This window comes from Calonectris borealis, chromosome 6, assembly GCF_964195595.1.
Source record: "Calonectris borealis chromosome 6, bCalBor7.hap1.2, whole genome shotgun sequence".
In the NCBI taxonomy this organism is placed as follows: domain Eukaryota; kingdom Metazoa; phylum Chordata; class Aves; order Procellariiformes; family Procellariidae; genus Calonectris; species Calonectris borealis.
The window spans coordinates 40,935,992-41,007,457 of record NC_134317.1 but is presented as its reverse complement, the minus strand read 5'-3'; the positions used below and the strand labels follow the sequence as shown (position 1 = coordinate 41,007,457).

At 43.6% G+C, this 71,466-nt stretch overlaps 1 protein-coding gene across 4 annotated transcripts; it reads left to right on the top strand.

The window, feature by feature from the left end:
- The first annotated feature begins 14,773 nt into the window (after positions 1-14,773).
- FN1 (fibronectin 1) lies at positions 14,774-70,330 on the top strand. Of its 4 annotated transcripts, XM_075153744.1 has the most exons (46): positions 14,774-14,982; positions 15,326-15,454; positions 16,930-17,067; positions 18,897-19,028; positions 19,156-19,293; positions 21,839-21,997; positions 23,417-23,617; positions 24,099-24,278; positions 25,770-25,946; positions 26,885-27,037; positions 28,912-29,040; positions 30,630-30,773; positions 33,173-33,294; positions 34,486-34,663; positions 34,788-34,964; positions 36,586-36,714; positions 36,829-36,918; positions 37,386-37,580; positions 38,996-39,268; positions 42,490-42,756; positions 44,347-44,441; positions 44,798-44,966; positions 45,271-45,357; positions 46,162-46,353; positions 48,665-48,937; positions 49,992-50,174; positions 51,150-51,239; positions 51,805-52,074; positions 52,476-52,592; positions 53,024-53,188; positions 53,887-54,042; positions 54,827-54,940; positions 56,653-56,922; positions 58,802-58,989; positions 60,096-60,183; positions 60,365-60,541; positions 60,773-60,862; positions 61,080-61,259; positions 61,814-61,903; positions 62,734-63,200; positions 63,769-63,907; positions 65,355-65,519; positions 66,759-66,884; positions 67,474-67,580; positions 67,877-67,987; positions 68,420-69,259. In XM_075153744.1, the coding sequence occupies exons 1-46, from the start codon at positions 14,823-14,825 to the stop codon at positions 68,492-68,494; spliced, it is 7,455 nt and encodes a 2,484-aa protein (XP_075009845.1). In that variant the 5' UTR covers positions 14,774-14,822; the 3' UTR covers positions 68,495-69,259. The 4 variants fall into 4 exon arrangements, with proteins under 4 accessions (XP_075009845.1, XP_075009843.1, XP_075009842.1 ...); XM_075153742.1 differs by lacking the exons at positions 48,665-48,937; positions 68,420-69,259 and adding an exon at positions 69,301-70,330; XM_075153741.1 differs by lacking the exon at positions 48,665-48,937 and having other exon boundaries at positions 14,775-14,982.
- Positions 70,331-71,466: the final 1,136 nt, after the last annotated feature.

Below are 71,466 nucleotides of genomic sequence, written 5' to 3'. Positions count from 1 at the left end.
AGTCAAGGTCAGGCCAATGTCTGCTGGAATACTCTACAGCTCTGGCATATTCACGCCCAAAATTGGAGCATGCGATCTTTTGAGTCCTGTAACCTTACTTTCCAATGATTACAAGTGCCCGCAGTAAACAAGTGTACATCCAATTCCTCTCTGCAGTCAAGTTGGTTAATATCTGAAGTCTTGAACTTCTCAGAACTGATGGAGTTCTGCCATGGACTTGAAAGTAGCCCAGATCTCAAGCTTTGAATGCTAACATCTCCAGTGTGAAGTTGAAGGACAATAACCAGTGAAATTCATGGACCTAAGTTTTCTCTGCTACAGCCTCGCAAAGTACTTAGGTCCATCACACTGCAGGTCGGTTGTACTTCTCAGATACAGTTTGCCAATATACATGGCTGGTATGAAATACATGCTGTGACTCTTGTCCACTTATACACTCCTGTGTTTCACCAGTGAAGCTCCTGTTTAACCGGAGATGGAAATGACAGTTCTTGAAAAATAGTATATTTTTTTTGGAAATGCAGTGAGTTATTTTGAAGACTCAATTCATCTTCTGTGTTTGTTCTCAGGGTAAGTTTTTTATAAATCTAAATACACTAGAGACACTGAATGTTCTTTATCTTCTGTACAGTAATACCTTCAAAACAAACTAGCATGCATTTGCATACACACAGACACATTAGCAGACTAAGTGGTTAACATTAAGATCTGCAGAGCGGAGATCTCCATCTTTTCTTTCGTTTATTGTACCTTATGTCACTTCCACTTATGACATCCAAAATAGACAGCTGGTTTTATGGCCCTTTAATACACTTTGCGGGAAACAATCCTTGCATTAACATCTTTCCCTCCTGAATTCCCACAGTATTGTTTTTCAAGTCAGTATCAGGATAACTAGAAACCTTCATGGACATCAAACTGGTTTATTTTTTCATTTATTATTAGAATTTGCCATGACATTTAAGTTGAAGCATTTCTCTGGCTTTTTTCTTTACATAAACGACACATTTAGTTTGTTCAAAATAAAGACTTTTTTCCCCTACAAAGATGAACTTGAAAACTTATTTTCTTCCTGTAAACTTTCAGTTTTTCAAAGGGGGGGGCTCCCAAAGTTTTCTGACTTGAAAAGAATTTGAGAATAAAAAGGAGCATAGTTAGTTAGCATCATGCTATTCCATGGAGCACCTGACCTGAGGAAACTCTAGGGAAAAGCAGTCAGTGATTATTTGAGATGCATTTGTTCCAGAAAGGAAAACAGGCTTTCAGAAGCATCTGAAATTCAGATTCACATGTGAATTCCTTTTGAACACAGGGGGACCAGTTCTTGCAATCAGAATATTTCAGTTCTTTGAAGAAAAATGAAACATATTTCTTAGTATTGTAGTTGGGTTGAGGACAATCTGTGTGTACCAGAGATGTGGTTAAGGGAGGATTCCTGAAAGAGGTATTTGTGCCCAGGGATGACTGACAATACAAAATACACAAGGAGTCAAGGTATTTTACTGTAGTGGTAGTGGAGATGATTTAAGACAGATATGTGCAAGCCAAGGTTTGCACATAAAGGCCTTCGGTCTTTTAAACAAAATGAAAACAGGCTGTGATACCGGCATAAAAGATGGTTATTACTGTAGTCATAATAGGCCCTCTATAAATTCACGTTTTGTCTAGCTTGGTCCTCTGCCATAGTGTGTCACAAACCATCATAACGATGCCTCATAGCCTTCTTTGACATAGCATCCAAAAACGTCTTCCTTTGGAAATATGCCTCCAAATTTGCATGTGTATACTGTTATTTTAATTCCTCGGGTCATCTTGACACCCTGTAGCATTTTTCAGATGTCATGTAGCTGCATATAGGTAAGTATACCTATGTTAGGAGAAATCAGACTTGTTCTCAGGAAATAGGTTTTTCCAAGATCTAGCTGTCTACAAATATTAGATACAAGCCGTGTTAGAAAGTGTCCACCAGGGTACCACAGAACAATAATGCTGCTGGTAGAGATAAGAATAAACATCTTCTGCCTGTGTTTCACTGTCATAAAATCTACTCTTCCTGCTCTGAGTCCACTGCAGCGAAAAGGAACATTTGCTAAAAATGTCACAACCTTAATTTTAAAAGTTTTGCAATCCAATATAGCAGCAATTTCATTTTGAGAAGCATCTGGATTTTATTACATGCAAACACAGTTGGTAGAAGTCTGGAAGAGGAGAGAGATAAAAAATGTTCTTCCTGGAATATTTTAAACCAGAAGCATTCATCATGCTCAGCATAACCTTATAATATAACACGAGGGTTTAGGGTGACTGTGCAGTTCACTGCAAAGCTATTGCTACTGCAGTGAGTTATTGTATTTATGCTTTCATTGCCTCTGGCAACTTGCAAATGGTGACAGGTGAAAAGTTTCCTTTCTTCTTTGTGGGATTCGGCAGTTGCTTGCAACCTCACTCAGATTCCTTTGCAGTAGGAAAGACTGAAGACTGATTTCTAGTCATTTCCAGGCAGTTATGGGCATTTGCTGAGCCTTTTTCCTACAAAAAACCTTTATTTTTGGGAAGTAATCACTCACAGGTGATGCTTGTGATGTTGTCCCTGCTGTTGGCTCTTCCAGCACCAGTTTAACAAGGTCATGTCTTCTAGATCTCACTCAATGAACATTCTATAATTTGTTCATTTATACAGAATTTATACAACATGAATATCTAGCAGACATATGAATGTAAATTTGAGTATGAATCTAAATTTAAAAGTCCCAGATCAAAACACCCTGAAGCTATGCCTGGATTTAAAATCAACATCAAAACTTCAGTTCTATAAATGAAGTCTCTTCTTTCAATGAGGCAAAACAAACCAGTGACTGGTATCTAGTGTGGCATTTGAATGTCAGAAAGTGTTATCTTCCCTGGAGATGAATATCCTCTTTAAACACCTAACTCACTGGAATTATATACGCAAACAAGAAGATGCTTGTCTAAGAACTACATAGTCACAGCCCACAGTCACATACACCATGACATAACTTGCACTGGCAATGACATCAGCCACAGAGCAGGAGGGTTAGATGCTGATCAGTTGGTATGGCTGGCTACATTCACATGCAGGTGCTAAAAAGGACCCTCAGAGATCTAGTGGATAATTTTTATGGGGCAAGAAGTGCGCAGGGCTGCTTTCTCAGCCGTACTCTATCTGCCTGTGGTCACTAGTCCAGGCAGCATGTCAGATCAAATGGGCAAGAAAGCAACATGGGCAAGAAAGTCACATTCATTACAGCAGCCTACAGCAGGTCTAAATCTCTCCTTCTTATACTTGGAAACTTTTCTTATCAGGAAGGTGTGTGGATTGACAGTTTACAAAGCTCCTCCTTGCCTTAAACCCTCCACTAGAAGAAAGGATAAAAGGACACTAATCAATTATGAGCATCATGGCAACTAGCTCGTTTGAGATGTACCAGTCTCTTTTCCACTTTCTCAACCTCGCCATGCAAACTTCAGTAACATGTATTGCAGCACCCATGAGGGAAACCCCGAGCACCCCTCTGGTCCTGGGGGACCTCGTTCTGCCAGCCGGCTCTCGACCCTGGGGCTCCCATTCACCTAACACACCCCCACCACTTCCACCTGTGAACACACCATTCTGACCCCATCCTGTCCCCAGTGCGGATAATTTATCTGGGGAAGGAGGTGAGCATAGTTCACCATTTTATTTATGTTCTGTCTACCATTTAGGAGAGAATTTGACCTAACGGGACTTAAAGATGTAAGTAGTCACCCTTAGCTAAGGCATGTTTGCAGTGTCCCTGTGCATTCATAAAAAGAAACGGTGCGCATAGCACTGGACACACTATGGGGCATGTTTTTGAACTTAATTTTGTCTGCATATGATTTCTGATTTAAAGCGCTATGATTTGGGAACTTTTTCAAGTGCGTACAGCACTAGTGAGGCAGTAAAGTGTACCCTGAATGCACTGGCATATTCTTCCATCCCTAAAAAAATGCAGTAATGTATGTAGCAGTAACAAATAAGTAGATTTCTGGAAAAACTCAGTAGTAGTGAAACCTGCTGTGTGGCACTCGAGGACAATCGCAAATTAATCATTTTAAGATTGTCTTGAGGATGGATTAAGCTCAGGCCATTTCCTATTCCCTCCAGCAGCTCAGATATAAGCAGCAGTGTTGGAAGGCACATTTTGTGTATTGGAGGACCGGATCTAAAAAGCCATTTAGTACCACTCATAAAAGCCAGCTAAGAGCACAAGCACACAAATATTAACTCATGAGGTCTCACTGATTCATGGTATAAGCCTACGCAGACAACAGCAGCTCTCCAGGGAGGGGACTTTGGCCAATGTGCTTAAATCATGGGAGTGATTTTTACAGATGCCAAAAGGATTAAGACGCTCCATTTTCATTATTAATTAGGAATCACGCAAGGACCCACAACGTCTTTGAAAAATTACTCTACACGTGTTTGTTGCAATATGAAATCATCCGATGGGCTGCATCCTCCAGTGGGTGCATATCTGTTTCTTTCTTTTAAAAAACTTCACTGCCTCCAAGAACAGCAATAAACTCTTAGTAATGGGATAGGACTTAATCAGTATATTCAGATCATAACCAATACAGCATTATGGTTTTTTACTTCCTGTTTTGTGTTGATTTTTAATTAACGTTGACATTTATATATAAAATAGTTGGTTTTCAAAAGGCCAACTGGAAACCCTCTTGTGGATTACCTCATCTAGGCACAGATTTTTTTGTATGCATATTTGTAATTGAAGTTTTTCCAAACATGTCTTAAAGTCACACTACAGTTTTCAAACACATTTATAAGAATGTTATAATGTTATGAAACTTCAAAAAAAAAAAGAATTTTACACAGTAATGGTGTTTAGACTTTATGATGGACACTAGAAAGAATATTTAGGCCTCTATCCCATGAAGGCTGACACACAAATTTAAGGATATAGCAGTCCATGGATTTAGAGATAGGCATGCACATTATATATGCTTTTGTGGGATTGCTTCAGCCTGCTTAAAAATCAGTTGCACTTTATGGTTTTGATTTTGGCTTTTCTATAAAGAAAGCAGAATTTCTGATGGTCTTAAAGCATCAATCCTTCCCTGAGAGGTTAGACAAAAAGAAAAACATTAAACAGAAATTAGGAGACCAAGCCTGCTCCCAAAGAAACCAAGGTCAGAAATGGTCTCATTTCAATGGAACAGAGTCTAGTAGTAAAATTTCTGCCTTCCTCTTAAATATTAGTCTTCCTTTCCTTTTCTGCTCATGTGTCTGCCATAGCTCTCATCTCTCCAGCAGCTATGATCTGCTGCCAAGATTTGTTCTACTCTCCATGTAATTTATGACCCTGTCATGCAGCTTATTCATACACACTTTTCCAGTGGCGAGGCTGAGAATACCGATGTATTTAAATGCTGCTCACAGGAGTGCAGGGAGTGGGCTCCAAAGAGACAAAGCACATGCCTAGCTTTATTCAGGTGACAGGCAAGGTTAATCAAATAGTGGAATTACTGCAACAGGTAAAGCTAGACGCTTTAATTAATCTTTGCAGGGTCAGGATCTCAGCCTTTCAGATACAAAAAGTCCCTCACAGATCTCCAAGCTGTGAGCCAACAACAGCAACGAATTCAGTGCACTGGGTTGCCTCTAGCCTAACGTCAGCTTCCCCCAGCTGACCAACCTTCCCCTTGGCAATGTTTCTACCAGACACTATGTGCTTACAGGAGCCAGGGGCCTAAATGACATGTCTATAGACTCAGGTATTAAGAAACCTAAATCGTACTGTCTTTCAATGAGACTTAGGCTCACAAGTCTCTTGGACCTGGCCTGTCAAACAATCTTAGGTCTCAAACACATGGGAGGTAGATGTCCATATGTCGACCTGAGCCCCAGGCATTTCAGAGGTGCTTGAACACCAGTGCTCCAGAACCCATAGCTCTACCATGTAGTCGTCTTACAACAACATTGGTAAAATACTACTGATTTTCCTGTGATCCTTAAAATTTCGTTGTCTTAAATATTTCTTTCCCATGCACAGATGCTCTATCTTCTGTAAAAAATTCCTGTTAACGACACGTTTCTCTCTTGCCCTTTTTGTTTTCTCTTTCAAGACCTTCCATACAAGAAATGTTTTTATTTGCCAGAGGAAAAAACAGTGATTTTGAGAAGATATGTTTCAGAAGAGACTGCACAAAATATTCTCTAAAGACAGGAGACTTAAAAAGGCCCTTTACAGCCTCCCGTTTCCACATCCCCACACCTCTGAAACAGAACCTGAAAACAGTGAGAAGGAAGTGTCAGTCAGGAGATAATGCCATGTGTAGCACTTATTTTCAATATTACACACGACATTTCTGATTATAAATTAATTGAAGAGACATACTGTCAAAAACTTTCCCTTTGTTTAATGTGCACATAATCTGCATTTTATACCAATGCACTTTATGGAAAATATGAATGCTCTTCCTGGAAAGTAAGCTATGACCTTTTTCCACATTGTATATAAATCTGGAGAGTATAATCAAATGCAGAAGCAACGTGTATCTCTGGTCTCTGAAGCTTCTACCTGCCCCTATAAATCTTTCAGCTATGGAATGGACAGCAAGTGGGTTTATACTAATCTAGCCAGGTTAATATCCCGATTTGATGATACGTACTTAAGTAATGTTTGCTTTAATTTCTGCATGACCCGGCTAAGCAAAAATGTGCCTCCAATAAATATAGCTGGCTTGGGACATATTCAATGAGTACAAATACCAGATGCATCATCAAGAGCTTTGGGATATTTGTTTTTAGCATATGACCACAAGATATGATGCATCTTTGCAAAACTTCCTACTTCACTTAAGAATTATGCTCAGCTTTTTTGGTGTTGCCAGAAGCTCTCCTGGACAACATAATGAGAAGCTTTCCTCCCCAGACTGTGTCAAACTATTTAGGGTTTTCTTTCCTTTGAAACCCCCTTTTTTTCTCTGTTTCCATATCTATGAAAGGGAAATGCTGATAGCTACCCAGTTCGGAAGGTCCTTAGGTCAATCTGCTAACAGGCCCAAATCCTGCTCCTTTTATGGAGAACATTGATTTCATTGCTCAGTTCAACAGGCTGGACTGCAATCACCTCATTGTAATCTAGTAAGGGATTTAGTTTTCCATCTATTACATGCCTAAGTGCCTGCCTGGCAACTGCTCCTACGCCTTTACAGGAGAGGTATAGACAAGAAAGTGTAGGTTAAATGACGATGCCATCCCTTCCCCACACACCAGTCAAAGGCACTTGCTGGTCTTGAGAGGAGAATTCTGCAAGAGAAGAGATGTGTCTGAATCACCAGCTTTCCTGCAAAACACTTTGAAGCTTTAAATCAGTGTGTAAGCGCTTGGAAGTCGTGAAATGGATTGCTGGAACATGGGCATGGCTCCTTGTTCTGGGCAAACTGACTTGTTTTCACTTGTGATGTCCCAGCGGAAAACCTCTTGCAGTGTATCATACATACGTCAATGGCTAAATACTATCAGTGATAAAACTTTTGTTCGCACATAGAAACACCTTTGGCATGACGTATCAATATGGATGGCAGAAAGAATTATGTAAAATGGCCCATGAAAACAGTGTATATTTATTGTTACCACAATAGTTCATCATCTCAAGAATGACGAACACTGCAAACTCCATAAATACTGTCAGAAAGGTAAAAGAAGTAAGTGATGGCTGTTGGAAAGCATCAGCTCCAAATCTATATGATTTCATGGATAGGTAGTTCAGTATAGACTGAAAATATGAACTCCAAGCCAGTCCAAGCTGCAAAGCAACCCCAAAACCAGAACAAGGACTATAATCAAAAAACATATGCAGACTATTATCAGTTTTGAGTGCCAGGAAAAAAACAAAGGTCTAGCCCACTATAAACAACATTTGAAAGTAAGGAATTAATTCAAAGGAGTAATGACAGAGCAAAAATTTTCTGAGTCAGTATAGAAAGTCCTTTGCCATGAGGTCCAGCTTTCAACCAAAAATTAATCAAAGCACATCTAAATTTTAACATAAAACCACACCAGAAACAGTTAAGCGATGAGACGTAGGACTGATGCAGCTCCATTTCTCAGCCTGAGTCTACAGTTAGAGGTTTCCAACGGAAGTGACTTGGGAAGAAAAAAATCTTATCAATACCTATGCCTATATAGGACCAAAACTCCCCACTAGCAAAGCTCCCTAGGTAAGAATCATATCTGTAAGAGGCCCTGACTTCAGACTAATGATGAGTTGACTGATTGACACAGAATGAAACTCCAGCCAGCTTTACTAAAATTTCTTGCTAGAAGCTCATCTTCCACAAAAGGTTTGAATAAGTCAGAAACAGCCTTTATGCCTTATTCTGGCCCTCTCTCTGGGCTGGATTCCCACCCACAGAAGAAAAATAGTTGGGAAAGTCCCACAGGAGAAGTGACATTATTGCTGAGCCACAGAAACAACCAGGTTAAAATAAATACGTCAGAAACCAAGGAACATCTTACTGGTCAGGAGACCTGGAGTACCAAAAGGGAGAGGGTGGAAGAGTAAGGAAAAGAAAATGAGAATGAAGACAAGGAGAAGACCCAAGTTCTTGCCCAGAAGCTGGAAAGTATAAAAGGCGGCCAACGAGAACTTCTGGGCAGGGCTGAAAAACAAGTGAAAGTGAGAGCTTCTCTCATCTCTGAGAGTGCAGCCAAAAAATCAGGTTACCAACAGTAAGAGAAGGGGAAAAAAAAAGTAAACCCTTCAAAATTGGCAGCAAGGAACTCTCCACACTCCTTGGCTCCATGTAAGGCTGGGTGGAAGGGGTAAGAAGGAAACAGGGGACAAACTGCAGCTTGGAGCCAAAATATTTTCCTTCTGGATGCTCCTAGATCCGTTCAGCCCTTTGTGACTCTCAATTTCAATCCGTTACGCACTGCCCCATAATCATCATAATAAATAGCTGTTTGCTTGCTCAGTGTATTCAACTTCCTCACAGCAAGCCAAGCTCAACCCAGCACTAGCATTTATTTCTGGATTTTGACCAGGCCTGCCTAAAACCAAACAAGACTCGGTGTGATTTGCCATATTCACTGGGAGAGAATAAAAGCAACTGCACTCAAACACCAGGGTTTGTGGCCAAGTTCACCTCATGCTGCTGGTGGTGATATCACCGTTATTTAACTTGCCTTAGTACTTTTAAGACTGCTGTGGAAAAAGGGAGGGTTTCAATTCTGTTTCTGGGCTTTGAGGGAGACGCAAGTTATGCTAACAGCACGGACATAACTAACTGTTGTCCTTCCATTGAAAGAAAAAACTCTCTATTAGTCAAAAGTCAAATTATTGTTAGAAACCCGTAATGACTAAATAGAAACAGCCACTGGAATTAGGACCCTTCCCCCATCACCACCACTGGGTGGGATTTTGGCCAAAATGCAAAAATTAAAAAGAAAATAACAGTCATAAGAAACTGCGCTTTTCCAGCTGTCATAACTTTTTTTCTTCCTTTGTCCGTGCTTAATATGTACAGGTTTGCACACAATCACAGGCATTGCTAATTCTCCCCTGTTAATTGTGGAGAGGGGCTCTGGCTCCTGATGGGTGATCTGTCACCCCCATGCTCAGCAATGCAAACCCCTGTGCTGCCCAGGCTCCTCGCAGCAATCCTCTCTAGCGCATTTTGTCCCAGCAGCCCCGCTTCAGGGCCTTTTGGAGCTCTCTCATCTTTGCTTTGAGGAGAAGCTGCAGGATTCCATTTCCTTCCATGCAAGGAGTACTGGGCCATGAGCTGGAGGAGGAGATGGCTCACCCATTCCCTGCAGTGGGCCTTGGGGGCTGCTTAACCTCTGAAAGGAGGAAAATAAGTGGCACAAGCAGCCAGTTAGAGCGGGATTTCCTTTGAGCAGGGCAGACATCAACTGAGGAGATGGAACATCCCTCATTAAGACAAAATAGTTCCAACTCTGCTTGAAACAACATCTCTTTCAAGAGCTGGCAACACCTTGCTTGGTGTCCCAAGCCAGGTCCTACAGCCCCGTTCAACGGCACTCATGAGGCATCCCAAAATGCCAATTCAGATTTCCCTAGCTGCCCTGACAAGTTCCCAGAAGTGCTGCAGAACATCCCCGGCAGGGTGTCAGGCTGGGATTTCCAAAGGATTCAGGCAACATGAATAGGATTTGGGCACCTGTGAAAATCTCCACCAAACATCTCAAAATGTGATGAAGAACATGTTTTCAGCTCTTTCAAGCTGGTATTGCCCTTCCAAAAGCTTCTCCTGTGAATGAAGGTCTGTCACATGCTCCTTGCCTGCCAATTCACATTGTCATGGGTCTCATGAGAGTTCTCATTTTTCTTGAAGTTCTGGCATCAGGAAGCATGTCAGAATCTCAGTTTCCATTCTTAAATCACTTTGTATGTGATGTAAACCCCTCCTTAAAGAATCAGGAAAACAAACCAACAAACAAACAAACAGCTGAAACCCCCCCAAAAAACTCTCTACCTGGAAAAGAATGAAAATCTCTTCCCCCCTGTCCTCCGAAGCTGTTCCCCTGATTTTGCAGGGTGTGACTCATGAGTGTTAAATGTCTGGAGCTGACAGTACTGGAGACCCAGCTGCAAAACAAGAGCTGTGGCTATGAACTTCTCATCACTGGCAAACTACAACACTTCAGGTAGAGCAAACTAAATAACATAATCCATGGACAGCTAGAGAAAGGAAATGCGTTTTTCTGCGTTGATGACACTGAACATTTCGTTAGGAAAGACTAGGGAGAGGGAGAAAAGAAGGGAATTTCCATTGAGAGTGCCAAAGATCTAATTAATGCCCTGTTACGGACCATTTATACACGATGAAATTCATTCCTACACTGAGAGCCGGCATAAAGTTACGTACCGCTGAAGTTGCAGCTAACCGGCAGAAGGAATGAATTCCATTTAAAGAGCGATGTTCCAGATTCCTGGACGAGACACTCAGGAGTGAATGAAGCACTGTGTAGTGGAGCCTCAGCAGCCTTGAAATGAATTTTGCTGTGACCTAACAAAAACCACAGACTTGAAATTGTGATGATTCAGAAATTTTCAGCTCGCAACAGGAGTTCTTGCAAAATATTTGGGAACTGCAGGAAGCGTTTAATGGTCTCCCTATGTCAAGGAGAGGAATCCTGACCTCTTGTCTTTATGGTTCTTGTTCCTATGAGTGATAATTTTAGAAGGAGATGATTAAGCCCATGTGGCCTTTCTTCTAAGGTTGCTAAAAGAATAACAAGTGACCTGGCCTGGTCCTTTCTGTACTGATTCATCTTCCCTCTTTACTATTGTAATTTGCAGGAGAACGGTTAGAGGGACAGACCATGCTCAAGTCACATGTGTAGCCCCCCGCTAGCGTGTGCAGCAAAGGATATCAAGTCAACCTAGTGGAGAGGTTTACCTGCAGAGCAATACAATGGAGCAACAAAAGTCAGGAGAACCTTATAAGGGCATGTGCCTTTTCTAACCAAGAGTCGAAAAGTTAGGATTTCAGTAGAAAAAAAATTTAAAACGACCAAGAACATGAATCAGAATACTCATGGCTAAAGTAGAGGTTTAGGACATTCTTAATCCTTATTCAGATGCAAAAACCACGGAAGGGTGGTTATAAATTCAGACTGATCTCATCCTAAGAAAGACTTCAGGTGAATCTTCCTTTCATTTCCTGTTAGCTCGAGGGACAAACTGACAGCAGGACAGACAAAGGAGTTACATCCATTTCCCAAAATAAGTAAGACATCTCAGAAAGTCTTAACAGCATGCAATATAATAATTACTACATGTTTGTGTCATAATTACTGTCAGAGGTTCCTTTAGAAGTGAAACCAGGCTGTTCCAAATTGTGTTGAAATACGACTCGTAAGATTATTTCTGGCTGCTAATAAATGATGGCTGTGCAAGAAACTAATTTGAGCATCATTGAAAATTATCATTTTGTTTTGTGTGCTTCCAGTAATGTTTTTTTAAACAAGAATCTTACATTTGTCCCTGTGTTTGTGTAACTAATGCTGTGGAAAGCATTAGACACAGTCACACACTTGCTAACACTATTTCTCATTCAATTTTCAGACTGAATTCCATCTTCAGTTTTGTGTAAACACTTACACCGTCCTTGAAGACTGAAGTGCAATGCAAAACTATTTGAACTGGACTTAAAGCAGACATAAATTAGGTCAATGTCAATCATTTAGCCTTCATGGGGAGTATATCCAGCATGTGAAACTTTTAAATGCCATTTAAAAATAGTTGCTAAAAGCAGCATGCTGGAAATGGGAGTCACTAAAAGCAGCGTCTTGGAAATGCATCCAAGTCTTATTTCTTGGGAGCAGGGACTCTCCTCCTCTAATGCCTGCAGAGACCTGGTAGAGCAGAGAGCTATGTACCTCGACCTACAGAGGTTATAAACTCCCTGGAGCATTTTTCGGCTATGTTTGCACAACATCCAGCACCCACAGGCTCTTGCTCCACAGTGAGGACTGCTGGTTGCTTCCTCATGTTTGCTTATTCCACCATAGTCTGTTCCTTACGAATTACCTGTACTTAGCTCTTACATTTTAAGCAGGTTTCCCCTAGCAATTTTTATTTATCGTAATCCTCCTGTACTTGAAGACTCCTCATTACCCTTTCCTTTCCCGTGTCAATTGAGCTTAATTAGCAGCTCGCAGCAGCAGCAGGGCCTGTTCACACACTCACTGGAAGGATATGCAGAAGCAGCACTCACTGTGCAGGAGCAGCGCTACACTGCATACTGTGCAAAAGAAATTGAAAATTTGAGAAAGACCTATCCACAGTAACTGGAAAAATGACCTAAAATTGCCTCCTCATTGCACATATGTATTTCCTAGAAGGAAAACTCTTTGTTTCCACTGATTTCCACTCAGTAACGCTTCCTTTGGAGAAGGCTAGGTAAAGTACATCCCAGTTATAAATGGTCATACAGCATCATTTTCTGACAACGTGCTTTTCACCTTGCTTTTATCAGAGAATTCCAGATATGTTGTAAGCTGGAATTTGAAGATGACACTTCATATCTTAGGTCTCAGAAAAGCAGGAACACTTTCTGAAAGCAGGTTCTCATTTTAAGAAACCAGATATTTGCCAGTTTATGATGATGTGTCCCGCTTCAAAAGCTAATGCTTTCCCTCGCTATGGCCACCTTAGTTCTGTGATTATTTTGAGGGATAATGTGTGTCCGGTAACTCAAAAAAAATGCAGCATAGATCTAAAAATAAAAATTAGGGAAGATGGGAATTAGCTCACCACAGCTCACCTCAATTGCCAGGTCAGGTTTCAATTTCCAGTAAGTTTTCAGCAAGGCAGCTTGTGTTAATGTATCTGCGGGCATTCCTCATACAGAGGAATAGAAATTTCTTTGAAAACAGATACCTGACATCACAACTACGTGCTTTCCTGGAACAAAGCATGTGCTGGATCTGTACACTGCCTACTGAAGAAGTCTTAACCCCAAGTGAGATATTACTGCTTGCATTTCAGTAAAGATAATACAGTTGGTTTGCAGTAAGTGGAACTAGAGCTTGGTGCTCAACTTGCTGAAGAACTCTAATCGAGACCTGTGGATGTTCAGCTTAAGATGTCTGGAAACACTGTAGACTACATCACACTCATGTTTGTCTGAAGAGTTGCTTTAATAGATCAGGAACTACAGCAATCTTTTAGATTAATCATCCCTTTGCAAGACAGAGTATGCATGAGAGGCACGAAAATAGTTAGCAACACGACCTTCCTATATGATCTGAACTTGAGTGCTGGTCTAGGCGCTGTACCAGAACAGGGCACACTGTGCTTTGCTCACTAGCAGCTTCCTGCTTGAGAGCCACAATTACAGTGCACGCTCTTTGCTTTGCAGTATTCCTTCAAACTAGGGAAAAGAGACTCCCCCAAAGCAGCAGAGATGACTATGGGAAGAAGACAGGGGAAAGAGGATGACAAAATTTTTATACAGCAGGGTTATCTTCATCACGCTGAAGATCCCATATAGTTAAAAGGGGTTCAAAGCCTAGCATTTCTTTTTTGACTTTTCTTTTGTTCTCAGAATTGATTTTGGACAGCAAGAAATAAAGTCAGAGAAAGAAGCTATTAAATTTATTTTTAATGGAATGTAACCACACCGTTTTTTCCCAAGTGAGGTGTGAAAGATTTTGAGTCACCAGCAGTCGATAAAACATCACTTGGGGTTTCGTATTTCAACCTGTACATGTATGTTACGCCGCACCTTCTCCCCAGCAGAACATTATTTCTCCTGAATGAAGCAGTATCAGCTTACAGACAGCGTTGCTCAAAGGAAAAAGAAAAGTTTGTCCCTCTCCAAAAAAGCCATTTTGTTAAGCCAAACGTTCCACAAAATGGCACGACGGCCTTCCAGCCCGCTCTCCTTGCGGGGACGGGCCTCTCACCCCGGCCGGGCTCCCCGCGCTGCCCACCGCTCGCAGCCCCCGCCCCGCCCGGCTCGGCCCTTTGTGGCGGCCGGGCCGGGCCGGGCCGGCTGCGCTCGGCGGGGCGTCGGCGGCCCCCGCCCGGCCCCCGGCGGCGCCAAGGCCAATGGGCGCCGGGGCGGCGGCGGCCGCCCCCTCCCCGCGCCGCCCGCCCTATATAGCGCCCGGGCGGCGCCGCTGTCCCGTCTGTCGGGCTGCCTGCGAGCGGCGCCGCTGTCCGTGCCGTGCCGTGCCGTGCCGTGCCGTGCCGTGCCGTGCCGTGCCGTGCCGTGCCGTGCCGTGCCGTGCCGTGCCGTGCCGTGCCGTGCCGTGCCGTGCCGTGCCGTGCCGTGCCAGGATGCCGGGCCGCACCGTGTGGCGGCTGGCGCTGCTTGCCCTCTGCCTGGGGGCTGCAGCGGCGGGGGGTGGCGGCGGGCAGCGCCGCGGAGGCGGTGGCAAGAGCCGGCGGCAGGCGCAGACCACCTCGGTACCTCAGGGCACCCCCGCGCAGGGCAAGCGTGAGTACCGCGCCGGGATGGGGTCCCGCGGGCAGGGCAGGGCGGAGGGCTCGGCCCGGTTCCTTCGCAGCGCGGACGGGACGCGAGCGTTGCCCCGAGCCCCCGGAGCGCGGCAGGAGCCCGAGCCCCGGGCCCGCTGAGTGACCCCCGGGGGGCTTTTTCTCTCCCTCGGGCTCGGCGGGACCCGCACACGTGCGAGGCTGCGGCACGGCAGCCGGTGCCCGCTGCAGGGGCGGCTTTGCCTGTGCCGTGCCCCTTCCCTCTCTGCCTCTGCCCGCGGTAACTCCAAACTTTTCTTTCTCTTCCCCCTCTGCTTCTTCCCTCCTCCTCCTCTTCCCCCCAGAGACCTGTTATGACAATGGAAGATACTATCAGATAAACCAGCAGTGGGAGCGCATTTACCTGGGAAACACGCTGGTCTGTACCTGCTATGGTGGAAGCAGAGGGTTTAACTGCGAAAGCAAGCCTGAACGTAAGTTGGTGGTCTCTTTTTGTCTGCATCAAGACCCCAGACTGGCTTTTGATGCCGAGTAAGCTAAGCCTTGTACCGAGTTAGAACTGGCAGACCAGGTTTTCGGCTGAAGTTTGGTACTTAGGGTCAGTAACGGATCTACACTCAATTACATTGAAGATCTGGCTTGGGATTTTAAGAAATGCTTTTCATTAGCGATGGGCCTGCCACCAGAACCCTGAGCCAAACATCACTCATCTCTCTGGAGGATTGGATCTAAACATAAATTTTGGAGCCAACCTCTTCTTTATAATGAACTGAACTGACTCCTGGACTCGCACGGGGAAGTTCAAATCTGGAGTCAGTTTGCAGCTCTGGCTCTGTGCTGTTTGATTGCTTCACCCCAACTTTTCATAGCTGCACAGTGTCGTCAGCTTGTTTAAAAATATTTCAACTTACAACTTTCCACAGCCCCCCAGCCGTGCTGTGAGCTTTCTATAATTGAGTGTAAAATGAGATTGTTTAGTCTTCTGCAGAAAAAGTTTAGGTAACAGGAAGAACTTTAAATGCAACGTCTGCTGGAAGATGCCTCTCTCTGGGATACAATGTAGTTTAGATAATCAGATGTGATCTATCTGTATTTATTGGTCTGAAGCCACTGGCTTGCCATAACTCCTTTATGTTGCTCTGGAGATATAAGAGAGAAAAACTGGTTCCTGGCTGACAGTGTTCATGTAAGACAGATGGGAGCGTCCCAGCAATCTGTTTTGCAAGGCTTGTGTGCTGCCTACCTCACGGCTAGAGTATTTTAAGCAGTGCTCAGTCCCCTTACTCCTCCATAAAAAGGGATTTAATCTAGCTTTCCTTGCCCTGCAGGGATTCCCAAGTTTTCCAGTTTCGAAGTCCGATGGGAAGTTTCCCTTATGGCACAGTTAACTTTATCTGTCCAGTAGTGAAGAAGGTTGTTCTGCTGCAGATTTCAAGTCTGGTGGCAGCACTGACATAACCATTCTGTAACCACTTACTCGTGCGCGAGTGTGAACAATTCACAAGTAGTGCTGTCTTCGGGACTGCTGTAGAATTTAGGATTAATATACTCAGGTTTTTGCCAGGTCAGAATGAGGAAGATTAGCATGACAAAGCACACAGCTTCTAGGGGATGTTTGCTCCCTCCTGTCTTCTGTACTCTTGCACTTCAAACAGCTGGGATTGATCCTTTCAGGGCGCGCGTGTCCATGTGCCATGCTCAACTTCAGGCTCACTGCGGGAGGGAAGCCGAGGTTATTCAGCATCATGGGGACCTTGAGGGGAGTGAATTTCACCCGACTTCCTTTCTGCTGTTCCATCCCAGGAAGGAAGAGGACACTGATATGCATTTTTCCCCAGAAAAAAAGAGCATCCGTGTGAGGAGGCGAGGAATGTGTGTTTCTGTTGACTGTACATGTTACTGGCATGGTTACATGAAGTTGATTTTTTTTTTTTTCCTCCCTTCATAGCTGAAGAGACTTGCTTTGACAAATACACTGGATCCACTTACCGGGTAGGGGAGACTTACGAGCGCCCCAAGGACTCCATGATCTGGGACTGTACTTGCATTGGAGCTGGACGTGGGAGAATCAGCTGCACCATTGCCAGTATGTAACTAAGAGCCTATTACTAGAGCTATTGTTCCTTAGTGTCATATTTTCCAGAGCAACTTACACAATATTGCCAATGCCCATTAGCTAGAGTTGGGGGGGTTTAATCCAAAGCCCATTAAAATCTTGGAATTGAAAGTCCTTGCCCCATGTACATACATTTGCATAACCAAATTCCTCTTTTATTTAAGAGGTAGAGTGCTATGTGTAAAAACATAGGCCAAAAATTACTGCTAGTGTCCAGCCATGCAGGTTAGTACGTTTACTATATGCAAGAGTGTTGCATCTTCATAGACGCATTTATGAAAGTAGTTTTTTGACTGGAAAAAAGAGTGAGAGTCTGTTGTGCAGCTGGTGTGAGTCAGAATAACACCATCAGCATTAATGGGACTACTCTGAATAAATAATAATAAATAAATACCACCTGAGAGCCAGTCCCCCTGTCCTCCAAAAATGTCATGCCAACACTTGTCCCTGAGGGAGCTGGAATTTGATACCCAGACACCAGCTCAATGTGTTTCTGCAACTCCACTTTCACCAGCCTGACCCATACTTTCCTCTTGTTCCTCCCTCTCCTCCCTTGGTCCTTTCCCCCCAGCTCTCCATTTCACATCTCTGGAAATCCTTTCCTTATTGAGTCACTGAATTGTTCACAATTTCCCTTCAGTTCATAGTTAGACTTTCTGTGAGCACAGATGAAGATCACCGTGTGTCAGGACTTTTAGACTGAGATTTCAAAGTCCCTGAGGCACCTTCTGAGAAAAGTCGTGTTCTTGAAAGTATGCAGTTTCTTGTTTAAGACACATGCAGATCCTAGTAGCATTGCCACAGAGGACTCAGAAGCCAGCCATCATTATACCATGGCAAAAAAATGCATTGAATCTAACAAGTAGAGCTGAAGCCCTTCTGAATTTAATGGCATTTTATTGGGCAGGGATGATAAGTGTTGTAAAAAAAGAAAGAGTCAGTAAGGAAATTGCAAACATAAGAGCAGTCTCATTTCGTCATCATCAGCCTGGTTTAGAGCTCACTGGAGAGTCTCATTGACTGCAACTGGCTTTGAATCAATCTTCATAATTCTTAGATTACTTGCTTTCATAAATGCGCCAATGAAACATTTTAGTGGCTCCCAATAAAGACCAGATATGTGTTTCTCCTCTTTTTCCTTGGAAGAAGACTTTGTGTTTGCAAACTGCCCTTCACCATGTTTCCCTCCCTGAACCTGGGCCAAGTGGCAGGTCTGGACTGCCTCAGGGCAGTGGGGTACCGGTGGGCTGGGAATCTGCCTTTCCAGGGCAGGGTCTCCAAACCCAAGAGGACCAATGTCCCACCGGGGTGTCACACCAAGCACCTCCTTATTCTCCACATTCTGGCCTGGCCACCATGTCCCTCACGCTGTATAGGGACGGCCACAGAGAGGCCCAAGCGGTACCACCTCAGAACAAGATGGAGGCAAACCCTCCGTCAGCAGCCCTCAGGCTGTCAGCGGGGCCTGAGGGAGAAACAGCACATCCTCAGGCCCTAGTATTCCCCTTTCACTGGCCGGGTGTCAGCTGTGGTTTGAAACCTGGAGGGGTTAGCTGAGGAGAGAGGACAGGGTCTGGGAGGCTCAGAAAATGGCGGGTAGCAGTGGAACATGGCAGGCGCCATTTTGCAGGCTGGAGAATGAGGTGGTGGCCGAGGCCTGCCCCACTCCTCCTCCTTGCCACCCCCCACCTCTGCCCCAGCTGACCCCCTTTGCCCCTGGCCAGGTGGCTCTTACCTTGTCCCGATGATGCTGTCCTTGGTGTGGTCCCTCACCTCAGCTCCCTTCTCTCCCGCTGCAGATCGCTGCCACGAGGGTGGCCAGTCCTACAAGATCGGCGATACATGGCGCCGGCCCCACGAGACTGGCGGCTACATGCTGGAGTGCGTGTGCCTGGGCAACGGGAAGGGCGAGTGGACCTGCAAGCCCGTGGGTAGGTGGCAGCTCCCTGCTTCTCCCCCAGCTCAGTCAGGGCGTATGGCCTCTTCCTCTTCGTCGTCCCTGAGGCGTCCTCATGTGGGATAGCCCTGAGCAGACTCGTATCCCCTTCCCTCTCACAGCCGAGCGATGCTACGACAACACGGCTGGGACGTCCTACGTGGTCGGCGAGACCTGGGAGAAGCCCTACCAGGGCTGGATGATGGTGGACTGCACCTGCCTGGGGGAGGGCAGCGGCCGCATCACCTGCACCTCCAGAAGTAAGTGCTGGCCTGGCGCCCGCCGGCTGCTCCGTTTTATTTACCTTATTTATTTTTCAAATCTGTCCTGCCTCAAAAAGAAAAGGTATTCCTTTTTCTGCCCTGTTGCGAGCAACAGTAGTTTTAGAGGGATGGCTGTCTCCTGAGAAGGGGTGGGAAACAGACCTCTCTGAGGTGAGAGGGGAGCGTTTGCGCGTCCCGGTTGCCATTTGCAATCTGGGGACTCACGGGATAGCTGGTGATCTGTGCCGGTGACAGAACGGTTGGATTATTTGGGGTTTTAACCTGCTTTAGAGAGAGGGGTTTAAGAAATTCACAGGCCAGCTGAGTCACAGTCGTGCATCCCCCAGGAAGTCAGGGGAACTGCTTGGTCTGCAAAATGGCGGAGAGTTTGGCCTAATATCTCCGTTTCTATTTTTCAAGGTAGCCTCCTGAGGGAGAGTTAGGTGTTTTTGAAGAGAAATAGTTACCTGCTCCAACAGCAGGATCTGCCAGATTAAAATGTCGTCTTATTTTTGATCTTTATTACTGTTTAATATATATCTTAGCTAAAACAGGGATTTTTTTGTCTGCTGTCCCATCTTGCTTGTTAGTTTTTCCCACCATTTTGCCTTCAGTGTAAACATGCTTCACCAGCACAGGTGACTTTTTTAGTTTTTACATCATTGAAGGACATTACCGTAAATACTCCATTTTATTTGTATTTGCAAAGCAAACAGGGATTTTAAAATCCAAAATCTCGCTTGTTTATCTACCTTCTGTTCCAATTTTGTTAGGAGCAAGCTCTGTTGTGGAGCTATCACGGTTTACACCTGTTGCCTCAAGAAAATTTAACTTTGTACCTTGCCCCTTTGTTATGCAAGGTTTGAGAAACTCCTTTAAATTTTCTCGCGTTCAGTTGCCTCAGGGCAGACAGATAATGGCTTTCTGCTGATATAAACAGCAGACCTGTGAAGAACTAAAACACCAAGGAGGGTTGCGATTAAAACTGAAGGTCTGGAGAGACTTGGTCAAGAAATAAGCTGTAAAAATCAAACAAGCCTTGACAATATTAAGTCTGTTAAAAACACATGGGGAAAAATCATTAACTGTCAAATAGGAATGAATAAAACAGAATGTGTTGTTTGTGAATTTTGGAGGAGTTATTATTACTAATAAAAATGATTTGGCAGTATCTTTCCTTCCATAAGTCAGGTCTGCATTGTTGTATCGTAGGGGAAATTGCAATAAAATGACCTGTTCATTTTTCATTTTGTTTTTCAAATGTAATCAAACAGAAAAATTCAAATTTATGTATGTAAAATGATAGCTGTAGCCCACAAAGTGGCATTATGCTTCAGTGTGTGCTGCTGCTACATATCTTTTATGGCCAGCACTTTCCAGAATCAGAGCTGATTTCTTGGGGGACATTTCAGCTTTTCATTGTCTAACTTGAGAATCTGAGTGTCCATAAGACAGATTTTTTTCACATTTGCCAAATTATATTATGAATACTTCACTTATTTACCACTCTTTTGGCAAATACTTAGTTTCTGGTCATTTTAACTACTGTAAATCAGTAATGTGTTTTCCATATTCATATTCTATTCCATGTGCTCTTTCAGTGGCAATCTGGCATGATGCATATGTCCTTCCACAGTTCTTCATAAATCCATGTTCATTGATCCATGATTATATTTGAGCCACTGTATCAAGTTGCCCTTAAATGAGACGGTAAAATGTTGTAATGGAAGAAGAACTAGTTAATCCATGTGGATCTGGCATCCAGACAAAAGTAGTTTGTTATGCTGTCCTTTGAACCCATTTACCCAATTCATCAGGGGCTGTGGGTTATTAAAGACAACAGGGAGATTTAGAAAGTCTAATATTCCTGGTATGACATGAGCAGCTTATATTAACTTTACTGGAGCTTCATGCACACTTCTTTTGGAAGAAATGGAATTTAACATATTGCCCTCAAACAGGTTTTAGTTTCTGCCAGCTGAAATAGAGCCCCGACCTTGAACTGTGCCCTGTGTATAGTATGAAATGACACAGCTACAAAGACTCCCACTTTTAAAAAACAAAAAAAAATTAAAAAAAAAGGACACTAAAGCAAGTTTAAGCTTTAAAGGTGTATGCCAGACAGAACGGGCTTAAAATGGCTTTAAAAGTAACTAGTAGGAATGTTTTCAATCCACAATGTGCTTTTTCACATTGGTTTTGAACATAGCTTACCATGTTCACACTGGGAATATTATGATGCTAATTTTGACAATGGCTACAAAGTGAAATCACAGTTCTGGAAATAAATGGGAATTTTCCCTTAGACTAAAGCATCAGGATTTTCAGATGCTCTCAGCCTATGCAGTTGACTGCAGGCTATACTGCATTGTAAGAGTAATAGTAATAGGACTTGTAATAGTGGGCTGCAGAAAATGAGGTGGGCTCTCAATAAAGGCTTTGAACTATCAGCTTGTTTGATAGTGTTGGTGGTTCAGTATTATAAACTGCACGGTGAAGCCATCCAATGCAGAAAAAGCTAACAGTCATGTTCCTTATACAGATAGGTGCAATGACCATGACACCAAGACTTCCTACAGAATTGGAGACACCTGGAGCAAGAAGGATAACCGTGGAAACTTGCTTCAGTGCATCTGTACCGGTAATGGCAGAGGTGAATGGAAGTGCGAAAGACACACATCCCTTCATACGACTAGCACTGGTAAGTGGGGCATCATAGTGTGTAAGGTAGGGGGAGGGACAAGGAATGTCACATTTTGAATGGTTAGGATTTGGTTCTGAATTGTGCCATCCTAATTTAGGCATCCAGAAGTCTTGTCAGGGGAAGATCGTCAATTAAAGGGGGTTAGAGTTCAGGAGGTGCTCCTTGTTTGTGCATATGTAGATAAGATTGATTTATACCTTGTTTCCGTGCAGAAACGAGGCTTGCACATACAGATGTGATTGCCTGCACAATCACAGTGCAGTAAATCACATCTGGAGCCATGCATCCACAGGAACTATCTACTAGCTTTGTCTTGGAAGCATGGCACTTCAAGTTAATATTTGAACTTTTTGTATTTGCCTCAGGGTAACTTTATTGAAATGTCCTTAATTTAAACTCCACCGAGACCATCTGGTTTCTTTGACAAGATAAATACACCTACTAATGATTGAGCTTTAAAAAACAGAAATGTCAAGGAATGTATACAATGCTATTTAATACATGTCCATTAGATAGTTTGTAATTTTGGTATGAAATATTACCTAGTTTACAGGTAGCATATATTTTTTGCCCAAGGTTTGTTAAAGTCTTCAGCTTCTAAATTCTTTTTTGCCGTTTCAAGGATCTAGGTTTCCTTTTGGTGAATGCAGTGTAAAACTTCTCCATTTTCCTGCAGTATCTACACTAAATTTTTCTTGGTAAATGACCTTTAACTGTTCGGTACCAGCAGGTTAACTTCAAACTCACAGAAGGTCTAAACTTCAAAATGCACAAAGCTTCAAGGGTGCCAGTATTTTGTTTTCATTAATATTTCCCCTATTTCAGCAGAACTGAATGTGTGGAGATTCCTGTGGGAATCGTTAGCAAATATTTCCACAATATATACAACAAGCCTCTTTGTCTTTCAGTATTATTCAAATGATAATGGACCAAAACCTTCGATTCAAAATTTAAAAATTCCAGAATAAATGAATACATTTGTGTTTTATTTTTCTTTTTCAATGAAAAATTCAGAATGAATCCTTTTTGCCTTATCTCCCTACTTCCTTGGTAGTTTTTTGTTGTCTTGTCACTGATCTTGATTTTTCTATTCTGGATTTCCTTCCACTAAAAAAAATTTTTAAAAAAAATTGTTTTTAAACAATTCCTCTGAAAAGCAATTGACGCTCTTAATGCTTTCTAAAGCCACTCTACAGTGGTAGAAACCAGAGGCTATCATTAGCAGAACTGGGAGTTGTTCTTTTAATTTTGAAGTTTGCTAAGTGGAATAATGAGAATATGTCTAGGGAAGCGAAGAGAGTTGTGCCTTCGATCTGATGGAGTGCTTAAGGCTTTATTGTCTCAGCATTTAATTGAAGCATTCTGGTTTTTAGCTTTGCATGTAACATCTCGCTTCTCTCCCATGTTCTGCTGCAGGATCTGGCTCTCCTAGCTTCACAAATGTGCAGACTGCGTTGTACCAGCCCCAGCCTCAACAGCCCCAGCCTCAGCCGTATGGCCAGTGCATAACTGATAACGGAGTGGTGTACTCTGTGGGTATGCAGTGGCTCAAGACACAGGGCAACCAGCAAATGCTTTGTACCTGCCTGGGCAATGGAGTCAGCTGCCAGGAAATAGGTACGAGTTTGTGTTTAGTGCCTGTTCAGTCCAATTAAATCTTTGGCAATGCCCTGCAGTTTAATTTCGAAGTAGAATCCTTTTGTACGTGTGTCAGAAATGTCTTCTGAAGGAGACATTTTGGAGGAGGGTGCAAGGAGTGAAGAAATAGTTGTTTTGGTTACTTGAAGCCTGGTTCTGTAGGGCAGAAACATTTCCCAGTGAGTTATATATAACCTGCTGAGCGAAAACGGAGCCCTTGGGGGGCAGCATTAATAACTTTATTCAAACCGAGCTGCGATAATATACGTTAGGAAAAGAATGTAAAAGAATGACACAGCTAAGTTGTCTGTTGGTATGTGTTGGCCTGGGTCCGTGGCAGTCAGTGTGGGTTCACATCAGCCAGCGACTTGGCCCAGAGGCTCTATTGCTGGTTTAGACCCCTAAGATTTGGGGATTGCTTTAAGCCAGAGTCTAATGCTGTGATTTGCTTGTTTTAAAGCTGTTACCCAAACATATGGTGGCAATTCTGATGGAGAAGCTTGTGTTCTGCCTTTCACCTACGACGGGAGGACTTTCTATTCCTGCACCACTGAAGGCCGCACGGATGGGCACCTCTGGTGCAGCACCACTTCCAACTTTGAGCAGGACAGGAGATACTCCTTCTGTACCGAGCAGAATGGTAAGTTATTCTCAGAGGATCTTCACATGCTCATGACCCTCATGCACAGACGGAAGAAGGAGCAGAGAAGGGACAGGCTGCCTGAATGCTTCCGGTAGTCTGGAGGGACTCTAGGCATGCCTCAACAGCAGGGCGGTCCTGTGAATGGAGGGCTGCCTGGGGTGAGGGCACTTTTGTGATCTTGGCATCTTTGGAGGGTGCTCAGGGTGATACAGGTGTAGCCTTTGAGTCCTGTTCTCTCTCCCCTGAGCTGACCTTAGAGCAGGAGTACCTCGTCAGGATAGAGCTTTGGCCCAAAGGATACTTAGACTTTGCCTTTGCTTGGCTGAATTGCTAGAGCAATGCCCATATTAGGCTGCGAAGAGGAGGATATCCATGGAGTACAGTTTGTGCAGTCCTCTGTCACTCCCTCCGTCCTGACTATCTAGCCAGGTTGCCATATATAGCAGTAATCTTAATGTGATTTGTGATCACTGATCAAGAGCTGGGCATGACTAATGCGGCAGCCTTCCTCTTGTCTGTGGATGGTCAGTGTTCGCTTCACAGCACAGATCTACCTGTGTGGTGGCACTTCCTGGAAAGCCCATCAGACGTCCATGGAACAGTATCCAGGCAGCTTCTCTGGGACCTGACCTTGGAGAGAATTTTTCAAATTCCCACACAAAAATACTACTTCTTACTCTGCATAGATTTTTTTTTTTTAAACTCTGTTCTACTTCAGTTGTTTTTTCTGGTAAAAGTCAAGCCTTTCTCTGCAGCGCATACAATATTCTTTCTTCTTTTAAAAAAAAAACAAACAAAACCCAAAACAGAAAACCCCACTGTCCCTGTCCACACACACCTTCTTGTTTTAGTGAGGCTTCTTGTGATGTACTGTGGGGAATGAGAAATATCAATATAGAAAAACCTCAGCAAATGCCTCCTTGTTCTCCATTATTTGTAAAGCGGAGTTGCTCAAGAGCTGAGTAGTTCAGGTAGATTACAGCCCTCTTTCCACTGCTGCTTGCAAAACATGAAGCTTCCAACCTGCAGGGAGGTTTTGACTTGTCCTGTTGTACATAACTGAATTGTAACCCTTTCCTGAGGACTAAAGCTTTACTTTAAGCCAAATGGCACAATTGGGTAATAGCCTGAGTGAGATAATACAGGTACGCTGAGAACTGTGAGTTCATTTGATGCCCTAGGCCTTGGTACAAGGGGTCTGCAAAGCCACTTCCCAAACACAGTAAGCTTTGGTTTTCCCTGTTCCTCAGGAATTCCCATGGCTGGCTCCACAACTCTTTCCAAAGCAGTGGTTGAACTGAGTTGACCTTGTGCAAGGCTTATGTTTCCAGATCTGAAATAATTAAAGCCAAAAAAAGAGGCCTGTGGATAATATACAGGGTACACGTGGGAAAAAGTAGTGCTAGTGGCTTGTTTTTCAAGCTCTTCCCTGTATGCTGAGAGAGAGTGCAGGCCTGATGTACATCTGTTTTCTTTTCACTTTCGTAGTTTTGGTCCAGACACGTGGTGGCAATTCCAATGGTGCTCTGTGTCACTTCCCTTTCCTGTACAACAACCGCAACTACACTGACTGTACTTCTGAGGGACGGAGAGACAACATGAAGTGGTGTGGAACCACTGAGAACTATGATGCTGACCAGAAATTTGGTTTCTGCCCTATGGCTGGTAAGGCTGAGAACCATAAAGGGATGATGGAATACCTATAAGTGGTTCTTTGAGCTGGAAAGTAAAGAGATGTCTGTCGTTTGTCAGTTATTGATGACTTCCAATGAGCTGCATCCCAGCCCAAAACCCTTTAAGGCATTTCTGAAGTTTTGTTTTGTCCTTTTTTTTCCCCTACTGCTCATGTCTAGCAGAGACTTAGGCAATACCAGGAGAAGGCAATTTTTGTTGTTATTCCTTTGCTACAAGCCAGTGGTGGTCACGCTTTTCAGCTGGTGCAAACTGGTGTAGATCCATTAGAGAGCATTGGACTGTAGTGCTTTATAGCAAGTGAGGTTTTTATCTTGCATCTGCCAAAGCTTCTCCCTCATGGCTCATCACTTCCTCTTGCCTGATCTGTGGTTAGGAATAAGTCTGTACTTGTAATATCAGTGTGTTACCCCAAAAACGGCAGTAATGTCAAAATCAATATTGTGGTCCATTCCTACAACCCATGCACGTCTCCATGATGTCAGGAGGGGACATGTGGGAGGGAATGTGACTACCAACTCTTTAATGAAAGGCTTTTTGTAACTAATGGCAATGTAGCATCTGAGCCCTTAAACAGCTTGTGGAACACACGGGTCTTCAAATGGCTATGTTCATATAAAGGCATGTATGTAACAAGAACTGATTCTTTCACACAGCACCCCTTGGACATTGTACAGAAGCTATTTCTAGTAGCTTTTAAAAGAAAATTAAAATGAATGAACCCCTACAAGGGATCTGCACTTAGAGAGTGTCATCACTCAGCAAAAATGCTATTCGAAATTGAGTGGGTGCCTAAAGCTGCAGATGCAGAAACCATAACACAGTATGAAGAGCATTGCAAATGGTCTAAGCCCCAAGGATCTTGTTAATTCCGGCCGCATAAAGTATTCTCTTGCTTTTTTCTCAACCAGCCCATGAAGAAATCTGCACAACCAACGATGGTGTCATGTACCGTGTTGGGGACCAGTGGGATAAACAACATGACATGGGCCATATGATGAGATGTACTTGTGTAGGAAATGGCCGCGGAGAATGGACTTGCATTGCCTATTCCCAGCTCAGAGGTACTGATTTTCATGTTGGTATCACCACTTCAGTCTAAGTGTTTGAGGGGTGGGAGAAGTTGGTTTTCTTTTCCATCATTGTGAGTTCGAGCCCAGGCTCAAGAACTATATATTATCAAGCTTTTCTTTGGAGTAGAAAGAGAATCAGAGGGACTACATGAAATTCCTGTCTTGTTAACATGCTGGAAAAGTACTATTTCAGCTTTTGCAGGCTAGCAACAGGGGCAAAACTTGATAAGCTTAATCAGGAGGTATCCCCACCTCCTTTTGTCTACATTTTGGATCAGTGCCACTGTGACTTTACAGTGAGCTCAGCACAGGCACCTCCCCCTCTCAAGAACAGACAAAACTCCAGACTAGTCTCAAGTTTGAATGCAAAGCCGTCCTGTTTTATTGTTCTGCAGTGAAATTTTCAATTCCTGTGTGCTGGATTAGCCCTTTGCTGGCTAATCTATATGAAAAGTTGGCAGGACAGCACTGAGATTACTCTTATTTATTTACTTATTTATATGAGTGGTCCAAGTGGAGAAGTGCTTAAGCAATACCAAAAAAAGAAGACTGAAAAGCACAGACATTCGATCATCCTACAGCTAGCTCACAGCATTGGCTTCATGTCTGGAAAAGGCAGGGGGGTTGCTGTCAAGCAGCCAAGAAAGGACTCTTAACACCACTGCTGAAATGGGATATAATTTATAGGGAAAGGCTCACTCAAGGGCTTTGGGAGCGTTTTTTTTAATGCGTTTACTTCAGAACAGTGAGAAATGCACTGCTAAAAGTTCTGGTCTGTGAAACTCCTTTTTCCACATACACAGCTATTTCTCTGCATTTTTTCTGGAGTTAGTGGTCTTTCTTGATGAGAGGGCATAGAGATACTTTGCTTTTTCAAAAGGCAAAGGTTATCTGAGTAGAGCTGTTTAAACACAGCAGCCAGGAAGGTCCTTAGCGCCTATAGGAGGGTCTGAGCACTGCTTGGTTTATCCTGACGCCATGCCCGTGGTGTGGGAAAGTATGATGGGGAATGAAGGCCTGGGATTAACTGAGTCACTTCCCCAAGGACGAATGGTCTGTGATTGATTCCGGAACTGAACAAGTCTCTTGGGTCCCAGTTAACAAAACAACATGCTTCTGGGGTGGTTTTCCTGTTTGTTTTGTCTTTCTGCTCTTCGCTGTGATTAGACTGGCGTTAGGAATTCTGGGCCAGATCACAGATTGCTCGCATCGCCATTGAACCTAATAGACTGATAGCATTGTACTTAAGCATGGGATCTGGTTACTGTGTTTTGAGGGAATAGTAGATTAGGAAGTACCAGTAGCATCTTGGATGTGTAATAGATTTGCTCCTGTCTTCAGATTACTGCAAAGTGTAGCAGAGATACCCGGCAGAATAACATCATGAGGATGTTTGTACCTCTTAGTGGTATCTTTATGAATTTGGATTAGCCCTTTTCTCCTTGTGAAGTTTTAATGATTTCAGACAGTACTCACCGAGGTACTCCAGTCTAGATCTTCCTAAAAGGAGGTAGTGCTATTTTAGATTTTCTTTCACATGTGGAATATGTCACAAGGAAGAACCAGGCAGTTCTGTAGTTTGAGTAATGCGTAGTACTTTGGGCTGCATCCTACAGACCTCTTTTCTGCAAGTGTTGATTATTTACACACTGCTGAGAAATGAACTCGGGAGCAGTGGTATGTATGCAGCACTAATCTGTGATGATCACAGATATCAGGAGGGCTCCTTTTTGCATGAATGGAGCTTGTCATGGTCAGTCTCTGTAAGCTGATCAAGAGGAGGGAACGATGTGCCAAGCAGAAGGATTTTGTCTTAATGCTTAGAGCTATTGCTGACAAAAGTGCCTGTGCTCTTTCTCAAACAGACCAGTGCATTGTGGACGGTATCACCTATGATGTGAACCAGACCTTCCACAAGCGTCACGATGAGGGGCACATGCTGAACTGCACATGCTTTGGCCAGGGCCGGGGGAGATGGAAATGCGATCCTGTTGGTAAGTCACCAGCTGTTCCTGCTTGCTAAACACAGACTGTGGCTGTGTAGGAACTGGTTATGGTATGGTGAAACTGGTGTGTGAATTTGGACTCAGTCTTTGCCCATTTTCTGCCCTGAATTGCACAACTGCAAAAGCAGAAGTAACACTGGCCTTGCTGGAGGGTAAGTGAAAGGGGATTCCTAGTTTTAAGGAGATAAGCTTGGGTTATCAGACGTGCCACAGAAGAAGTTGATGATGATGCAGTAGTAATGGATTGTGGCAAAATACGTCTTAAAATGTAGCAGGTTGTGGTAACAGGGCATATTAGCCCCAGGCTGGGGTGATTTGGCTGAATTCTGGTACCTGAGCTGTCAGCCTAGCAGGCAGGGCTCTTGGACTGAACGCTGATAATACGCAGCTAGGTACTGATGGTAGAATCAGTTTTCTTTCCTTTATCCTAAAGTCTTTAGGTCTCCTCACTGAACTGAGAAAGCAGCACCAACGTATATTAACTTACCTGGGACTAAAGTGATTTTTTTGGCTGCCCTTTGTTCTGGCAAAGAGAGAAAGCTCAGGATGAGAACATGTGTTAATAGCACTCTGGAGGTTAGCTAAAACCATCATGGTTCTCTGCAGGAATGAGGAGATTTCATCTCTTCTGCCTCTCCCCCCTTCCCTAGTGAACCTTGATTGGAAGATAAGACCTGGCTGTTTGGTTTGCAATTACTAAATCCAAGAGAACTTCGAACTATTGCCAAGAAAATCTATTAGAAATTACTAGTGGTTAAGTTCTGCTTTATTTACAGTAATATCTGTACAGGTTTACTGGAGGAACTTGGATTGCAAAGCTCCTGAAAATTACTACTTTGAAAGAAGGGGAGGGGGGATGATTTCAGCTATCTGTAAAGGTGCAATCGGTTTTAATTTTGTTGGCGCTCTCTAAGCAACGCTCCTTGTTGTTTGTCCAAGCAAGCATAATGCTAGTTCTCACTGAAAATTTCCATTGAGCCAGAAACACAGGCATAGGTCAGACTAGAAAGTGTACCGAAGCGCTGGTACTGTGTTGTATTTACATTAGCTAAGCTGATTTCAGGATTTGACCTGTCCTCCTTTGGTTTATACAATGGTAAATCTGGAAAGACTCTGCTGAGAATTAAGGGGTCACTTCGGACTTACAAAGTATAACTGAATTCTGCTGAAGCCAGTAGGAATTTTGCCATTGGTTTCCTTGAGAGCAGCATGGTTTAAGCTTTGGATGAGAGATGAACTCCAAATAAATCCTTTCTTGAAGGAACACCCCATTGACTTCACTGTGAAGCTTGCTAGGTGGACAGCCTGTACTTAACAGTTAACTTAAGAAATGCATCACAGCTGAATTAGCCCCCTAGTATCTAACTTAACACATGCAGTGATATATCAAGAACCTTAATTTGAGATTCAGTTTCTGGTGGCGTTTTCTCTTTATGTAACTATATTTGCAAATAAACATTGGTGTAACATTTCTTTGTGTAAAAGTCTCTTGTGACTTACACTTCTGTGTTCTGCATAGATTTTTCACTATGGTTTCAGTAACATGTAGTGGTTAACCCTCTCTTTTGTGCCTTTAGATCAGTGCCAGGATTCAGAAACCCGTACCTTTTACCAAATCGGAGATTCGTGGGAGAAGTACGTCCATGGTGTCAGATACCAATGTTATTGCTATGGTCGTGGTATTGGAGAATGGCATTGCCAGCCTCTGCAGACCTATCCTGGTAAGAAACACAACAGATAACCAACTCATAACCAACGAGGAAAGCAATCTTTCCACCCCTCACCTGTTCAGATTTCTGTACATTATTCCTTTTGGTTTCCTTTTTAAACAGAACCATTTCCCCCCCTACCTTGGCAGACACAAACAGGTGTCATGATTATAAAGAAGGGGCCAGGCTGTTAACAGCTATTCCTGAGGCCAGGGTTAGTTTAGAGAATGACTGTCAGTTCACACAACAACTTGGGGGTTTACGTTGCCTCTTGGTATTTAGCGATATCACACCTGCAACCTTCAGTTTCTATTGCTTAAAACTCTTACGTGTGTAGTCTTTCCTCTTCTGCTCACTACAGAAGCAAAATCCACCATGGAATGAAGCATTTTTCCTGATCAGTACCCTGAAGAAATTAAATATTTGAACTTTCATTTGTTCAGTCAGTTCCAGGAAATCTTTATAGGGACAGGCAATGCTTGTTTGTTGGTTTGTTCTGTTTCAGTTCCCTGAACAGAACACGATAAGGGGAACAATTCTACTTTCCCATTTAAGGTTGCAACTATCATTGTCTGAATCTGAATAAGATAAAATATTAAGGCTGTGTTGTGGCTTCCCTGTTGGGAGAAGACTATGCTCAAGTCATTGATTCCCCAACCCATCTCTGAGCATAAATGTGGAGGAACTGTGTAAAGATCGGATGCAGCAGCTTCAATGCTGAGTTGATTCTCTGCTTTTATATTAAGATAGGTTAAGAAGCATCTGTCCACTTAGTAGCTGCAATGTATTTATCCCCTAAGTGCCCTGCAAGGTAAGAAAGGGAATGTGAAGCTCATTCAGAAAGAGGGTTTTAATATAGGTGACCTTGCTGTAGAAGGGGACTAACCCCTTTGAAGTCCGTTGCAACTAAATGCTTCACATAAATAAGGCGAGTACCTCTTCTGAGATTTGCTTCACGCACATCGTATAGAAGGTCTTTGCGACAGCACCCTGTTGAACCTGACCTATACCCAGCAGCGTTGTCAATGAACCGACTGCATTTCTGTCCATGTCCATACAGCTATGAGCCAGAGACAAGGGAATAGGACACTTGGCAGACAGAACTAGGGACTACCTTTCTTTGGGGCAGCGAACTAAGGAGGGCAAGAATAGGAAGCAGGCCTTCTTTGGACTTGTTTTTCCTCTGAGTTTCTTATTGGGGCTTGCTGAGCTTCATTGACTCCTGTCAGACTGCTTAAACAAACATCTCCCTTAGCTATGTGAAATATGCACGCCTCCAGACTGGAGACCAGGGCTTTGGGCTTCTTTAGACACAAGAGTGACTGAAAACGTGTAAATAAACCAAATCTAATGTTTCTGAATGTAGGTTTGGGGTTAGATGAGCTTTGAAACTTTCTGCCTGTGGGCACAGGTTTGTTTGCCTGGAAGTCCCGTTAAATATGGAGTTGGGTATATATGTTATACAGTTGTCCAAATAAATTATAATTAGAAATGGTGGGAGTGGAGGGAGGGTGAAGGTATTTAATGGCTAAAACAAGACACTTTTCTGCAGATTCCAGGCTGCCTTTTGCTGGGATTTTCTGAGAACTAACACGAGCATAGTGCTGCTGAGTGTTCAGTGAAACCTCCCCAGCAGGGCTGGGAGGGACTGAAAGGAGAACCATGGGATCATAAAACTTTCCCTTCTCTATTAGAGGGCTTTGTGGAGAAAATACGCCTGAGCCTGATCTAGTTAAATAGATAGTCTTAAGTATTAGAGCACGGCTGAACTTGTATTTTCATGAGTTTATGGGCCTGATTTGTCTTAAGGCTTCCACAAGCCCTTCTCGTGTAGTTTGTGTGTGGAAAACATGCCTCACTGCCTGTGAGTGCTCCACAGAGTCATGAAAATTCAGTGTTTCAGATCAACTGATGAAGAAATTTAGTAAAATAGTAAAAGATTAGTGTCTTTTTGCAGGGTGTATTCAATGTCAAATCAGGAATTTGCCCTCACCATGCCATAAGATCAGACCTAGATTGGGCAGATATTTCTTATTTGTTTCCCTGCTCCCAGGGCAGAAGATATGAATTGATGAAAGCAGTTTGTTGCTGAGAAGCTCACACTCTTTGAACAATGTAACTTTGCTTTGCAGACTTTTTCTGTACTAGACAGCTCCAGTTTTCTATTTCATTGATAACTCCCAGGAAATTAACCCAAACAGCACAGGTTAAGTCCTCCCACAGAATACATTCTAATTCATCAGTTTTCTAAGGAGCAAGGAAGCATTACAGATAGAAAGACAGTATGACTTATTTCCTATGTATAGAAATAGTATTTGAGCCACACAACTTTCTTGCTTTTTGCTGACTCCACAACAAAGGCAGAAGAAAAGCATCCCCAGTATGTAAAAAATGGCAATTCTTTTTTTCAGGGTCGACTGGGCCTGTTCAGGTGATCATCACAGAGAGTACAAATCAGCCAAACTCCCACCCCATCCAGTGGAACGCTCCTGAACGATCTCACATCACCAAGTACATCTTGCGCTGGAGACCGGTGAGTGCCACATTCATCATCATTCATTCATCAGAAATACTTTATTTGGCTTTTTCTGTGTCCGAAAGAAGTGGCTGACAAGATTTCAGCAAACTTTAGTTGCTAACTCGGTGTCCTTGTCCTGTCGAGGTCAACAGTTACTCTGAGGATCAAAGACAACCAGTGCTGTATAAACACTTGATGTTTTCCTGTCCAAACTTTACTGGTCACTGTGTTCATGAAGTATCTTATTAACCAAAGCACTAGCACAGTAAGCAGACAAGTTCATATCCTTCTTCACTCCCTCATCCTAAGAAACATTGTTTTAGTACCATGTGCATATCCGGAGACAACTGAGATAGATTTTATCCTATTAATGAGGAGGTAGAAATGAGTAGGATATGAAGATATAAACAGCTAGCATAGGATTAAATAAACAGACATTTCCCATCTTCTGTAAAGTCTAAACCAAAGCTGGTTAACCACTGTTTGTTGGCTCCTTCATATTTGAGGAATGATTCGTTTTAACCAACGTAGATGAGTTGTGTTACGGTTCCCCTGAGTACAGCTTCACAAAAGACCACTTAATGATTAAGAACATTAGTACCTCGATGCTGCCTGTTATTAAGAGAACAATAAAGGCCCTGATCCAAAGCCATTAAAGGCACTCAAGTCTTTTTACTGACTTCAGTGTATCTTGGATCAAGGCCTGAATGAAATGGACTTTAAAGCACTGGAGTACAAACCTCAGAGGATGGAGCATTATTTTAGAGCTTCCCATAGAGTTCAAACGCAGGGTAGAAGGGAAGCACTTTTCTGTATATTGTTTTCAGATGATGGCTTAGAGTGTTATTGTGAAGAGTCTTCAAATATGCATTTTCCAGCCATTCTTTCATGCTTTAATGCATTTTTGATAAAGGAATGAATTTAGTGTATGTATTACAAATAACGCTCCTTTTACAGGAAAAAGTTCAAAGCTAGATTGTTTTTCAAGTTACCCCAGTAAAACTTAATCACCCAAAATGTCGTTAGCCCTGCTTCCTGGCATACCTTTCTCATCTTCTTTGACTTGCCTCTGTGCATTAGCCATTCGAATCGCACCTGTGTTTGAATATCACCATGCTTGGTAACCATGTAGCAGGTTAGGTCACTAGATACCTCTGCTTGCAGGCTAGGGAGTCTCTCGCTATTTGGGTGTCCTTTTTCTTGCAGAAAAACTCTGGAAGGCAGTGGAAGGAAGCCACCATCCCCGGCTACCAGAACTCCTATACGATCTCAGGTCTGAAGCCTGGTGTGATATATGAAGGACAGCTCATCAGCGTTCAGCGGTATGGCCACAAAGAAGTCACCCGCTTTGATTTTACCACAACCAGCACCACAGCAGTGACAAGTAAGTTGAACAGCGGGGCATCCAGAAAAACCTAATCTCCTTCACCTAAGTCTTTGTTTCATGCATCCCAGTTAACACAAAAGTAGCAATAGTTAATTAAACCGCTTTTTCTTCTCCCTTGTAGGCAACACTGTTTCAGGAGAGACAACTCTTCTTCCTCCTGTGGTTGCTACTTCAGAGTCAGTCACTGAAATCACAGCCAACAGCTTTGTTGTCTCCTGGGTTTCTGCTTCTGACACAGTTTCTGGATTCCGTGTTGAGTATGAGCTGAGCGAGGAGGGCGATGAGCCACAGTACCTTGGTGAGACAATATTTAAGTCTACTAGACCAAAGCATTGCTAAAAGTACATCGCTGTTTTCTTTGACAATCAGTATAGCTAGTGTAAATAGTGAGGATCTCGCTGTCTTTCAGTATTGATTCAATTAGGATAGCAGGACTAGCTCAGATTAAAAGCTCACTTAGTTCATTGTCCTTTCTCCATCAATGGCTGTAAGTTCATGTCCAAGGTAGAGTGTGAGAACAAGCCACGTATATAGCAATGCTCCCTCAGAATACTGTCCTGCAGAGGAAAACTCCCTGAGCCAGGGGTGGTGGATTTGTAATAACTGTGGGTAGATACATTTATTCTTTATTCTTTTCAGTTCCATGAATTTGTCCAGTCTTTTTTTCCTTTTGAAATCATGTAAATTTACTAGCTTCCACAGCATCCTGAAGTAAGCAGCAGTGCAAATGAGAAGAAAATCAAATCTATTTTCGAACCTGCCGCCTGGCTAATTTCCTTTGCTATACCTTTGTCCTTCCGTCAGAAAGGACAGAGAGAAATCTTTCCTAAATGCCCTCTCTTGCCTACTTGTCAACTCATGGATGTCTGTTCCAGTCCGCTCTGTCAGTTGTTTTGTTTGGATTGAATCTTATTCGTCTTTGATAATGTGACAACTTAGCTAAGCCTGGTTAAAGGCACTGGGCTCAGACCTAGGAATTGAATCCACTTTTCCTACATCTACTGTAGAGCCTGTGTCACCACACATAATTTCATCTTAACTTCTTTTTCCTAATTTCCTGTCTTATCAATGGTAATAGCAATATCTCACAGGGATTTGAGGTTATAGTAGCTATTTGGATATGAGTATGATAGAAGAACAACATGAGAAAAAGAACAGTAATCCTCTGACCCAATAATTCTCCCTGGACTGTTGCTCCCCTGAACTCACGGGCTTGGACATATGAGCAGAAGTGGCTTACACCGGGACTGCCAGCACTGTCACCACCTTTCTTGTCTGCACACAGGCTGCCCAGACAGCTGAGCTGTGTTGTGAAGCAGCTCCTGAGCTCATTTGTCTACAGACAGAGGTTTACAGGCAAATTGAAAGGCAATTCCCAGTTTCCCTTAAGATGCTTGTCTTCAGTCTGTCAGTAAGGAGCTGCTTCATGGGGAATTTCCTACATCTGGCATGTAGGTGGACATCTGGGGGAAGGGATGAGGGAAAGAAATATCAGCCCTCATACTGTCATTCTTCTCCACTCATGAGTCAGTCTTTCCACATAACCTATTCATGTGAAAATTTTTCCATATATTTCTGTATTGAAAATACAACAGTCAGGGTATGAAATGAATACTCAGTTAGCTGAGATGGCTAAACGCCAGCGGTGTGCGGGGGGCTGCTGCTCAAGTTGCCCTGCCATATCACACATCAAGCCTTGCTGTCCTAGATGTTGCCTGCTTGCTGAGTGTGGAGACCTGTCCCAACTCTCCACACAGCTTTTCTGATGTGCACTAAAGACACAGTGCAGAACAATTGCTGTTTTATTGCAGGAAGACTGTGATTCAGCCCAGATTAGAACAGAGGTCTCAATTATTTCGTTTGGAGAAAGCAAGAAGATAGAATTGCTAAGGCATTTTTTTCTTTCCTGCCTTCCTTAGATCTTCCAAGCACAGCCACTTCTGTCAACATCCCTGACTTGCTTCCTGGTCGCAAGTATATCGTTAATGTCTATCAGATCTCTGAAGAAGGAGAGCAGAATCTGATCCTGTCTACTTCGCAGACTACAGGTGTGTGTGGGGGGGTGTTGCTGCACTTTGAAAGCTGTTTTTATTGTTTGCTCAATAAATTTGTATTACCTCTTATCCTCACGCTTGCTGTCCTCTGTTCATTCCCTTAAACAGCTCCTGATGCACCTCCTGATCACACCGTGGAAAGTGTAGATGACACATCAATTGTGATTAGCTGGAGCAGACCACAGGCTCCAATCACAGGTTTGTCTAATTGGAGTGCACCTATTTTGCACTGTTGGTAGAATCTAAAATCTAGGTAAAAAAGAAAATAAAGTATAACTCTGGGACAGAGGGTGAGTGCATAATTCTGCCAGTCTGAAGACCAGCTGGAAAGCTGGATTTGGTAAAATAAAAACAAGCCTCATGACCTTCTCTTTGTATCTGTCACCCAGACCATCCCATAACAAGCATGAGAACTGTACAGACCCTAAATCCACATGTCAAAGCTCAGAAATATTCTAATCCAGGTCAGATTATGCTTTGTAAGACATAACGAGTGTGCAGTCTGTAGATGGGACGTGAGCAAAGGCAAGCCACGGGTTCTACTGAAGTTCAGGACTATTTTTGTGAAACCTCAGTAGGGAGATCAGTTTAGTTCTCATTTCTAGCATTCCTTGTGCTGGCTTACTGATTGTGGCTAAGGACTATATATATCCCTCTTGCATTAGGGTACAGAATTATCTACACACCCTCTGTGGAAGGCAGCAGCACAGAGCTTACCCTACCTGACACTGCAACCTCTGTAACACTCAGTGACTTGATGCCGGGTGTTCAGTACAACATCAGCATCTACGCAGTGGAAGAAAATCAGGAGAGTACTCCTATCTTCATCCAACAGGAAACCACAGGCGTCCCACGCGCAGGTAAGGGTCCGCATGTTCTGGATATCAGTCCTGAGTTTTCTGTTAGTACATAGAGCCAAATGACAATGCAGGCTCACATTGCTCTAGCTAAATGAATCCTTAAATGGACTCAATTCTGATTTTTGTCATCGTTGTTGTGGTTTTTAATTCTAAATGTCACTGGTATTGAAGTTCTATAGTAAAGTCATACTGACTTACAAATTGACACAGTCAAGCCACTAGTCTGCATTAATAGGGTTGTAATTCCTAGGGATCAGACTGCAGGCAGGTCAAAAGGTTGGTCTTGCATTGTGTCTATGGAAAAGAGAGATCAGAGTTTCCGAAGTTGTCTTAAGGGGATTCTGCTAATAGATCTTCTTAAGAGCCTGGTAAATCATTTTGCCTCAGTACTTGGCCTGCAGATGTTTAAGGTTATGTACTCGGACACCACAACACAAATCCAAATCGTTCACCTGACTTCTCCCTCTCCCTTCCAGTCCTAACCATTATTTTCCAGTGCAGTCAGTGGGGATGGGAGATTGCTCAGCATTGACTGATGTGCCAAAATAACACCATACGATCTAAACTTGAGGCATCCAGAATTTAAAAAACCACTGGTTTCAGGGTTCTTAAAGTATCCAGTTTGGCTGAATAGCCAAACCAAAAGAAAGGATAGTGAAAGAGTTGGGATCTGATGTGGTAGTGGTGGAATGTGATGGTCCTGCAAGTTGCAAGCACATGTTTGCAAATGAGAATTTACCAGGAATGAACTCAGCTCAATGATTTTATGGTTTGGCATCTGTATCTTCCAAAAATGTGCATTGGTTAACCTTAGGGCAGTATCAGTCCTAATCTGAAGAAACTTAATTTGAACATAGGAATTCAAGGGTGCAGCACTGTGGACCAACGCAGAGGAACTGGATTTTGTCTTTGACTACAGTAAGGCCAGATCAGCCCCTGTACTTGTTTAATTATAAAAGATGGATTTTAAGTTAATTACAGACGTTCAGAACACGCCATGGGTTTTGAAAACCCTCTCTTTTAATTTTAAAAGGAGTTTCTTGTTTCCAATCTCTGGAGTATTTTTTTTCCTCCCCCCAGGCTTTTGGTTCTGCATATACTTGAAGTTCTGTGGCATATTACATCTGGTCTTTCAGTTCTCTGTCTGTGACAGCAAGATACCTTCTGTGACTGAAGGCATAAAATACTTAAAACTATGTAGTGACATTTTGAATTGTAGTCTGCTTGAATATTGTCTGGGAATGTGTGTATACATGTTCACAGTGAGGTTACCATGACATTTTTAATTTTGTAAATATTCTTGAGCTATCCGTTGTTCAATCAAAATTCACTTTTTTTCTTCCATGTAAACCTATAGCTTCTCCTGCCAATTGCTAAGGACTCCCTCTAACACTGTTCTGTCGCTTTGCTTTCAGATGAAGTTCCTTCACCCAAAGATCTGCAGTTTGTGGAGGTTTCCGATATCAAGATCACCATCATGTGGACCCCACCGCAGAGCCAAGTGTCTGGCTATCGAGTGGAAGTGATCCCTGTCAATCGCCCTGGCCAACATGGCCAGAGACTTCCTATCACCAGGAGCTCTTTTGCTGAAGTTGTTGACCTGCTCCCGGGAACAACCTATCTCTTTAAAATCTTTGCTGTGAGCCATGGCAGGGAGAGCAAACCTTTGACTGGAGAGCAAACCACCAGTAAGTGTCTTTCCTTCATGCTTTTTTCAACCTTTTGAAGTGCATATTTCTCTGTCGCTTAGAGAAATATATAAACAGAGCACTTAAAGTGCAACAGTTACAGCCCAGGAGGTATCCCATAACTAAGATGACAGGGTTGGGAATTCATTCACTCAAACAATGATCTCTTCAGCAGATTTATCCTCCTCCAGGGCTTTCCAATGGGAGTTTAACTCTCATGGCAATTTCATATGGCTGGAATTCAACTTTTTTATTACTGACTGAGAATTGATGGGCCCTGCAGTTCTTTTACAGCACAGATTGCAGCCTGTGATGGTGGTTTTTTTTTTTTTTTTGAGGATACCTTAGGGCAGATTTCAGCATGACTTAGGAGCCTTGCTGAGATTGTTCTGAAAATCCCTATCTCCTTTCTGACAGCTACATACCTCTTTGGCTCTACTCTCAGCAGTAGGAGTTCTGCATGCACATGTAAGGACAGGCCTTGTCATTAAAAGGACTGCATTTCAGCTTTGCCAGGTCAGGCCTGGCTTTCCACAGGCTGTCTCACCCCCTCAGTGAAACCTGGGGAACTGGTTAGCACAGGCCTCAATGGACTGTTGACAAGAGCCATGGGGAGCATTTATTTTTCAGGAAGGGTCATGCAGGATCTCTCAGTACCCGATTGCTAATGATCTAGTGGCAGTGCAACACGTCACCAGCGTAAGGCAAGATGACAAGCAAAGTACACAGTCTGTCAGGCATTGCTTTTTGTAGAAGTGCAGAGAAGAGAGGAGCAGTGGCTGGGCAAGATGTAGGCTTTCAGATGAAAGAGGAGGAGTTTAGCATGGGTTCGAGTGGTTATCTCCATTTTTTGATCCGAGAGAAGCAGATCAGATAGAACCTGGGATGCGGTTCATTTGAACAGATCCTGTTTATTGGGCAATAGAAGGGTTAGTCGGTGTTTGTGGTGTTCTTTGACTGGGTGACGTTATTCAAAGGACCAAAATTCAGCTATGCGCATCTGCTGCTGTTCCGATACTTTTCAGTAAATGAGAGCAACTTTTGAGAATCCAGCCCAACTCTTATAAAGATGAGAGGGAAGGAAAAGAAATGGGATAATCTGTGAATATAGCCATGCTGTTTGAGAAAATACTTTTTACTTACATCCATAAAGTTATAAGCCATAAATAGGGCCTCTCCCTCTTACCATGTCCCTTGACTATGCAGGGAGAATGGGATCCTTGTCTTTGTCCTTTGACATAGATATCTGATTTGAGTGTAACGTACATGGTGTGAACACCCTCCCTCCTCTTTCAAGTGAGGCTTTCTAAAGCAAGGATGCGACTTAAGAGTTTGAACTCCCTTGGAAGCATTTAGAACAACGGCTTAGTTAGATCTGTAATTTTTGTGGTTATTTTCAGAAGCCTTGGCTAGGTGTAGAGCCCCTCTGAAAGTCCACACACAGAGGTGTACATTGGCGCATAGACATTTGATTCAGACAGCACAGGGCTAGTTACAAATGTCTGGAATCATTTTCCATAGGCTATGATCATCCGCTTAACTGCTTTGCCTAAACCACATTTCAGAAAGTATTCACATAAATTGCATCCTGTAATCGAAAGTCCTGGGAAACAGAAATCATTCAGAGTTCCCAAGGAAAACCCTGCAGCAAAAGTCTCTTCCCACGGTGTAAATGTAAAAGTCTCTTTTTGGCCTTCCGTTAAAAAGCAGTCTACAAATAAACTCTGAGTATGTGTGTGGCTTTTTAATCTTCCCCTTTTTCCTTTAGTATGGGGAGAGGAAGTGATAAAAGCCTAATAGAGCTGGCAAATTAAATTGTGCAGAAAGGAACTGACTGTAGGCTACAAATTGGAGGAAGATACAATCCTTGTCAGATGAGACTTAGCACAGATCTAAGTACCAACAAGAGATAAAGCTGACTCTCAGCCCGTGGGTTGGAGATGGGCCTAAGGAGGGTCACGCTCATCCTTTCTCATTTAGATCTCCCCCATCTTTGGAAGTGGTGGAAGAAGGAAGTCTTTACTTCCTTTTCCCTCCCTCCTCAAAAAAGGAGAAAACAATTGGGGAGAAAACAAAAAGGAAAAAAACTGCTTCCCACTGAATCACTGGGAGAGTGAAGAAAACATTAACTTCCATCACAAAAATGTTATTTACTCGGGGAGAAAAAAGCATTTGCCATCAAAAAAGAGCATTGATGGAACCTCTCCTCACCGCTCTTAAATTCAACATATAACTGAGGCCTAGAAAAGGTGGGGAAACTTGCCATGTAGACACTATTAAACTCTTCGCTGCAGCCAGTGCTACCCTGCCTGCTGTGGGGGCAAGTTGCTTAAGTGTCTTTCCCCCTTTTGAGCCTCATCTTGCCTCAGCCAAAGGTAGTGACATCTCTGCCATTCACTGGACTCCGTTGCAGTGCTGAAGAAGCTGTGTTGCTTCAGCCTCTTGTTTATGTATGTAGTTTTCAGGGTTATCAGTTTCAGCAGCTTCCCAGAGGTGGTGATAAAAAGGGGAGGAAGTCTGATAAAAGCCGTTGCATGAATCCCATGAGAGAGATGGGCATGCTTAGAATTGTTGTATAGTCAGTTCCACGATGTGATTATTTTTAAGTAGATCTAGGAACTGGTTTTCTGCAGAAAGTCGCTGACTGTTATTTATTTTTACATTAAAATGATAAAGTGGGGGTGTTTTGTTTTGGGAAGGGATTTTGAGAGGTCAAGGAGTAGGGCTGGGCAAAGATTTAAAAGAATAAATCTTTTTAACGAAAAAGGGCTAAAGTTAGGTTTCCGTGCTTATGCTGACAAGTCTAAACTGAGCTGATTTTTAAAAAATGCTCAGCATTCATGAGAAACTATTGAAATTCCTGTGTGCGGTTGGGTTCATCTGTCTTGCCTCAGCCATTAGCCTGACTTCCCCATGGGATGGCACATATGGCAGCGACCCAAATCGGCGCAGCCCAGAATGTGCAGGTCTGCCTGGCCCAGCATATTATCGGATGGCACTGAGGCATGGATATAGTTATTTCACTTCTATTTCCAGCTCTCTTATAGTCCCCACCTTCTCTTTTCTATACTGTTACACTTGTGCCCTAAGTGGGAAATACAGGCTCAACAACCTCATTGTACATCCATGCGTTTTGCATGGTAATGGACGCGCTTTGGAAGTAGGGGTGCAGTAGAGATTCAGCTGGAATATTGAGGCATGTTATGCTTTTTGTTCCCCAGAGCTCGATGCTCCCACCAACCTGAGATTTCTCAATACCACGGAGCATTCAGTGTTAGTGTTGTGGATGCGGCCCCGTGCTGTGATCACAGGATACCGGCTGACTGCAGGTCCCACAAGGGGAGGTCAACCGAGGACCTACAATGTAGGACCTTCTGCCACCAAGTACCTTCTCAGGAACTTGCAGCCTGGCACTGAGTACACCGTGTACCTTGTGGCAGTTAAAGACGACTTGCAAAGTGCCAGAGAGACTGGAGTCTTCACAACTTGTAAGTATAATAGGCCCATGTTCCTCTTCCCTAACGCCCTGGCCTTTCTTCAAAACTTGTGCTGAAAGTGGCTATTGTGAATTGGTTTACAGAAGAAGCCTTTTGAAGTAGCATTCCAGCAGAACAGCTTGGGAAATATTCCTTGTTCTTCTTTCTGAACTATTTGGCAGGAAAAAGAGAGTTATTTGCATCAAAAAGCTTTTAGTAAAATATATTTCAGCTTTTGGTGGTTAAAAACAAAAGGGAAAACTTACTACTGGTACCTCAGTTTTTGTTTAACTGAATGAAAAAGCAATTTAATTTTACTTGATCTTTCCAGTTGTTTGGTTTTGGCATGACAAATCAAGGAAAGCAAACAGCTTCCTTAAAATGGGAAACAAATAATTAGTCTGTCATTTGTATAAAGCTGAAGGCAGTAATTTGTCAAGCCCAACCATACCATCTAAGGCAGCTCAACTGCTGAAACTGACACAAACATTGCATTCTATGCTTGGTTTTGTTTTGTTTTTTGTTTTTTTTTTTTTAATTTCAGTCATCTGTGCTTGTGCTGCTGGCTTGGAAGAAATATTAAGCAAATTTTGGGAGGAAAGGGAGTTCTGTAAGAACCCACACATACTTCTAGAAAGAACAAATAGATTCACTGTTTAAATAATGATGAAGCAGTCATATAAACTAGCAAAACTCAAAGCCATCCGAGCCCAGAACCACATCCTCTTTTCAAAAGAGAGTGTGGTTTCTTTTAGTACAATGTGAAATTAAAATAAGGGTTCAAACTTTTAATCACAGTAACACTGTTGACCTTGGCAAGGTGCTTTTTGCTGACAGCCAGCCTTATCTATAAATATTTCTCAGTTAGGATATGACTGGATATCTTAGATGAATATTGCCTTCAAATTCTGGCTTATCTGAATGAAACCAGTCCAGTTTAAGACTATAGATTAATAAACCAAGTCTCTTCATTAACAACGAGGTCAATTCAGATTAAACTCAGTGGAGTTATTTGGACTGATTCTGGGGTACAAAGGCTTTGGCTTCTGTGTGATGCTCCTGACAGATATCAATGAGACCACAGATTCCTCAGATTGACTTTGAGCTCCCTTTAACTCTGCTGACTTCAAAAGAGTTGAAGATGTTGGTGAGGGATGAGATGGTCCTAGCTGGGACAGCTGGATGACAGCAAGGGTGTAGTGTTCTGCTGATTGAATGGCATATGGTGGGTGAAGGAAAAAAAGCTGCTTTTTGAGGAGCCCTTTGGGTATCATGCCAAAAACAATATTCCCCAAATTATTCCCCAAATTCTTGGGGTTGGATGCATGGAGGACTTACAAGGCCCAGTTCAATATTTTCGTTTTCCTCAGGAACAACAAAAACACTGGCTATGATTAGACCACTTGCATAGTGTGTCTGTCAAGCCCAGCAGCAGGCAGAAGTCATCTGTCAGATCCCTCCCAAATCACTGGATTTTCGAAAGTAATATAGTTCAGTGTCTTACTACATACCTCTTGCTATTTGGACGCTATAGGTCTGGTTTTCTAACTGTTTGGTGGCGTCACAGCAGCTAGACTTCAACTGTGTCAATTCACTTCACAGATCAGCCTGTTGGCTCTGTTCCTCCTTTTAACACAGAAGTGACTGAGACTTCTATTGTCATCACCTGGACACCTGCCCCAAGGATTGGTTTCAAGGTAGGGGAATCTGAAGTCCCATGTTTCTTTTTCCTCTTGTGTCATTGTGAAAGGGAGGACAGATTAAAGCTGTTTACTATGGGCTGCAGTGAAGATAGTAGCACAAAGGAAAGATGTGCAAAAGACGTGCTGCTTACAGCGGGCAGGTCTAAGTCACAGAGATCAATGCAATCATGTCCTCTGGGCTTCAGGTGAAGTTAATCAGTGGGACATCTAAAACACAAGTTATAGGATTAATGGTGGCATTCAGCATAAGGGCCCGTGATACTCATGTTGGATGATAAGTCAGGATGCTGGTAGTCAGCTGGGGTAGGAGTATTTGAGACTGAAAATCAAACTTTGCTGCTTCTCTGCAGCTGGGTGTGCGCCCAAGCCAAGGTGGAGAGGCTCCTCGGGAGGTCATCTCTGATTCTGGCAGCATCGTGATATCTGGCCTGACCCCTGGAGTGGAGTACACCTACAGCCTCACAGTCCTGATGGACGGCCAGGAGAGAGAGACTCCGATCATCAGGAGAGTGACTACACGTACGACACATTTGCTTTTCCACAATTATTCCTGCTTCCACTTGCTTCCTCTGTGCTCCCCAGATCGATGGCTGTCTTCTGGGAGTCAGTTCTGGTCTTTTCCTCCTGTCGTGTCTGGAAGGTGTTTTTCTTTTTGATGCATAGGCAACAGTAGCACTAGCTCATGCAATGCAGGGTCACAACTTCAGGAGACTATTTTTAGCTAATTCTGAAGGGTGAGGATATAATGTGGGGAGAAGGGATGCTGAGGGAGCTAGCATGGTTCTTAGTGCCATAAATGACCCATTTGTCTGAACGCTTGCAGCGTTGTCTCCGCCGACCAACCTGCGCCTGGAGCCCAATCCTGATACTGGAATCCTGGTAGTCTCTTGGGATAGAAGCACAACTCCAGGTAACTATGGGAACTCATACTATGCTCAAAGCTCCTGTTGTATCAGAATGCTAACGTTTGTTCTGGGGTGCCTTGCAGTTCATTAAGGAGACTTTGATAGGAAGCTTGCTGTTGAGTCATTTAAGGAAAAATGTACATATTTCTAGATATAGAATATATATCTAGAATATTCTATATCTATAGAAATATATTCAAGGATATAATTCACAGTTAAGTATGGGTTGCCATAGGAGTCTTCATGATTTACATTCCATGTAAAATGCTATTTTGGAGTACGAATATGTTTAAATATTTTAGCTGGTTTAGGTATTTGAAGGATTTCTTCAAATATCCCCAGTGGTTTAAAAAAAGTTCAAGGGAAGGAAAGCAAAATGGACCAAAAAGATTGCTGGCCGTGAAGAATGAGTTCATGTCATTGAGAGTAAGCATAGAAGATAGGAAGGTGTTCAAGATGAACTCTTCAACGATAGCTGATGGGAGCTGTACAATTGACTTCTGTAAAACAAAGATTGAAAGGTTTTGAAAACCCCACTCTCAGTCAGTAGATGTATCTTTTCTTGACGTCATGAGATTTTCAGTTTGGTAACGTCTCAAAGGGAACTGAAATTATGCTGTGAGCGGGGCAGGGCTACCTCCTGGGAAGCTCGTTTTGGAATGCTTGACAAAGCAACCTCTTCTCTGCTGGGCTCAGAGTGGCAAAATCACTTGTAAAATGTAATGTGCTTGCTTCAGTTGTTTATACTGAGGTCTGATGTAAATCAATACAGCATGACATCACTGCATACTGGTATATCTGTATTTCAGGCATCAGTGGGTACCGAGTGACCACTGCTCCTACCAATGGGCAGCAGGGCTCTACCTTGGAGGAAGTAGTAGGTGCAGATCAGACCACTTGCACCTTTGAAAACCTAAACCCTGGTGTGGAGTACAACGTCAGCGTTTACTCAGTCAAGGACGACCAGGAGAGTATCCCCATCTCTGAAACCATCACACAAGGTAATGAAAGAATGAGCAGCAGTGTTAGCTACTTAAAGTCAAATTGCTGAGCCCGAGAGCTCTACATTGCAAAACTCCTGTTAGTCTGATGGCAGAGGGCTTAGACTTAGAAGCAGAATAGCCGTGTGCCAGCGTGTGGCAGAGCAGTTTTTATACCTGTGTACTTCTCTGCATGGGCAGCCTACATTGTCTGTCAACGGGGTGGTGGTAAAGAGATAGATCTGTTGTATCAGTACACTGAGCTGAAGAGCAATGGAGATTTAACTTGGCCCGGCATCTGGAGCACAGCTGGTGGGAATGGGAAGTAGGTGAAGAGAGGTATGAGTGGGAAGCGAGCACAGGAGAAACTTTGGCAACCATAGTGGCAGAAGATCACTTCAGCACAATGGAGGGGAAAGCCAAGATTGAAAGGAACATCACTGTAGCACTTCTGGGACACAAAATGGTGTGTGCCACCTCACATTACATGCTGAGATGACTGCAGAAACTACCTTTGTAGCCACAGTAGCAAAATTAATATGCATCTCCCCAAATGGTTTCATTTCATTTGCCTTTGTGAGGGCTTTGTTTGTTTTGTTTTTGTTTCTGCTCAGCCCTGAAATGATGCCAGCTACTGTGTTTGCTTGCTCTTATAACACTGCTTTAAAATTTCCATGCTTCACTGAAGTGCTGTATGCTCCCTGAGAGTGAACTAATACTGTGATTAAAGCAGTAATAGCTTTAGCCCTTTACCATCTTCCGGTGGGGGAAAGCTAAGAATGTATGTCTCTGGCTTTTTGCACTCTTTAAAGGTGATATGGTACATGCATTCCATGTGGATAAACAATGATTTTACAGAAAACTGGCATTTTTTTGCATCTATTCTGTAAAATAAGTCTTTTCCTAGAAAGACATTAAAATAGAACATAACCAGTTATTAAAGCCAGTCTTTTGCAATATTACTGTCCCATAATTCCTTTTCAAGCTAACTTGTAATGATCCAACAGAATGGATACAGAGTCCTGCATCTTTGACTCACCTGCTGGTGTCTGATCCTGAGGGAGGAAGATCCATTAGCTCCCACTGATTTCAGGATCAGCCTGCTAAAGTTACATAGCCAAATCTTGTGGCTTAAATCAATACCAACCTATTGACTTGAGCAGCTGAGGGTTTGGCCATTGTCAATTAAAGATGCATCTAACATTCCCCAACCCTTGCCCAATTCTGTTGTTCCTAACATATAGGAGAAGAACAACTTTGCTGTAGGAATAATATCCATAGGGAAAACAGTCACAGCTGTGCTTGTTTGCCATACAGAAACTTAGGCAATATCTGGAAGATTATCTTTATTCAGTGGCTCAGTTCTGAGATTTTTGAACAATTTAGCCAATAAATCAAGTCAGCTTCTTGGCCACATCATGTGCTGGGCATAACCTCTGAATATGGGGACATTGTCGCTCTTACAGAATGCTTATCATCTAACGGTCATTTTTAACTGTTTGCCATCTTTCCAAGGAAGTGTTTTATTACTCACTGTTCCATATCATCTGTTTTTAGCACATATATTGCAGCAGTTAGTGGTAAGTAGAACTTGAGGAATTCTGGGCCAGATCCTCAAGCCGTTACAGGGATTTGAGACTTTTTTCCAAGTCCAGTGTAAATAGTTCAGAGAGTGGATGATCTACACTGAAGCTTTGTGATGGTTCTCACCAGCTGAGGGTGTAGGCTGATTTAGCCCCCTCAAACGGATTGATATTTTTATGATCCCAATGATAAAAGTTAGACTTACCATTGGAACAAGACAAAAATTCTAGAGGGTCAGTCAACTAATATTTCAGAGGCGTAGTTTTATTTATACGTTAATAGACTTTGATCTTTTGTTTTCTACCTGGAAAAAAAAAAATTGGTATGTTTTTTCTGTTTCTGTTTTCATCAGAAAATGATGGGTCTTTATGGGTCATCATTGCTCAAAGTAAATTTGTTGCAAGTTAAGTGCCTCTTGTAGACTTTCTTGAAAATTGTATGTCTGATGTGGAAGTGCATTGTCTCAGGGGATCGGGGTTTTGGCTTCTGTCTACCTGGGGAGGCAGCTGGAGACTGCATTGAAGGGTACAATATAAAAAGAAAAAAAAAAAAAAAAAAAACAAACTGAAAAACAAACCACCAAAAAAAACTGCTTTTCCCCCAAACCCCAAGAGAAATTCTGCATATCACCGCAATTGCTTCTAAAGTTCTGTCGATGTTAATAGTGATGAACACTGCTTTTTTCTCCCTTGTCTTTCTTTTGCCTCTGTATGTCTTTGCCTTTCCCGTTTGCTCTTTAACTCATTAGAGGTGCCCCAACTCACTGACCTAAGCTTTGTTGACATAACTGACTCAAGCATCGGCCTGAGGTGGACCCCGTTAAATGCCTCCACCATTATTGGTTACCGCATCACAGTAGTTGCGGGAGGAGAAAGTGTCCCTATTTTTGAAGATTTTGTGGACTCCTCAGTAGGATACTACACAGTCACAGGCTTGGAGCCGGGCATTGATTACGACATCAGTGTAATCACGCTCATTAATGGCGGAGAGAGCGCCCCTACCACTCTGACACAGCAAACGGGTGAATTTTGAAAACTTCTGTGTTTTGTGACATGAACGGTGTTTCATGCTGTCACTGGCTGTCAGGATGACGGGGCTTTGTCCAAAGAGGAATCGAGCTGCTCACTGGGGGAAAGCCAGACAGACGCAGCTCGCTCCTTTCTCTAAATGGCAGCTGGGGATGGATACGCGCTGCTCAGTTTTCTAATTTGAGGCATTTTAATACTGTGGCTGCAGACTTGCCAGACTTATTTACCTTCTGCTATTCAGATTTCCGGGATCCAGCTGGAATCAAGAGCCTGAAACATGAGCTGTATGTTCACCAGACTTTTAAGCTGTGATTCCCCAAAATAAGAGTGCAGAAGGGTGGAGCAGTTCAGCAGACACCCTCCAGCCTTGATAACTCTTTGAGCTTCCAGCAGTCTGTTTCAGTGGTGGCCCCACTCTTTCTGCAATGCCCCAAAGGATGCAGATGAAACACCACTCCCTGAGTACATGCCATTGACAGCCATGCCACACCGTCAAGGGTCTCTATAGTGCATGAGCAGAAGGCGAGCTGAAAACTGGTTCTTGCATGAAATCCTATTGTGTTTGAAAATCCTGAGGCTGTAAATCCTTCGACACGAGTAGAAGTAGAGTCATAGGAAATTAGTGACATACCCTCTCCTCTCCTGTGTGTGCATGTATGAATTCTAGATGAGATTACTTTTCCATCTGTAAACTGCTGTATGGCAACTTTAAACCTCTCTTGGCTCCGCATCCGTAATATGAAATCCAGCTGCAAGAAGCACGTTACTGAAACTTGCTACCTTGTTTTCAAATTAGCCCCACAGGGTATATTTAAAGTATCAGGAATTGCCAAGAGGTTAAAGGAGCCTGACAGTAGTAGAGACGTATTTTTCTCTATAGTAGTAGAACTATAGTAGAACTGAATGTAGTTTAGAAGTCTGTTTGCATGGGTCTGACACAGTAGTCTGTTATGCATGAGTTGCCTTCTCTGGTGATTCCCTGAACATACCTCTTGATCAACTTTTATGAATCAGAGAACTAAAACATATTTGTTCTTTGCTATGTAGCTGTGCCTCCCCCCACTGATCTCCGCTTCACTAATGTGGGGCCTGATACTATGAGAGTGACTTGGACCGCACCAACTTCCATTGTGCTGAGCAGTTTCTTGGTGCGCTACTCACCTGTGAAGAAGGAGGAAGATGTTGCAGAGCTGACAATTTCACCCTCAGACAACATGGTGATCTTAACAAGTAAGTGGATTACCTACATAAGTCAAACAAATATAAGAGGCCCCTTATATATGACGTAAGATGAGGCAAAAGAAAAATTGCTTACTGTAAGTGTAACTGACCAAATTCTCAGCTGATCTAAGCTGATGTCGAAGTAGCCTCATACAAACTCACACTAAATGGGGTTTGGCCACTTGCTTTACTCAAGTTAAAGCCAAACCACAGGAAAGTTCTTCCCATCAATCCGAGGACAGTGATGAATCAGACTATGGGGCAATTGCTTTGATTTGCAGCCTGGTTAGGTATTAAGAGTAAATACATATTACTCACCTGGTTTGCCAAAAATGTCAAGGACTTGCAGTGCAGAGGTTCAGGGAGAGGATCAGAATGTGCAAAAGGTCATTACTCCTTTGGCTTTGTATGCTTGGGACCAGAAAATAAATACTGTTTGGAACCTTACAGGACATGGCAACAAAACACGGGCATTTTCAAAAAGCTGACGTTAATTTTTGCTGGTGCGAAAGCTGTGTTATATTTGAAGTTTTTTACCCATCCTAGAATCAGGTTGGTTGAGTGAGAGACAATATCCACTTTGAGAATAAGAGACCAGACCTGGAGCTCATCTGAGTTAGAACAGCTGTGTTGGAAATCCTTGGCCCTATTCCAGCTTATATCAGTTAAAGCTTTGACACAGTGCGTAACTAAACTACTAGATAACTAGAAGGAGAATAGAAAATTAATTGCTTCTAGCCAGTCTCCACAAACTAATGAAGCAATGATACAGGATACCATGCTCCTTCAGGCTAAAACACTGCAATGAACCATAATGCCACAAAAAGAACTGTTTGAAATTTTTGACTGTCCGGAGGCTCAGATCTTCCATCAAGCAAAACCTGATTACTTCCCTTAAGAAACACAGTTAAAATTGTGTAGGTTGAGTGACTTCCAGCTATTAGTAAAGAAATATGTCTAAATTCCTGTACTTAAACTCCACAGATCTGCTCCCTGGTACTGAATATCTGGTGAGAGTCTACAGTGTTTCTGAGCAACATGAGAGTGCACCTTTGTCTGGAATCCAGAAAACAGGTACTTACATGCAGCCTAAGACACATGTGCAATTAATGCCATCTGTTAAGATTCATTAATGGGACTTCGTTGCTCTTTCTTGTGTATTGTCACCTCGTTGATGGGTCATCAGCTAGATATCAAAGAAAATGCAGATGCACATCTTGGGAAACGCTAGGAAATCTCACATCTCATTATGTCTGAGAGCCAGAACTTCTGTTGTTTTTAAATAGAGCATTGTAGACCCTGGTGTGAATATGAATATATACACTGACAGTGTCTGCCTGAGAACAAGCCTAGACAGAGCCTATCATATCTATCACTGAGTCTTTCTTGTTTCATAACTGTAACAGAGTTTGCTGGTCATGTGTATGGTTTTATGCGGTGTTGTCTGTGTGTGCCGTACACTCTTTTCCTGCAGTCGCGTTCCAATGCTTGTTTATCTTGCTTTGATCCTGAACATACGTGTTTAGTTCCACGGCTGAATAGCATTTGGCTTAGGATCTGGCGGTGTTGTGGTACTGAGCTTAATGAACCATGTTGTAGTTCAGTTGAGCTCAGTCTCTTGTCTCTTTGAAATACGCAGGTCTTGATTCCCCCACTGGCCTTGACTTCTCGGATATAACTGCTAACTCTTTCACCGTCCACTGGATTGCTCCTCGTGCCAGCATTATAGGCTATAAAATCCGGCATCACCCAGAGCATGGTGCTGGCAGGCCCAAGGAGGACCGCGTGCCCCCCTCACGGAACTCCATCACCCTTACCAACCTGCTTCCAGGGACTGAGTACGTGGTCAGCATCATCGCCGTCAATGGCAGGGAGGAGAGCGTGCCCTTGGTCGGCCAACAAACAACAGGTAAGCCTTGAAAGAATGCTGGCTAAAAGGTACGCCAAGGATTTTGGGTGTCCTCTAGCCGAGTAGTTGCTGTTAAACCAGATCTTCCCTACCAGCTGGTGAAACTCTGCTCATGAGGAAGTGCTTGTGATACTGAGGTAGGGCCTGATTTAGAAAAAGGTGGGAGGACCCATGCTACTTTCAGATGAAGCCAGATGACTTTAGGGCCAGCAGAACTTTTATTCATTAAATCTAGTCCAATGCCGGATGGTTTTTAACCAGACACATCACTTGCAGAGGTGTGTGCACTGGGCTAAAACTAAGGCAGATGAGTAGCAGAGGAGCACAGTATGGTAGGTGGAGTATGTAGCTGATGTATATTAACTGCTTTTAAACTCTCTCACAATTCTCTGTTTTTCTAGTATCTGATGTTCCAAGAGACCTGGAAGTCACCCCCACCAGCCCGACCAGCCTTGTGATTTCCTGGGATGCTCCTGCAGTTACTGTCAGATACTACCGGATCACTTATGGTGAAACAGGTGAGGGCAGGCTGCTATGGCCAGTCACAGACCAGAAGCTCTATTCTGAGGCTGTTAGAAAGCCACACCAAATAGCAAAGGCAAGTTTGACTCTAGCAGACAAAAAACTCTTGTATCTCTGAGATTCTTGCAGCGTATTTAGAAAAGATTGTCAAATATAGGTGTCTTTTTTGTTTAAAGGAGAGCAAATAATTTTTTGTCTACCAAAAAGAAAGAGCATCTGGAGCACTCCAGTTGTTTTAGAGGTGGTTCTGTGTACATATTTCATTCTTTTCCTTGAGTCTGAAATAGACTTTGACCCAAGAACCATTGAAATCAACAGGGTTCTGTCTTCAACTTGATGCATCTAGGATTGTCTTGGTGTTTGTCATGATTTAAAATGTGTAATTTAGAGATCCATTACATTTCTTTTTCCACTTTACCCTCCTTAGGTGGAAGCAGCCCTGTGCAGGAGTTTACCGTGCCTGGCACCATGTCTACTGCTACCATCACTGGTCTCAAACCTGGTGTAGACTACACCATCACCGTGTATGCTGTAACTGGCCGTGGAGACAGCCCTGCCAGTAGCAAGCCAGTCACTGTCACCTATAAAACAGGTGAGACCTGTTTAAACAAAACAAAACCACAAAAAACCCTACAGTTTTGCATTGGCTTATCCCCTTGAATTTGTATCATTGATCCCTGGTTTCTTTTAGAAGTCATGGGCTATGTTGTAAGCCCATCATTTTCAGTGGAGCTGCGTATCATGGTGGCCCAGCATGATAATGACATGACACAGAAGGGGATCGTGGACTTGAACTTTTGGAGGAGGGAGACCTTGTGGAGTCCAGATGGAGATACAAGCAATATTTGACTGCTTATTGCAGAGTGGAAATCCTGTTGGGCTCTTATATCGTGGGGTCACTGTTGGCTTAACTCCAGTGCTTCTGGTGCACTGTCATATTATGTGATCCTGATGAGACCTGACTTTCTAACTCCAGGACTGTCGTCTCACTCCTGATCTGGATGTAGCCTAATCCTAGTCCTACTGTAGCTGCAGATAAAGGCATTTAGTAGCCTTTAAAACAACAAAACCCCTCAACCAACATTGATACGAGGTCAGTCACCCACACATCATGGTTAAGGCTTTTTTGCTCTGGGCTGGCATGAGGGACAAATAAATAGCAACATGTGTTTCCTGTTCTAAGCAGCACAGCCTAGATGGAAGAGCAGAATAAAATTCAGCCAGGAGGTAACAGTGGAGGGAGGGTTTCCTGTACCAACATACTCAGAAAAAACTATTTTTGTTGCCCAGAAATAGACACACCATCCCAGATGCAAGTTACCGACGTCCAGGACAACAGTATCAGCATCAGATGGCTCCCTTCAACATCCCCAGTCACAGGGTATCGGGTGACAGCTGTCCCCAAGAAAGGACATGGGCCCACAAAAACAAAAAATGTCCCTGCAGGTAAGAGTATATGACATCCTTCACCAGATCAGTAAAGAATGCAAGATGTGACCACTAGAATCAACACTATCAGGCACTAGGCATATGCTCAAAGCCAAATTTTCTCGTGCTTGTGCCTTTTTTTGCTATCCTGCTGACTTCATTTGGGTCTCATCCGGGAGAAGCTAGGGCAAATTTTTGCCCCGAAAGCTTCACATTTCTTTGACACCACTGTGCTGCAAAAGTTTGTTCTTGGCAACCTCGGTGTCTGTGAAAGGCACCTGGATTTCAAAGAAATGCCATTGGATTTTCTAGCGTACAGCAAAACTTCCTCTGAAGTCCTTCTGAAGGTCACATAATGTGACCCTTGGTCATAGCATGGACTCAGTCACATATGCTCCAGGCTTGACCTTGTTAACGTGGCTGCCAAGTCAGCTCTCGGGAACACAGTGGGTTTTGTGGGATCTGCAGAGATTAGCACTCAGGGATGCTTGCGATGCAGTTGGGTTAATGGTCAATCCTATCCCAGAAAATGGTGAAAGCTGGTCTGCTCTTGCTTTATTTTTTTTACTGTGCTAACCTGCCCTTTTAGCTGTGGGGCTTTTGAGCAGGTACAAATAGCTGATGCCTTGTCCTGCACTGCCAGAGAGGCATAGTGCAAGCAAAAGGCAAACCTGATGTGTCAATCCTGTCTCGTTTTAATGACATATGGCTAATACAGGCCCTTCATTCAAGGCTGCTTAGAGGGCAATGCTCTGCAGCTTTGTGCAGCTGCAGATGGACTAATGGTGTTCTTTCCTGCCAGATCAAACTCAAGTCACTATTGAAGGTCTGCAGCCCACAGTTGAATATATGGTCAGTGTCTACGCTCAGAATCAGAATGGAGAGAGCCTCCCCTTGGTTGAGACAGCTGTCACCAGTACGTATTTCACTTCACGGTAACAAAACAAATGTTACCTGTTGATGTCTGAATCTACTGTGCAAGTATCACATCCCCAGTGAAAGCAAGTGGCAGGTGTCTAGTCTCCAGGAGAATGCAAGGTGGTCTGCCCTGTGATAAGTACCGTGCACCTAAATTGCAGATGCTGGCAAAAATGCAGTCCCTCTCCCTCAAACACTGGCAAAATGCAATTCCCCACCCCATCAAAATGCTGCGCTTCTGATTTTCTTTCACTAAAGCCACAAAATCTTTTTGGGTTTTGTTTGCCTTCAGCCAATCAGTGGAAAAAATGTGCAAAGATCTCCTTTCTGGAGCTAGGAGGCAAAGGTGATTACTGTTAAGGGACTGGATGTGGCTTGGGAGTACTTGCCCTGTTGCAAGGGAGTAAAGAAAACCACATGAGTTACCAAGAATTTGGGATGAAGCACTGCAAAAGAAAGGACAGCTCAGCCCTCAAATTGCTCTGTCTGCCTGTACAAAACAGCAGTACTGCTCTTGACACAAAGAGGAGGCAAGAGGGAACATGTAACTCAGAGGGATATCTCTGATGTAAAGTGCCTTTTTCGGGGACACCTCTGGGGTAGTGATTTGCATGCACGTTATTTCCTTGCTCAGGCTTGTATTCAAAACCACAGCTCAGCCCCAGATACTTACAGAATTGTCCTAAAGACAACAGGAGCTTCTCTGAAGCTTTGCTGAGGTGGGAAAAGAGTGCATCTCAATTTCAAGCCAACAAATTCCTGGACAAAAATCACCTTTGCCAACTAGAAAATACAGAAAATTCAGGACTAATATAACATGGGAAATAAAGTTGAAATCTTTTAGAAAAGCATAATTTGGATCCAATGTAAAAATGATATGCCAGATCCTCCCATTTTGTGTAACAAATGGATATAGCTCTGTGGTAGCCACACTAGACTTCTCTGGAGCAAGGCTCACTTACCTTGCTGTCTAGCTCTGAGCTCCCACCTTGCTAGGAAAATCCGATGAATTGGTCTCATTAGGAAGTGTGCATATCGCCCAGTTGCACCTGTGGACATTCCCTGTGCACTCAATACAAAGCTGAAAACTTCGTTTCTAACTGATTTTAAAATATAATATACTGAGTAATTTGCTTTCTTGATAAGTGTGTTAATTGGGTATTAATTTATGAAAGAAAATAGCGGGACTGATTCTCCTTGGACTGGCACTTTGCACAGGAGCTTACAGTTGTGAAAAGCAAATGCAGCATGAGTCCGAACCCACCGAGTCGGGTGGGTTGTCTGGCTGCCTTTAGCACTAGGAACCAGTTACTGGCTCTGATGGTAGAAACGGGTCTTAAAATGCCCGTTTTCTTTTTTTGTCTTGACCACTTTAAGGTAGCTTAATGCTGCTAGAATTGTGTAAAAGGGGTTTCAGTGACAAGGGGACTCAAATATAGGTAAGGATGGGTGTCCTGGCTGCTTTCAAGGTGGTAAAGCAAGTCCTTTTGGTTTCAACAAGGCCAAGATTACCTTCCTGCTGTCTGGCACCCGCAAACTCTCAGCCTTACTCTGCACGGGTGTAAGCATGTGTGCAAGGTGCAGCACAGAGGAGAATCTCTCCCGCGCAAAACCGAAAACTGCTTTGCATGTCATAGAAATGCTTTTTATTTTCCTCACCCACAACCTGCTTTTTATCACATAACCTCTTACCGTTAATTTGCCTAACAGACATTGACCGCCCTAAAGGACTAACATTCACTGAGGTGGATGTTGATTCCATCAAAATTGCTTGGGAAAGCCCGCAGGGGCAAGTCACCAGGTACAGGGTGACCTACTCAAGCCCTGAGGATGGAATCCATGAGCTATTGCCGGCCCCAGGTGGCGAAGAAGACACTGCTGAGCTGCATGGCCTCAGGCCAGGTTCTGAGTACACTATCAATATCGTTGCCATATACGATGACATGGAGAGCCTGCCCCTCACTGGGACCCAGTCCACAGGTACACCTTTAACTACACCACCCAGCAGGCCGTGGCAGCAGTGGCTTCTGCCCTGTTGGGTAAAGTGTGCTTCCATGAGCAACTGGTGCTCCGAGCCGGGGATGCCCCAGGAGCAGCCAAGGGGATGTGATTGCTCTTGAGAGATGGCTTAGTTGGTGCTGGAGAGCTGGCTGCCAGTGGAGTCAGCCTGCGTATACATTAGGGAAGGCAGGGAATGCAGGAAAGATCGGCAGGATTGAAGGAGCAGATTCTAGAGAAAGGAGGGATGTTGCCTTATAGCCTTCTCTCAGTCCTCAGGTGGATCAGCAATGTCCAGTCCCTAGTCGCGGAGCCTAATTCATGGTGAACCACCCTCTCACAACGCTCTTGTCTTTAGGATATGGGACACCTGCAAGCAGAGGCAGTTACCAACAACAGAGAGATTAGGGCAGCTTTCATCCCCCAGGGTCCTCGCTGTTGGATGGAGCAAAAGATCAACATGAAAAGCTAGGAGATTGCTTAACCCTCAGGTCTCACAGAGCCTCTAGATCCTTCACTGGCACTGCCCTAAGGACTACGGCCCATGTGCATGCCCACATCCTGCGCCCACATCACCTCCACGAGAAGAGGACGTGCTCCATTCAGGAGAGTCCCTTATGTGCCAGTCTGATCCAACTCCATGTAGAATACATTTAAAATTCTGTTGTGAAAAGGGAAAGGAAGCTATTGCTGGAGATAAAATTACTTCCAGCAATATGGAATCCATTGCAAAGCTTCCAGCATTACCAGACGTGTCTTTATTACAGAGGTAGCACCTTTGTAATAAAGGCCTCCCGTTCATTTCTGGATGAAAAATTGGCACTATAATTCCAGGGGTATAATGAAGACAGTGGTTCCTAGTGTACAGATTGCTATACTAAACTGAAGCAAAGTGCTGTAATAATTGAAACAGCTGGCTGACTACCTGCCAGAAATGCAAATATAGTAATTTTTAAAAACCACTCTCTGTGGTTTACCCTTTGTGGGCTGTTCAAAAGCGTATTTGAAGTCATTCAAGACTTTCCATTGACTCTCATGGGCTTTAGATTGAGCTCTGAGCAAAGCAACAAGGGAGAATTATCTTGTATTTCCACTCTACAAAATTAGAAAACTTCACAAAAACATGCTAATAGCGGGCACTGTGGTAAGGTGTATTTTCCCCCTGTTTACAGCCCAAGGATTACCACCAATAAGGCAAGAAAACGTTTCAATGGATGCTCCTTTTTTTATGCAAACATTTGTTTTTAAAGATATCAGATGTGTTAGCTCATGAACAGACTCTTGCATGGTGAGCCTTATGGCCACCACAGCTCTGCTTTTCCATTGCCTTGCTCTCTGTGTAGTAATTTATACTTGTGTAAGTGGCTGTAAAATGCTTCCCCTCTGCATTTGCAGTATTTTTATATCCTCTTTGCAATTCCTGAGCCTGCTTCCTACTTACTTTTGTAAATCATCCATCGTATTTTAGAAATGAACAGAGATAGGCCAGTGAAGCAGGACTAAACTATTAGCTGTTTGATGAAAAGCAGAGATGGGCAGAAGAATTAAAACAGACCGGCCTACTACAGATTTAAGCACCTCCCAAAGCCTTCCCCTTATATCACAGCAAGTATTGTAACTCACCTAACTTCAGGGTTGAAGCATTGAGATCTCCTTATTTCTGCTGAAACGTGGTACGGTAGATTTGAGAATCTCCTCCTGAATACCTTGTCCCCTTTCACGGTGCTTTATGCCTGTGTTTGCAGAAGGCACACCACTTTCCTGCCCATGTATTTCAGGCCTAAACCTGTTCAGGAGAGAATACTGTTTTATCCAAGACTGTCTTCTTAAACTAACCATGTGCCAATCCGGATTTTTGCAGCAATTCCACCTCCAACAAACCTGAAGTTTACTCAGGTAACTCCCACCAGTCTTACCGTCAACTGGAACGCACCAAACGTTCGCCTCACTGGCTACAGAGTCAGAGTAAACCCCAAAGAAAAGACTGGTCCTATGAAAGAAATCAACCTTTCTCCGGACAGTACATCTGCTGTCGTGTCTGGACTAATGGTAACTCTTTTATTTGTGTAATGCAGACTGTGTTGTGCGAAGGAGATGTTAGGAGAACTTGAAGCAGTTTCAAATTCCTGGGTCAGGAACCTCAGCTGCAGTAGATCATTACAGCTCCTAAGGGTCTGAGTCTGCTTGAAGTCTGACTAGCCATCAGCTGTAACTACTCGTTTACCATAGTTTTAAAGGGCAAGGAATTGGTCTGCTGAATCTGCATTCTTTCCCTTTCCTCATTTAGCAAAAGGAGACTGGATGCCTTAATCAAATGCAAATTATCAGGTTCACAATCAACAGTAACCCAGTAAAATGCTTTTACTCATCTTTCACAAAAGAGGTCAGATAAAGTGACCTAATGCAGAGGTTTTCAAGCTGTGATATGGGAGCTCTGGCAGTCTATTGCCTATTTTTAAGACATCTGCAAAATGTAAGTAAAAAATGCAAGTCTTTTGTGAGTAGGCTTAAATTTGCTATATAGCCATCTTCTCCACTGGAAACATTTCAGGAGTTCCTGAACTGGAACAGGCTGAAAATCACTGCTTTTATGTTTCCTGCTATCTTAAAAAGCTACTGATCTGTTTTTAAGGAGTTTTATGAATCATTTTCAAAAATGAGCCTTAAAAAACATTCTAATCTAAGTGGACTCCTGGTCTGATGCAGTCCATGCTGTAACTTCCACCATTCTCTTTTCTTCACAGCAAGAGCATATCAAATTATGCATTATCATAGCAAATGGCATCCATTAACCCCAGGAAAAACAGGATGTAAATTTGATTTTTCTGAAGAATCAGCTTTGAAGCACAGATTCCAAAATGAGGGATGACAAATCAGCTTCTTCCAGGATTTCCTCTGCTCCTGGGTGTGCATATGTGCACTAGTAGTATTATCAACAGCACTGTTTATCAGGTTCATGTCTACTCTTTCCTTACAGCTGGAAATAACTAGAATTATCCCATCAATCCTTCACTGATTTGAGTTATATTAAGGTTTTATATTTCAGTAACTGGTGACCAAGAAATGTGGCTCCACCAAAACACTGAACGAGGGCAGGAATATTTCCCACTATGCCACGTCCTTCTCATAACATGGTATAACTTTGTCCATTCTAGGTAGCAACCAAGTATGAAGTGAGCGTGTATGCCCTGAAGGACTCTCTGACCAGCCGACCAGCCCAGGGGGTGGTCACCACTCTTGAAAGTAAGTAGTGATCCTCCACAAATGACCCATTAGTACTGTGCTGGGTGCAGAGGCCGAGATCCTACTCTGTGTCAAAAGTAGGGCTCTATACAAAGCTTCAGCAAAGGGCTTCACAAACACTTAGCTGGTAAGATTCACAATCCCCGCAGTACTGACAGGAGACCTTTTCCTTCTCGTGCAGATGTTAGTCCCCCTCGCAGGGCCCGTGTGACAGATGCCACTGAGACAACCATCACCATTACCTGGAGAACCAAGACTGAGACAATCACTGGCTTCCAAGTTGATGCTGTCCCAGCAAGTGGCCAGAACCCCATTCAAAGGACCATCAGCCCTGATGTTAGGTCTTACACTATCACTGGTAAGTGAGGGGCTTCTGCAGGTGCAGGAGGGTTATATCGGAAGGTACACTGGGTTCTTGTTTAGTAGTTGAATTTTCTTGATGAGAAATAATACAGGAACAAAAGGTAAGAAAAAAATACCTGAGTCATGAAGACTAGTCTCCAAGAAGTTGTTGTTGAAAGACATTCTGATGTCCCTTTTAGATGGCTTCCTCAGATTAGCTAACATTTATGTTTCAACTTCATTTTAGGCTTGCAACCTGGCAATGACTACAAGATCTACCTTTACACTCTGAACGAAAATGCACGCAGTTCCCCAGTAGTGATTGATGCCTCCACTGGTAATGATCTTGTCTGACTTTTCTGCTCGTGCTAACACATAGTAGTCACGTATGGTCAGGCAGAAGTTGTCTATATCTGATCACATATAATATTTACTGTGACTTACAGCAATTGGTTTTACTCCTGAGTTTGAGAAGGGTGTCAGAAGATGCAGTTCAGGTGAAGCATATGCTTGCCTTTACTGCATTTGACTTGTTTCCTTCTGTTTTCACCTAGCTATCGATGCTCCTTCTAACCTGCGCTTCCTTACAACCACAAGCAACTCCCTCCTGGCTACCTGGCAGCCTCCACGAGCCAAGATCACGGGCTACATCATCAGATATGAGAAACCTGGCTCACCAGCCAAGGAGGTTCTGCCTCGCCCTCGGCCTGGCACCACTGAGGCTACTATTACTGGTACCTGTCTCTGTTTTGTTTGGGAGCTCTTCACCTGAAACACTTAAATTTGAAGAGAGAAGGCAAAGGCCTAATTATAAAATGTGTTGATGGTCAGCTAAGAGAAAGACAAAGTTTTGTTCCTTTATTGTGGTTTCTAATGACAGACAGCGGTTTTATAAGCACACCTGTCCTACAAACACAATACACTTCTCTGATCAGATCAACCATCAGATCTGAACAATCCACAGATGTTCGTTTCCACTGCCACCACAATTGTCATCCATTCAAGGAGGAAAAACCCATGACTGTGGCACCCCACCAGTCACAAATTCTGAAGATTCATTGTGTTTTGTGTCCGCAGCATCCACGATCCCAACTCACATGGTCAGATTTCAAACTCACACTGAGCAGCAGGAGGCTGGACTCTTTGTACTGTCCTGAAAACCTCAGATCCAAAATGCACATATCCATACTATAGCCATACCCACCTCTCATTCTGCCTTAGATCCCATACGTAATCATAAAAGAAGAGCAACTCTTAAGATTGCTTTATGTCCTTCCTCCCTCCCTAGGTTTGGAACCAGGAACTGAATACATCATCTACATCATTGCTGTGAAGAACAATCAAAAGAGTGAACCACTGGTTGGCAGGAAAAGGACAGGTAAAACAAAGCTCTGGATTGTTGTGTGCCAACAGGAGATGATGTCTTCCACTTGGGAAATACAATCTCAGGACTGAAATAATAATGTTGTTTAAAATATCCTGTTCATGTCATTCAGCCACACCTTTTTTATGAGTCAAATAGGCTTTGTAAGGAGGTTTTCCTTTTTAGGATGCAGGAGGTAAGATTCTGAAGTTACATAAATGACATTTAGGTGCGTTTGAACGCTAAGAACAGAACAACATGCTTGGTGCTTGATGCTTGCCTGGGTCCTAATTCACAATTAAATTAGGGTTAACACTTACATTTCCATCTAGCACATGATGGCATCAAAGGCAGAATCCATCCATTTGTTGCCCATTGCATTTCTCTTACTTTACAGCCTCCGCAGTGTGAGATTGAGATACCTGTAGCAAGCTGTATATCCAAATGTGATCAAGGAGCTGGTTTCTTACTGCACACCAGTGATTTTTCTTAAATTGATACATGAATATCTCTTGTAATCATTTCTTCGTCTCAATTTGAGCAGTGGTGGCTTCTTTGGGTTGCAGTGTTCGAAACTGTTGCTCAGCTGTATGAAGATTTCATACCAACACACTTCTTATGCCTATGTATGAAAGATATACATATATTTATATACTATATAAATATATCTAGAGATAGAAATTACCTTCACAATCACAATGAGGTCATAAAAAGTGTGTTGCGTCTTGGGATGATTGCTAATCTTTGATGCTTGGAGCGGTGTACAGCATCCATTCTAGCTGTTTAATTTACCATTGTTAATTTGCTACGCTTTGCTTTATGGCTTCTAACCTTTCTTTGGCTAGATGAGCTTCCCACGTTGATTACGAGACCGCACCCCAACCAACCTGACATTCTCGACGTACCTTCCATTGACGAGGGGACCCCTTACCTCACAAACAATAGGTATGACAATGGAAACGGTATCCAACTTCCAGGCACCTCTGGGCACCCGCAGACAATAGGACATCAGGGTCAACAAGTCTTCTTTGAGGAGCATGGCTACAGACGGCCTGTACCCACTACAGCAACTCCCCTTAGGCCGGGATCAAGACCGCAACCACCAAACGTAGATGAAGCGATTGAAATCCCTGGGTACCAAGTGCCTATCATAGTCGAACCTTCATACCCGCACTCCCGTGGGCCCAGGCGCAACGACACCACAGGTCAAGAAGCTCTTTCTCAGACAACCATCTCTTGGAGGCCCTTGCTGGAGAGCTCTGAATACATCATCTCATGTCAGCCAGTCAGCCAGGACGAAGATACTCTGCAGGTAACTGAACTGTCTTAGCACAGGAACGGCGTCAGCCTCTCCTGTGGCAGCAGATGTCTCTTGGGAGTCCAGCCCTGTGTTAAGGGGGTGACAGTTAGGGTTGGCTTCAAGAGTCTCATTAACATGTAGCTAGGGGCAGGATAAATGCCTCCCTCCTCTCCTTCATGGAGAAGGCTACAGGGTAAAACTGCTAAAACAAAAAGCCCTTGAAATGCTGTCACTATCACCAGGGAAGGGAGCAGTCAGGGAGATGATGGGGAGTTTCAAAGACTGAGGTGTTGCTTCTCCAAGCCAAAGGCTCCCTTAGCCTTTCTCCTTTGTCTCCCTTGGTTTCTGTTTCCCTGAAATGGCGGTAATAACGTATCCCTCATGAACCATAGTCCAGAGTAGTCAAGTTTAATGTGGTATTGTTTGAAGTTCTCAGAATGTCTAAGGGGAATGGGCTGGCTCCATTATGGTACAGAGCATAGAAGTCAACCTAAACACCCTGTCTTTCCTATGAGTGAGGTGACACCTAAGGAGTAATCACACTTCCTTTTCCGGTGACTTGGCATTGCCTCTGTTGCAGTTCAGAGTTCCCGGAACTTCCTCCAGCGCTACGCTCACTGGCCTTACAAGAGGGGCCACCTACAACATCATAGTGGAAGCCCTGAAAGATCACCGGAGACAAAAGGTGCTGGAGGAGGTGGTCACAGTTGGCAATACTGGTAAGTAAAAGCTTTATGGAGTCCAGGTGAACCTGTGCTGTTCCTGCCTCATTTTCTGTACTCAAGGCAACCTACCTGGTGCCCAGGCTTGAGAATAGTTCAGACAGGAAGCTTCTCCAGATATGGAGAGTTCATAGCAGGGTACTGGGACAAGTGGTTTGTGAAATCCACTGGTTTTGGATAACTGACACACTGATGGTGTGACTAGAGCTATTCTGATCTGTTGTCTAATCATAAAGAATGTGGTTTAAGGCTCCATACACTCTTCTAGGGTCATGCCCAAGAGAGAGCAAGAGATCAGGTATTTGCTGCTCTCAGAAGAAGTCGGGGATCACGGTGGTGTCGCAGATTCCTGGCCAGCAGCAAAGATCTGCTGTCACAATAACGTATCATGCCAGCTTAACTGCTCTGTCAGTCATTTGCCGCTGCTTCTGTATTGGTTATCCAGCAGCACCGCTAGACCATCCTGAACTCTGGCAGCAGGGCAGGCTGCCTGCAGAGATGCTAATTAAGCACAAACAGGCAGCATTTAGAAGCCACGTGACCAACCACAAGTACTCGTGGTCAGAGACAGCACTTGCCACAGCTGGAAAGCCCAGAGCCCACACACACCCTGTGGGACCTGGGTTTTGCTGTTACCAGCACAGGGGTCTGGTCAACAACTCTCTTTTCTCTCCCTCCGTCTCCTCCTGTGTGTATTTTGAGGTCAAAAAGAAGAGGAGGACAGGATGGTAGAGGAGGGAATTAAGAGTTAAGGATTTACACTGTCCACCCATTAAGCCTCTCCATGCAGCCCCTCTCCATGCCCCCACCTCCCTGGAAAATAAGGCTGTTTCTCCCCTTCCAGCACCCCAGTTGCCTTATGTCTGTCACAGACTGAACCGAGAGCATTAACTCTTGACCCTGACCATCACACACTGAACTGGTGGTTGTAAAACACCCACTTTTCCATCAAGGCACACACCTAAGGTGGACATCTGTATACAACAGCATGGCTATAAGGTCTGGTCTCCTCCTTCCACGCCCCCTGCCCGTAAGCGAGAGTCTGAAGTGCCCCCAAAAAAGTGCACATGCCGCTACCAACCTCCTGCTGTTCCCCAGCATCACACAGCACATTTCTCTTAAAAACAGGTTAAGTCAAGTTGTTTCTCTCCAGCAACAAATGCAGAAACTCACACTTGCTTGAAACTTGGCAAATCAAAATGAAAATAGCCTTCATGTCAGGTTTTTTTATCATTCAACTGCTCTGACACATGCAAATGGAAAATAAATCACAGGAAGTCTGGACTGCTGACAGAGCCATCAAGTATATGCCCATGGGGTAGCTCCATTACTGCCAGAATATTGTAAGAAGAAAAGAAAAGCATGTATTCAGTGAAAATCATTCTGTCTTTCAGTGGTTCCTATTGCTGTGTGTGATGTCTGTTTCTTTTTTTTTTCATTCCAGTGTCTGAAGGACTAAACCAGCCAGCTGACGATACCTGCTTTGATACTTACACTGGCTCCTTCTATTCCATTGGCGAGGAATGGGAGCGGTTATCTGAAACTGGCTTTAAACTCTGGTGCCAGTGTTTAGGCTTTGGCAGCGGTCATTTCAGATGCGATTCTTCTAGTGAGTAGCTTGCTTTTGACCATCCCTGTCTCAAAGCTCCCTGAGCACTAATGGCATGTTTGACAGAACCAGCCTGATCCAAACATGATGCAAACGAATGCAGGCTCTCAAGTTTTTAAACCAAACCAGTGTTTTGCATCATGAGAAGTGATGGAAAACTTTGCTTACTTCTGAGCTGTGCAGCTTATCTAGTATTGCCATTCACTGCATCAGCAACAAACAATATTGTATTGATATGTAATGAGTTTTTCCCCAAAGTTAAATGTTTGTTTTGTTTTCCCTACCCTTGCCAGGCACGTCTAGGTAACGTTTAAAAGTGAGATAGATAAGACGCCTAAATGATAGTATCTGGATAGCCATTTAAGAAGACAGCTTTGAGTATTAAATTATGGTTGAATCTTCATCTCCTAATTATATACATCGTTGCAGTGGGCCGGACAGAGCTTGTGTGGATTTCAGTGGGTATTACAGCAAGTAATGTTTTGCATTGCAGACAGTCTTTGCAAAGCATCTTGTGGAACCAGTTTTCTAATTTCGTCAGCTGCTTTTTGAAGGCAGCCCTAACACCTCTGCCGGGGCACTAAGTTTTATTCTTTGCAGGACTGTGGTTTCCATGGAAGAATATCAAACTTCATGTAAGGAAATGGAACAAAAGTCTGTGATTGAGTGGTTTAACACAACACCTACCCAACTAATTTAAATTGTGCTTTTAAATTGCGGAGTAAGCTGAGCAAAGAGGGTATTTCTGCAATTTGAATAGACTCTGAGGAGTGACTGCAGGGAAGACATTTGCTTTACAGGATTAATATTTATATTTCATCATTTGATACACATGGCTTACTCATTGTGTTTTGCAGTCTCCATGATACAGTTTTATTAGGTATTTGCTCAAAAAAGAGCATTTAAAATATTTTTCTCTCCCTTCCTTCCCCATGTCTATTGAATTCCCTTTCATTTCTCTTCCTATTCCCCACTCTTTGTCACATCCTACTTGCTCTTTTCCTAAGAGCCTCTAGCCATTTCCTAGAGCTGTAACAGTCCTCAGCAGTTAAAAGCTGCAGGAGCTGAACCCATTTCCAGCAGGAACCCATTTCCTCCTTGGGACTTACACGAGCTGGAAAGATTCTTTCTCCTGCCCTTCTGTTGGTTCCCGAGACAACACCAAGCTGTTCTCCTCCCACTGTGTCACTGCAGCGTGCGGGATAACTCCTGCTTCTCTTGTTCCTCTGCCTTCTCCAGAGTGGTGCCATGATAATGGTGTAAACTACAAGATTGGGGAGAAGTGGGACCGGCAGGGTGAGAATGGCCAGATGATGAGCTGCACCTGCCTTGGGAATGGAAAAGGAGAATTCAAGTGTGAACCTCGTAAGTCTCCTTCTGATGTTAATTTAATTGAGCTCCCATTCAGGAAGTTTCAGCATCTCAGGGCTGTTCCCATTAAAGTCCTGCCACGGGGGCAGTCAGAGTATCAGTGTGTCTGATTCAATGACATATTGATTCTGCTTGTACAAGAGCTGAAGGCATAAAACTCACATTCCCAAGCTTAAAAAGAAGAAAACCCTCTTTTGCTAGCTAAGGTCACAGCACACTCAGCATCTCTCTGCCTTTTGCCCTGGAGTCACACAAGAGGGACATGTCACTGCACTCAGTGGTGCAGATTACCCTAATCAGTAACACAGGACTTTTCTGCAGGGCCTGTCCCCTGAAGATCCTCTAGACTTCACACTATGAATTAAACTGCATTGCTCTTGTCAGCCAACTATCCTCATGTTCTAGTTTAAAGTGTCTGGAGAGCTATAAAAATGACTGATGTTCCCCCTGCCAGTCAGTGAGCCTCCGGTCAAACGGGGAGAGCGCACTGGCCAGAGGCTCCTGTTCTGATCACCAAGCTGCTCTGAGAATGCTTAAAGCCGAGCACAGCCCATGCACCTGAGCTCTGCCTGTTCCTCCACAGATGAGACCACGTGCTACGATGATGGGAAAATGTACCAAGTTGGAGAGCAGTGGCAGAAGGAGTACTTTGGGGCCATCTGCTCCTGCACTTGTTACGGAGGACAGCAGGTAAGCAGGAGGGACTTTGGCGTGGGAATGAGGAGAGGAGGCTGTGCTGGAGTGCAGTCCTAAGACTGCTGGGTTTCAGGTCAGATGGTGTCTAATGCCTGGCCAAAACAGGCCCATATAAGAAGAAAAATAATTAGTAGGAGAGCATAAGTGCTTGCAGGGACTTGGAGTCGGGGCCTGCGTGGTATAAAATGGGAGCAACCTCACTGGTGTTGGTGGAGCTGCACCCACATGCGTGACTACTGACAGCTCCTTGGCCATCGCATCAGCGCGGTCTGACCGGTCTGTTTCTGTAGGGCTGGCGTTGTGACAACTGCCGCAGACCCAGCGTGGAGGTGGCCCCCGAAGGCTCTGCTGGCCATACCTACACACAGTTTACACAGAGATACCACCAGGCCACAAACACCGTGAGTACACTTTCCTCCTCTGCCCTCCCTTACTGTGAGTCCGGTCTATGGCACAGATATGCGGGGTCTGTATAGGGCTCGAGGGATAAGAGCAGCGCGTAGCTTTCTCCTCGGTCAGAAGTGCATGATAGCCACTGATCCAGCAAACCTTCACTCTGCACAGCACAGAACGTACGCTTGAGCTCACGCTTCCACACACAGTGTTCAGTGCCACACTCACGTCAGCAGAGCTTCTCGTTTACTAGCGCTGGGATGCGCCTGCATGCGCTGGCTGAGGCGGTAGTGCATGTAGCGATTTCCTGGTCTTCACTTGCTGCTGTAAGCCAGCCGTGTGCTTTGTGCTGAGAAAGCTAAACGGCCACACGGGCCGGCAACAGTTCTCAGCCCAAACCACAGCACAGAGCACTAACTGATTTCCTTCCCTCCTGACAGAACGTCAACTGCCCCATTGAGTGTTTCATGCCCCTAGATGTACAGGCAGACACACAACATCCACGGGGAAAGTAACATCCAGCAAGACCTCTTGCGGCAATGGCAACAGACAAACCAAAGCATAAATACCTATCTGCCACGATTACCATCCAAACTGGAGTGATGCTAGCAAAACCGCATCTTTTGAGAATGGCCCTCTGCTCTGGAGCCATTTTCCCAGCTTAAGCTCAACTCACAGCTTCTCCAAGCGCCACTCTTGGAGTGTTTCAGACTTTTCTCATGATTGATAGCGATTGTCTTGGTTTTGTTCAAGGTGTTGAATACCAGTCAGTATTTTCAAATCTAAAGAAAAAAGGGGAGAGATGCTAAATCACAAATTGGTGGGGGATCAAAATATTCAGGGGGAGGGAGGGTGTCAAAATTAAAGGTTCCCATGCTATGCAAAGAACATTTGAGTACAACATTACTGAAGTTTAGCGATAGGAAAGTCCACCAAACACTTCTGCTTTCACATAAGCGTGCAGCCAGCAATAAGATAGGAACAGCAAATCCAATCACTGTGATATTTAAAATATGCACAGTCCTAATTCTTTCTCAATGATCCTAGTATTTTTCTAGCTGTATCTTTATATCTCATACTGTTATTTATCAGTTTTGTTCCCCTGACCTTCAAGTGTTTTTATATGGGAATAAAATGTATTGAAGACACTTAGTATGCAGTTGACAAAGAGGAATTTGGTGTAATTATGATCAGTGATTATTTTTATACTGTAAGTGCCAAAGCTTTACTACTGTGGAAAAGAAAAAAACAACTCTTTTAATAAAAAGATTTACAAACCAGACGTAGTTTAAGTGATTCTCTTTGCTACCATGGAATCTAGGATGAAGATTATTATTCTGAGCTGGAGTAACATTGCCTTGAAACAAGATGGAACAAACATCTCAGTGAAGCATGAAGTACACCTCAAGAGAATATTTGTAGAGCAGAGTGTTAATTAAAGACTTCCAGCTGCACCCCCTGCCCCAGTAGAGCGCAGAGACACTCTGAGTATGTATGCCACGCTGCAGGAGCCAGAGGCTTTGCTTTGCGGGAATAGGTGGAGGAGAGAAAAGGGGGAGGGAAAGGAAAATATTCCTTGCTTTGGACATTAACTGAGGTAAAGAGATGGTCCTCAACCCAGCCAGACACTTAAATGCCTAGAATCAAATACGCTGTCAGTGTTTGAGTTGCCAAAATTAGTGAGGCCATCCACACCGTGAAGTTGGATGTGCTCAAAGCTTAACGGTACTCGGACCCAGCGACTCCCCCATGGGTCCAAACGGATGCAATAGATGCTGGGTCTCTGCGACCCTGCTCCATGCCTTGCCCCTGGGGGAGAGCACAGGTCACCTGCAATGGAGGGTAGACTGTCTACAGGGGTTTATAGAGGGGCTATTCCATCTCCGTTTGCAATGTGGTAAATTCAAATAACAAAAACCAGAACTGAGGTGGTTTGGGTACTAGTGAGCATGCCCTCTGGCACTGCTGCGACAACGTCACCACAATCCTTCCGTTACCTCTGCAGAAAGCCTCAAAAAAAAGAGGGGAACAGACAGCATGTTACGGGCAAAGACCGCTTTCAAGTCTACTGTGCTTCTGCCTCCTGGGGTGGGGAGGGAGGTAAATGAAATCCTCCTCCAAACCTTTTTTGAAACAAAGCCAGTCTTGATTACAATGAACAAAGTTAGCAATAAGTCCCTTCAGCTTGCGCTGCCAACGCTGCAAAAACCTGTACAGCATTTGCAAATACAGAACATGAAAGGTTCCGTCATGATTCCTCAGGCCGCATTCCTCTCTTGGCTGCAGAAGCACTGTATTACCAAAGTCAATGGATTTCTCTGGATTGAATAAAGCATAGCATGAAAATAGAATTTGGCTTCTTGACATGAGAAACACACATGGCAGTTGTTTTCACAGATTGCTATCTATAGAGCAACCAAAACATTTGCAAATAGTAAAATGATTGCAGCAGAAATCCGATGTTCAAGAGCCAAATGCCTATCTAAAATACAGGAAAACTAAAAATGGTATAGACAGACGCACAGAAAAATACTTTCCTTTTAAACTAGATTTCTATGAATTTGTCCTTCCCAGGTGAGGGTTATATATTTCAGACCAGAGACCAATTGCAAAGATCCCTCCTTCGTCACTTTGCCACTAAGTAATTCACTTCACAGCCACACAGGAATCTCCCAGCTGAACAGGAGTCACAGTCCACCTAATCTCCTCGCTCTCATGTCGCATCACTTGTAACAGCAACACCTCCCCCTCCCCGCAGTAAGCATTACAGGATAAAATGATTTAAACAAAGCATTTGCCTAAGCTCTCTGTCAAGGTTTGTCCATGCCTTAAAGCACGAGTGTTTACATTGCTGACAATTTCTGTTTAACATTTACTAGTGTAACACTGGGTATTTTGTCATTCAGCTAAAGCTTTTATTTCCAGTTAGGTTTGAAAACCACTAGCAGAGCACAGCGCAGCAGCAGTAGAAACTTGCGAGATCCAAGGCATCAACCACAAGTCTTTCCTTCTAGAAACAATCACCAACAAAAGGAACCAAGGTTTTTGAAGGTCCCCATGCTTCACCCAGGCCATAGTGCATAAAATGGCAACAGAACAGCTGCCAGGCCTTAAAACACAGGCTCAGGTTATATCCATGGTCCTCTTGAGCGCTGAGATCAACTAATGGTGTCCAACCCAAGTTACCTTCACAGCAGGGGCAGCTGCCCAGGTGGGGATGAAGGGAGCATCTGCCCCTGGTAGCAGGGAGCTTTCAGACGCCCTGGGCTCCCAAAGGGTGCTCACGGCTACGCCAAGCCCAGCGGCATTTAAGCCCTTGGCTGTTCTTTTCCAGAAGTGGAGGCACATCTCCACGTGGTTGGTCTTCTCAGCTAACACAGAGCTTCGGTTAGAGCACAGAACAACCAGAGTCAGGACTTTCTTCCAGCAAGGAATGGAGTGGCTGAAGGAAAAAAAAGAAGAAAAAAAAAAAAAAAATCTGCTGCTA

Bases quoted from the DNA above. Each gene is read 5' to 3' on its own strand.
- FN1 (XM_075153744.1), top strand. From the start codon at position 14,823: ATGCCGGGCCGCACCGTGTGGCGGCTGGCGCTGCTTGCCCTCTGCCTG. The intron at 27,038-28,911 runs GTACTGATTTTC...TTTCTCAAACAG, and splicing joins TGCCTATTCCCAGCTCAGAG to ACCAGTGCATTGTGGACGGT. The intron at 61,904-62,733 runs GTAAAACAAAGC...TTCTTTGGCTAG, and splicing joins GGTTGGCAGGAAAAGGACAG to ATGAGCTTCCCACGTTGATT.